General features: G+C 43.7%; 2 protein-coding genes across 3 annotated transcripts; one reads left to right on the top strand and one right to left on the bottom strand.

Annotated features, from left to right (window-relative positions):
- Nucleotides 1-16,880: 16,880 nt before the first annotated feature.
- LOC147621623 (putative WD repeat-containing protein C2A9.03) lies at nucleotides 16,881-58,513 on the bottom strand. Of its 2 annotated transcripts, none has more exons than XM_086824414.1 (10): nucleotides 58,388-58,513; nucleotides 57,960-58,138; nucleotides 57,654-57,821; nucleotides 57,476-57,562; nucleotides 46,991-47,128; nucleotides 46,729-46,845; nucleotides 46,537-46,628; nucleotides 46,347-46,452; nucleotides 46,137-46,223; nucleotides 16,881-17,695 (listed from the first exon to the last, which is right to left on the bottom strand). In XM_086824414.1, the coding sequence occupies exons 2-10, from the start codon at nucleotides 58,098-58,100 to the stop codon at nucleotides 17,282-17,284; spliced, it is 1,350 nt and encodes a 449-aa protein (XP_086680540.1). In that variant the 5' UTR covers nucleotides 58,101-58,138; nucleotides 58,388-58,513; the 3' UTR covers nucleotides 16,881-17,281. The 2 variants fall into 2 exon arrangements, with proteins under 2 accessions (XP_086680540.1, XP_086680541.1); XM_086824415.1 differs by having other exon boundaries at nucleotides 57,960-58,115; nucleotides 58,389-58,433.
- LOC147621624 (uncharacterized) lies at nucleotides 18,630-33,940 on the top strand. The gene is made up of 7 exons (XM_086823736.1): nucleotides 18,630-18,766; nucleotides 19,122-19,359; nucleotides 19,689-19,977; nucleotides 20,390-20,520; nucleotides 22,309-22,367; nucleotides 29,788-31,151; nucleotides 33,792-33,940. The coding sequence occupies exons 1-7, from the start codon at nucleotides 18,630-18,632 to the stop codon at nucleotides 33,938-33,940; spliced, it is 2,367 nt and encodes a 788-aa protein (XP_086679862.1).
- Nucleotides 58,514-72,089: the final 13,576 nt, after the last annotated feature.

Raw genomic sequence — 72,089 nt, 5'->3', positions numbered from 1 at the left:
TTGACATTCGGGAGAAGATTCTCAGGCGCAGAGTCCTCAGAGAATTCTTAGTAAAGTGGAAGTTCTTCCCTCTAGAAGACGCCACCTGGGAGAAAAAAGAAGAGTTGGCGAAATATTACCCCCACTTTGCAAGATGAGGACATCTCACGTTTTTCAAGTGTGTGGGAGAGGATGTAAGATTTCTCCTCAGCCTAAATAATAAATAAGCCTTTACCACAATACCCTGTAATCATTCCCTGTTTTTGAATACAAGAAAATATTATTTTTCCTTGTTTTTGCCTAGTGAGATGAAAATTTCTAGAGAGTGATAATTCAATATTAAGATATTTTTGGATATATAAACTCTATAAATATCAAAAATATGTTTTCCTGAAACAAAAAATCAAAATAAATTTTCCAAGGTGCAATTGGAATTAATTAAAAATGATTCAAAAGACCTTAGCCTAAGGGTCAAGATTTTGTAAAAATTTTGGATTATGGTCCAATTAAGGTTCCTATGGACCAATAAGATTAATCCAAGTGTTGGGATGAGATAAATTCAATGAATAAAAGAAAATACCCAAAAATGAGTAAATGCCCACATAAGATGAAGAGTTGACTGAGGACAAGATTTGTTAGTTAAAAATTATGAAATATTACTAAAAAATGAGATATTTTTTAGTAATCATTCATTTTTGACACCTTGGTAAGGAAAGGGGGAGCCTTCAAGAAGGCACCTAATTCACATGTGTGGAGGAGTTTTAAACTCAAAAATAATAAGATATTTTTATCTCTCCAGGATCAAACCAAATCAAAAAGGGAGCCAAACTGGTCCAAATCTTGTCCAAATTGAGCCAAACTGAAGCTGGAAAATTCTAGAACTTAGTTGGACTCAGTTAGTGGCATCCCTCACCTATAAATAGACCCTCATTCTTTTGTATTCTCATCTATGAACTAGACCATGCTAATATTACTCTAAAATAAGCATATTTTCTATTATCCTCTACAAATTGGAGAGATTGGAGCTTCTCTCTGTCTCTTCAACCTTCTTTGGAGTCTTCATCAACATACTAAACCAATTGATTGGTTGGGGGCCTCTCCTTAGACTAAAGAATCATGCAAAATAAGAGGTAAAGTGTGACTTTATGGTCTTTTTTCTTAATCTCTAAATGTTTTTCACTTCTCAATCCCTCTCAAGCTTGAGAAGTATTCAATTGAATGATTCTTTAATGCAAAAAAAGCTCTCTAATGAATTTTAGTGATAAATCATATAAATTTTATATTTATGCTTAAATTAAAATATTTTTTAAGCATATCTCTCTCTCCTCCAAAGAATGGTCATTCCTATGACCAATTCTATATTCAAATGATGCTTTTTATGAAGTAATTCTCAAATCTAAAAGTAATTAGAGGCCAAAGAAGTGGCTTTTTAATGCTTTTATGATAATTTATGAAAAACTCAGGAATCAAGTCCATAATTGGATATTGATCCAAATGATAGTTATTCTATCATATTGTATTACTAAAACTTTATGCTTTCAAAATTATTAAAAATTATCAGTTATAGCAGCAGCAGCGGAGCTATGGAAAAATTTTTAAAAAATTAACACATAAATCATTTTCATACATAATATGAAAAGACAACTTCCTACCATATTCTAGGATTAGTCATCCTAGGTTAATTGAATAATTCTCATCATAACCATGGAAATTTTGATTTTAATGTTTATGCATAAATAGTTAATTAGAAAAAAGAGAAATTTCTAGTAATTCATTTTTATGATGAAAGAGAAATTCCCATGACAATAGAAATCCATGTATTCCAATGAAAAAAGAAAAAATTTGAAATACTACAATAATGGATATTTTATTTAAAAATTAATGAAAAATTTTAGTTAAATTTTTTTTTATGCATAAATAAATTTAAATATGAAAGAGGAATTTCCACCATATTTTGAATTCAATCATTTAAATGATGAAAGTGGAATTTCTAGTATAATGGAATTAATGGAGATTTTTATTTAATTTTTAAGCAAAAATTTAGTTAAATTTATTTTTATGCATAAATAAATTTAATGATGAAAGAGAAATTCCCACCATATTTGGAATCCAATCATTTGAATGAGAAAAGTGGAATTTCTAGCATAATGGAATTAATGGATATTTTTATGTAGTTTTTAAGAAGAATTTTAGATAGATTTAATTTATGATAAAAGAGGAATTCCCATGATAATTGGATTGCACTCATTAAATAAGAAATAGAGGGATTTCAAGTTTATTCAAAAAAATAGGTATTGGTGTTTAGTTAAAAGAAGAATTTTTATGATATTTAAGAAAAGATGGATTTGAATTAATTTTTAGTGTCAAAAGATGAATTTCCACCCTAATTCTACCTAATGAATTAAGGTCGAGAAATTATGTGGCATAAGGAATATCTTTGGATATTTTAATTGAAAAAAATCACTAAATTGATATTTACCCAAAATTAGATGTTTATCTGAAAGGAATCCTTGTTAAAACTAAACCGAATGAATTTGGTTAGACTACGAGAGGGACGGACAGTAACCCTACTTGTCCATCTCTCGATCTGAAACTTAGTGACCAATTCTAGTTCCTAAATACAAAGAATAGACTACCGGAACTAAACTAGTTTTTCCTTTGACCGAACTTACCAAGAATCTAGTTGGACAAACAGACAAAATGATGGGTAGATTACCCTCATGAGAGATCAAGGATCCTCATTATGAAACCGTGAATTATGGAGAAAAGAGTTTTGTGGAACCAATCTCAAACTGGGAATTTTACTTGCATTAGAACCTCTGTTTTTCATTCAAAGGACTGTTTTACGCTAGAATACTTGGAGGAAGCATTTGGCATATGTTTTACTAAGAGGAGGTTTGTTGGAACAGCTCTGCTGGCGGGGAGTCGTCAAGGGACGTCGCTCGCAGCAAAGCCTGTTGAGGTCTTGACCAGCCTTGGTCCGGTTAAAATGGTACGCTTCCGATACGATGGGCGAGGACCGACAAAGTGGTTCCTGACTGAAGTGCAAGGACACCTAAGGAGAATCCTAGAGGACTCTGACCAGGCGATGCACGAGCTCGCGATTGCTAGGACACCCATGCGTACGACGTCGAGGAAGATTCGAATGATGGACTAAAAGGAAAGATTTTTGTGAATCAAATTTTAGTACTGGATCTCGTTGGTTGGCCAGCTGGTCTTCAACGGAGAGTCCAGAGAACACATTTTGTAACACAATGGACTCAGAATATTGGAGAATGATCAGTAATATTATGATTTTCATTGAAGGATTATTTTAAAGCCAGCCGAATCTGTTATAAATGGCAATTTCCTATTGGGTGTGTACATGGTATGCCTACCTTAATTTTTGCACGCTAGGGGACCTGGGAACTCTTTTCCTCTCGGTACTCGGGCAAAAACACAATCAAATCTTTATAAAGGATTCCCATTAATACAGTGGTCGGGTGGTTGGCTAACCCATGGGCTGGTTAGGCTGGATCGGAGGATTCCTACGAAACAACTAGATGCGATTAGTTACGATAGCTAGATTAAGTCATGTGAGAAGACCTTGTTCTGTGGGAGGGGATGAGCGACTGTGCCTCGTTAAAGGATGAAAAAAGCGGTGATTCCATGGACCAAGTGCAAGTCTCTTCTTGATCTGACCATGTGACTTCGGGTTCGGTCAGATCAGTTTAACTAGTTTAAGATTTGGACTCGTTAGAATAATTCCCCGTTAGAAGATTTTTCCCATGGCGGAATCGTCCGTGCGTTCCAGGTGAGGGGAGTTTTTCCGGGCTCGGTTTCGGAGGAACCGCCAGGCTAACCTCTCATCTCAGGACATCCGCAGGCGAGGCCCTGAGTGTGGATCCCCGGCCCGCGCAAGAGGCCGACGCCTCTTCCGCCGTCGGAACCACGGAGAGGGTAGGGGTCTCACACTTTGGTTCCCCTCCCTCTTTCCTTTAATGTTTTGGTTCCTTTCTTCATTAGGCTTTCTTATTTCCGAGTTGGTCTTCCATCTTTTTTTTGTTATCTTTAAGATTTCTGTTGATTTCTACTTCTTTTCTTCCTTGATCCATTTTTTCAATCTTTTGTTTCCCTAGTTTAATCATTTTTCTATTTATGATGTTGATTCTTTATTTCTTGATGTGGGGTCTATGGCTGGCCCCACTAAAGCCTGACTTTCTTCTTTGCTCTCAAGATGGATTCTCTATCCACATCCCAATCCTTCTTAATCCATGCCTACATGAGCTATGGTCTTCCAAGTGACATCGGGTAGGCACCTTTTATGTCCTCCATGCGAAGCACCACTATTGCAATCTAGAAATTGAATCCAGAGACTTCCAGTGTGATCTCGCGGATTTACTCCGATTACCTAGACTCGTTGTTGATATGCCATTTTTATTGCAGATGGGGTTGGATCCTCAGCTTCCTTTTAGGGCTCCAATTTTAAGGGTCCAGATTTCTATTCTTGGCTTTTTCTCTTCATCCCCAAATCTCTTACAAATTGCTTGCTTGTCCTTGCAAGCCTCACCAGATTTTCTTTTGTTAAGATTCCTTTCTTGATTCCCTTTTCCTTTTGTTTACCCTTTAACCTCTCTCAGTATCTCCCTTGTTCTTCTTTTGAAGGTGTCTAGTGACCTCTGGTGAACTTCTTGCTTTATTGATTACTTCCCCACTTATCTTGGATCTTTCTTCTATTGTGATTGAACTTATTCCCCTGCTTGAGAATAATTGAGTTCTCTTGGTCTAGGAGGCCCTGAATGTTCCCTCCTTGGAAAATTACAAGGCTCTTTGCTTGGTAGTGGTTGCTTGGTAGCTTTCTGAACTAGCTCATTTGCCTCCTCCCTCCTTGGAGAAGTGCAAGGTAGCCTTATCTTTGCTTCTTCTCTCTATAATGTCTATGATTTTTGTTGAGTCTTTCTTTTTGGCAACCCATTCTAGAAACTTTTCTATTGTCAGTTCCATGTCTACTCTTTGTTCCTCCCTTTTCGATGACTCAGCTCTCTTGGTCATTCTTGCTAGTGCCCAAGTGATTACCCTGGCTCTTCTGGCTCTTAGATCATGAATTACCAGGTTCACTTTTGGCACTTTGTGTTACTTTCTTCTACCTTCTCTGGGAGTTGTTGGATTGCTTGGTTAGCTTGGGGTAAATCTAGCTCAGGATTGACACCAAATGTTTGAAACAGTGTGGCATCAGACAAGGTTTGACAACTTCCTGAGGGACCTTGACATTCCCAGTCCTACTCCCATTCCTTCACTAGATCTTTTACAAAGAAAGGGCTTTGTGGCATTCTTTAGAGAGTCAATTGGTAAATATGGAGCTATGAGGACCATGGTGGGGCGGCTCTTATTTCTAGGTACTCCATTATTCCTCCACTTGCATCTCCATTATTGAATATCCTCCTTTTTTAAGGTGGATCCAAAGGATTTTAGCCTTCTTAAAAGGGGAGTGCTCTATTGAGGTGGATCCGAAGGAGTTTAGCTTTCTTAAAAGGGAATCCCTCTATTAAGTGATTTGATTGAAAAGCATGAGTCCATGCTCTTTAGTTGTAATGAATGAGTTGTAAAACGGCATGAGTCATGCCATGTGATTGTAAGTAATCTTCCTTTATTTTTACATTATTCAAGCAAAGCACACTACCACATCACAATTGTTCTCACAACTTTCCATTCCTAGCATCTAGTATGTTGTGAGGTACCTCGGGCATTGGAGAAGAGGCCCGAGGGGAGCATGGCTTGAATCCACTGTGCCATGAGTGCCGTGGGAAAGCAGTACGGTGGAGGATTAGGTACTTGGAGGTAAAGACATGGCCCCAACTTGTGCCTAGAATCGGACTAGGTACGAGGGTGGGAAGAGCTTGGCTAGGAGATTAGCAAGCTTCGACGCGCTTCATCGAAGACATTGGTACATGTATTGCAGTGATCCACTTGGGTTATGCATGGATTTTATACCTATTGGTTGAGGCAAACATTGGGGCAAGGTGTTATGCAGTTTATGCAAGATGCCAATGAGTGTTGATGCTAAAATTTGATGCTTAGGAGATTGAGATTTAGCTCCTAATACAAAGGAGACCATGCCAATTTTTTTTCGAAATCCTATGCATGGTTGGAGTTATGGGCATTGGTGAGCACATACTATGAGCTTTTGGATGTCAATGGAGTGTTGGATGCTTGAACAAGTGAATTGGGGCAAGCGGGAAGCCATTGGTCACTAAGAAAGTCAGACAAGATTCTGTAGAATTGTCAAAACCCTAATTCGGTCAAAATCCTTTAGTACTGAATTAAAGGTGATTACACAAGCCCTTAGTACTTCCTTAGACCTACCCAACAAGCCCTTAACCTTCGAAATCCGATATTCCTTTAGGGCAAAAACTAGGGTTTTACCATGATTGTGATAAACCCAAATTCACAAAGTTTATGGTCTCATAGATCTAATCACATAGGCTTGTAGAACTCATCAAGGGCTTCAATTTGAGCAAGAAAGTTTTGAATTTTGATATTTCTAGCTTAAGATATAGCCAAAATACCATTTCAGTCCATATCCCTGAGAACCCTAAAATAGAGAGTAGTAGCACACTTCAATTCTTTTGGGTCTTTGCATAGGGGTTTAGAGTATCTCATTAGCTCTCTATCAAGCTATAGATCTCTTTAATCCGACAACCCTACCCCAATCTATCGACTTTTTTCCAAAAACAGGGATTTTATGGCACCTAAACCCAAGGGACGACCAAGGCGCAATGCATTGGCCTCCGAGGAAGTAGAAGGGGAGGAAGCAATGGAGCATGGCATTTTGGATGTGCCGGAGGAAACTTTTGGGCAAGCTTCAAGAGAAGTGGAGGAAGAAATGAATGTTGGGAGTGTCCCCAAGTATACCCCGCAATCCTCACATTCCGTCTCCAATGACGTCCTCCTACAAATGCTAATGGAAATCAATGCAAAGATGGATTCTATGGCTACAAAGGTGGAGGTCAATGATAAACTTGACACTGTGGCTACAAGGATGGAAGCTTTGGAAGAGAATCTCATTCGACCAATGAGTCAACATCCATATGATAGTGGTCATGGTGGTCAACATGAAGACAAGCAACATTTTGAGACAGCTTTTGAAGGCCGAAGGGAAGGCAAACAACCAATGATGCAAGAGGCTTCTCCTAAGTTGACACATGAGCATTCAACCAAGAATGTTTCTTTTGGGTTCATGGCAGATGTTCGAAGACCTTCTATGATGAGGGAGTACATCAAGAAGTTTATGAAGCTCTCTATGTTCATGGATGGGCTCAATGGAGGCATGATATTGAAGAAGTTTGTGCATGGTCTAGATTCATACATCAAGGCAGATGTTTCGACACAAAGACCTACCACTATCAAGCAGGCTATGAGGTTGGCGGAGCTATATGAGCCAAAGTATAGGAGATTTCAGCCCAATGCAACCACTCATAAGCCATTCAATGCTTCTTCTAATTTTGGGAAGAGTATGTCTTCTACCACATCCGCTTACACTCACAAACTTCCATCATCTTTTGGAAGTGGGCATACCATAAATGTTCATAATGATGCTAAGAAGAGCAGTGGGTTCATCAAGAAGTCTCTTCAAACCTTCAAGAAGACTCAAAGGATGGATGATCCTAAGATTGAGGAATTGAGGAGCAAAAGGTCTTTGTTTCAAATGCAAAAAGAAGTGGTCACCCGGGCATATTTGCAAGTCAAAGAAAGTGGTGGCTACTATGATTATCGTGGATGAGGATGATGACTCCAAACCATCTCATAACATGGAAGAGTTTCAAGATTGCAATGAAGAGACTTTCTCAAACTATCTCCAAAGGAGCTACCCATAATCTTTCAAGTGCAAGTGGCAAATGGAGACAATGAGAAAGCTAGTTTGGTTTGCCCTTCAACAAGAGTGATTTTATCCTCTTCATACACTTGGGAAGGTGATTTGGTGGTCTTGGACATGGGACCCATTGATGTGATTATGGGTGGCTTCTCTTGGTGATTTCCACATGAACGTCCACCAACAAGGTGTTATGAGCTTTTCACATGATGGACAGCAAGTTGTATTGGCTGAAAATGCACCAAAAGGGCTTTCTTTAATCAATCCAAAGCGGCTCAAGAAGGAACTTAAGGCTCTTGGCATGATCTATGTGTTGCATGTCACTCAAGGAGGGATGGATGGTAATGAACAGCACATAGACAAAGAAATGGCAGCTCTTCTCAAGGATTATGATGATATTTTCCAAGTGCCAAAGAGTTTGCCACCCAAGAGGGAGATTGACCATGCCATTGTGCTTGAACCGAATTCAAGGGTTGTGTACAAGCCTCCTTACCGTTTGTCTAAGGTGGAAAGGGAGGAAGTGGCAAAGCAAGTGCAAGATTTGCTCTCTATGGGTCTCATTCAACCCTCACAATCTCCATTTGCATCTCCCGTTCTATTGGTGAAGAAGAAGGATGGGTCCTTTCGTATGTGCATAGATTACCGTGATTTGAATAAGATCACCATCAAGAATAGATACCCCATACCTCGCATCTGATCTTCTTGATGAGCTTAAAGGGGCCTAGTTATTCACCAAGATTGACTTGAGATCGGGATATCATCAAATAAGGATGAAGGAGGGTGATGAAGAGAAGATGGCATTTAGGACTGAAAGGGGATTATTTCATTTTATGGTCATGCCTTTTGGTCTTACGAATGCCCCAGCCACTTTCCAAGCACTCATGAATCGGGTGTTGGCTCCTTTCTTGTTCAAATTTGTGCTTGTGTTCTTCGACGACATATTGATCTATAGCAAGAGCAAATGTGAAGCAAGTATTTGAAGTCATGTTGGCTCCTTTCTTGTTCAAATTGGTGCTTGTGTTCTTCGACGACATATTGATCTATAGCAAGAGCAAATGTGAAGCAAGTATTTGAAGTCATGAGGGAGCATATATTGTTTACAAAGGAGACTAAATGTACTTTCATGGTGAATGAGGTTGAATACCTTGGACATTTGGTGGGGGAGAATGGAATTAGAGTGGATCCAAAGAAGGTGGCATGTGTCAAAGAATGGCCAATTCCTAGCAATAATGCAACTCAATTGAGAGGATTTTTGGGGCTATCTTCTTTCTATAGAAGATTTATGGAGCATTATGCATCTATTGCGGCACCTCTTACCGACCTACTCTTCAAGAGGGAAGCTTTCTTTTGGGATGCCATTTTCGACAAGAGTTTTAATGAGCTCAAAGCCTTGCTTACATCAGCTCCTATTCTTGTTTGTCTGGACTTTACAAAGACATTCTATGTGAGAGCGGATGCAAGTGGAAAAGGTCTTGGAGCAGTTTTATATCAAGAGCATGGTGTCATTGCATTTGAGAGTAGGAAGCTTTTCGAGAAGGAGATGGAATTGCATGTTTATAAGCAAGAGATGTTAGCTATACTTCATGCAATCAAGAAACGGCATCACTATCTTTATGGTGCTCATTTCAAGGTGAGAAGTGATCATAGGGTGCTGAAATTTCTCCTCTCCCAACCCAATCTTTCTCCCAAACAAAAGAGGTGGTTGGCTACTCTCCAAGGATATGACTTTGAGATATCCTACACTCCGGGAAAGGACAATGTAGTAGCGGATGCATTGTCTAGAATGTAGGCTTGCACTAGGACATCAATTATGGAAGTGTATAGTGAATGGGTCAAAGGGATTCAAGACAAGTATCTTGTCAATGAGAATGCTACCCATATTTACAAAAAATTACTGGCACAAGGATAAGGTGTATTTGATGCCTATCTCATCTTACAGTCCCAAGGTGCTTCACGAGATGCATTCTTCACCACTTTCGGGTCATCTTGGTATACTCAAGACATTTGAAAAAGTGAGCAAAAGCTTCTATTGGAAAGGCATGTAGTAGAGAGATGTAAAGAAGTTTGTTTTGGAATGTGTGTCATGCCAAAGGAATAAGGATAGTTCACCAATTGCCAAGTGGTTTACTCCATCCTTTGCCTATTTCGGATGGGAAATGTACTCACATTTCTATGGACTTCATCACGGGTCTACCAAAGATGAAGCATGGATGGGATCAAGTCTTTGTGGTGGTGGATAGACTCACCAAATCAACCCATTTCATTGCTTCCAAGACTACATATGGAGCCTCTCACATTGCCAAGCAATTTATGAAGCATGTATTCAAGATACATGGATTGCCACTCAATATAGTTTGTGATTGAGATACCAAGTTTATGGGCACTTTTTGGAGGACATTGTATGAGAACTTGGGTACTCAAATCACTCCCTCTACAGCCTATCCCCCTCAAACGGATGGGAAAACGGAGTGCACAAACAAATGGCTTGAAGTGTACTTGAGGCACTATTGTCATGACATGCAAGCATCATGGGATGAATGGCTCTATCTTGCTGAATTTTGCCATTATTCCAGCAAGCATTTGAGTATTGGGATGTCACCTATTGAAGCTCTTTATGGTTATCAAGTGCATGTGCCATCCATTACCTTTCATGAGGATAAAATGGTTAATCCTTTAGCTAAGGATGCGTTGGAAAGGATGAGACAGCTTCTTCAATTATGCAAGGACAACATGAAGAAGGCTCAAGAAGTCATGAAGGCGAATGTGGATGAGCATAGACGTGAAGTGGAGTTCAAGGAAGGTGATTATGTGTTACTCAAGCTTCTTAAGAGCCGTCACAAAAAGGGTCCTCCAACCCAAAGTTGGCTCATCAGTATTATGGACCATATTTGATAGTCAAGAGAGTAGGTGAATTGGCTTACAAGCTTAACTTACCTCCTTCCACAAGAATCCATAATGTGTTCCATGTATCTAATTTCAAGAGGTTTGTGGGTTCTCTTCCTCAAGAGCTTGAAGAACTACCACCAATGGATGAAGAAGGAGAGATAATATATAAGCCACAGAGGATTGTAGATAAGAGGACAAGAGCATTGAGGAATAGGAATATTAAAGAATTCCTTGTTAAATGGAAGCAATTGCCCATGGATGAGGCTACTTGGCAATCAATGGAGTATGTACAACAACATGGTTTGCTTGATGGAAGTATTCCTTGACCAAGTGGCATGCTTAGCATGTGGAGAATGGGCATTACATGAGGACTACATGTGCTGTAATCTTTGGATAGATTTTCTGTAATTTCTGGATAGCTTTGGTTGGATCCATTGTTGGGGCCATCATTCTACTCCAACACACTTGGAAGATCATCATGATATAAGGCAAAGATGTGGGACTCATTGGGTTGAGGTTATGCATCAATTGCAACCCATTTTTATGGAGATTTTATGAAGTATTTTCAAAGATCTTCACCGACAACAACAAGGCTGCCATAACAGTCTCATATGATTGCATTGGAGAAAGAGTTTGTGGGCTTCATTACATTTGGACTTCTTCTTCCAAATGTACTTCAAGAGCATTTTTGGGAACCTCTTTACTTCTCAAAGATTCCAATTGCGGCCACACTTGAAGTGTAAATATCTTGTATGATTTTGAGGACAAAATCTTTGGGAGGAAGGGATGGTTTGTCACATGAATCTATAGCATACATGTAAATGGGCCCATGGATAAAATACTATAAATAGGGCCTTGGGCACATGGGTAGAACCTTTTGTCATTTTACTAATCTTGGAAATTCCATCGTACCTTTGGCTCCTACTATGGAGATGGCCATCTATGGTCAAGGCTCATGGCTAGCTTTCAAGCCATCCTCTTGGTTGTGAGAGGTTAACACACTTAGGCCATTGTGTATCTTTCTCTTTGCTACATACACAAATGGATTCTCTCTCTTGTTCATCTTTGGCTATGATGCTTTGGAAATACTAATTTCATGTATAATGGATGCTAGAAATCATCTTTCACGTGTTTGATTTCATCTGTAACTCTAGATCCATTCCAGTGACATATCTATATAGGGAGACGTACATGCTTGGGCGGGTATGGAAGATATATGTCTTTTCCTCTGAAAAGTCTTACGGCATTTGTTCCTTCCACGTATACCTCTTTATACCTATCAATCCACTTTTGTATTTCTAGAGAATTCAAGAAACAAAATTTATTGATTCATCTATCTTACGGGTAATCTCGTTTCCTTGTGGTATCTCTCCAACTATATGGCCATTATCTTTGTTGTGCCAAAGTTGAGGTTGATGATGCCAATCTATTTGACTAAGAAACTTTGAGATATATACCAGGGACTCTTGAACTAGTCAAACTTCTGTCATGCTCCCTTCTTAAGGCCTTGCCCTTTGTTGTACAAAGACCTTTAGGGTCTTTATAAATCTTTTGAAAAAGAATATCCATCGACTATGAACTGTACTTGCTATTTATTGCAACCTTATCTACTATGTATACTAACAAGTGTATTTGGATAGTGAGAATAGATGTTGAAAAATGCTTCTCAATTTAGCACACTACTTCGATTGAGTTTATTCTTGCTTGCTTAATAGGTTGTAAGTTGATCTTCTCCATCTTACTAATCCACTAATCTTATAAATGGCAATCTTAATGTCTTCAGTTACATAATCTTTAATTGCAATAGAAAAAAGTAACACTATCCACCACAAACATACATTAGTGAGTTAAGACAATTTCACCAGTTGATGATTAAGAAAGTCTCAAATAAAAGAGTTTGAAAACTGTCTATACTTGTAAGAACTTGTGCCAATCATGAGACTTCCAACACTCAACTTATTTTTGTGTGAAGACACCCTTAAGGCAATGCATATGATCTCATATGTGTGAAAGGATGCAATCAACTTCTTCACTCTTGTCTCCTCTCTCTTGGATAAAATGCAAGTGTACACGATAAGATTACTTTGTCATCTATAGATTGTGGCCATAGACCTTCCATCTTCTCAACTTGTTCTAAATTATCTTGTGTGTCCTTACTGTCCGTCCTCCCAAAGAGCGCTTCCCACATTTTTGACTATATACATGGCATCTAAGAGATGATTACTTAGCAAATTGCTCAAATAAGGGAGTTGATGAAAGATAGAGAGTCTCTTTATCCTAGGCCTGGGGGATTCACTTCCCATAGAAAGGGAACGTCACTTGTGTGCATGAAACTCATTAAAACCCCTTACGTAAGTTTTTCTTTAAAAAAACTCCCCATCAAGTCCAGAAAATATCAAAAAACTCAAAAAATGAGACTAAAAACTAGCTCTCGGGTTGGGAGACGAGAGTGCACAGCTCAAGGATGGCTCAAATACATGGCATTGAAGCTTCTAATGTTGAGCAAATGGTGTTATGGAGGGTACATGACCACGAAATTCTCTGGTTCTAGGGTTTGAGTGAGGGAAAGAAGAGGGACGAGAAAATTTCAGAAAATCTCCCCAAAATTGATACTCTACCTCTTCCTCATGAGTTGCATAACAAAAACCCTAAGGATTTAAGTTCAAACGGGGTATGTATGGAGACTAATGGCCATGGAAGCTCCAATAAATAGGGAAATTAGTGAAAACGTGAGGATTAAGAAAAAGTTAATCAAGATTAGTTAATTTTTTTCCAATTTTGGTCCTTCAGTTCAAATTTTTGGTGCAGGTATCCCAAATTTTGATCCCAGAGCTCAATTTTTGGCCAAAATTGATCAAAATGGGATCTCTAGCACCCAAATCTCTCCTAATCTCTCAAGATAAAATAGATTTAGAGCATGATTAGGGAGCATTAACCAAGGAAGGACCAAGAAATTCAAGAAAATTTTCAAGAAAATCAAGAAATACCAATCTCATGCACCAAAAACCTTGAAAATGGATCAAAATCAAGGCTCTCATACCAAATGGAATGGATCTAGAGTTAAAGATGAAATCAAACACGTAAAAGATGATTTCTAGCATCCATTACACATGAAATTAGTATTTCCAAAGCATCATAACCAAAGATGAACAAGAGAGAGAATCCATATTTGTATGTAGCAAAGAGAAAGATATACAATGGCCTAAGTGTGTTAACCTCTCACCAAGAGGATGGCTTGAAAGCTAGCCATGAGCCTTGACCATAGATGGCCATCTCCATAGTAGGAGCCAAAGGTACAATGGAATGTCCAAGATTAGTAAAATGACAAAAGGTTCTATCCATGTGTCCAAGGTCCTATTTATAGTGTTTTACCCATGGGCCCATTTACATGTATGCTATAGGTTCATGACAGTCACTTAGATACTCTTATGCAAGGAAGTGATAACGGTGAAAGGATTTGTGATAAGCAAGAGATGGAGCTTGCAAGAGGATGTGACTGGCATATAAGTAAGTTAAAGCGCATACAAAACCATATGTTTTTATATTTCTCGTATTATTGATGTTTTTTGCTTCAATGTTTATTGTAGTATCATAAATTTGGAGCATTATGGTCTCACGGTCATCACTTTCGCGTGGAGCGTATAGATAAGAGAATAATGACCTTTGATTCTTTAGTACTGTCTAACTTTGTCTAAGAGAGTCCAATGAGTGCCAATGATACAAATCTTCTTACCTCCAATCTTGATTATTGTAAAATCATATACTATATTATAAATGTAAATTTTAAGTAATTTGACATACTCACTCTTGACTTTGAATGGTTCCAAATGGTTTACAATGGTCCAAATGTAACAGTCAAAAGAGATAAAAGTGGATTCTTTGATATATCGACTGTGGACAGATTATTGTGATACATTTGTACTAATCATTCGAATGTAAATGTTGTGAACGATGATGCCATGAGAATGAATGGGGAGGGCTCATCATCATCTAGTGAACTTACCGATAGGACATCCTCATATCCTTCTATGGATGGTAATGAATTCTCTTTTAGTCCCATGTTTGAAGATATAGAAAAGCAATACCTTGCTTCAGCAACATCCTCAAGCTGCCAAGCTATAGTTGCTACCTGGTGGTGGTAAAGCAATACCTTGCTTCAGCAACATCCTCAAGCTGCCAAGCTACAAGTTGCTACTTCTTCTCGATTGTTGGCGACGATTGGTGCTCTCAAATCCAGAATGAGGAATTTGGAGGGCTATCTTATCTCCGCTGCTGCAGAGGTAAACCAGTTTGAGGTGCTGCATCATGCAAGCCCAGGAAGACGTCTTTATTGGTTTGAACATACGCTAAAAAGCCTCTGAAAGCAGATTATGGAAGTCCAGCCGGTGACTGAAACTTTTAAGGAGATGATTCTTCAATGAAGCCGGATGATGGGTGAGGTTCCAACTCCGGACAACAGCAGCAACAAGTCAGGGTACCGACACCCCTGATTAATCCAACCCCCCAGCCTGCAGCACCATTATAAGAGCTGCAGATAATGTTAACGCTCAAGTTGCTCGGCAACAAAGAAGGGATGAACAGAGACTGTGCTGATCCTAAACCAGAATCAAAGGTATAATTGGTAGCCACCATTCGTGAACTGCTCTATCATTAAGGTATTTCTGCCAGCGGAACCGCAGCCGAGTGCGGAGCAGAGAGTGCCAATCGCGCTGAGCAGAGAGTGCCAATCGCGCTGATAAGTAGTACGATCCGGATGGAGGACTGAAAGAGCTGCATGGACAGCAAGTTATCCTCGAAATCATATTCATGCTATTGTAGTCAATGCTAAGCGTATACGATTATCAATGTCATTTTTTCCATTATCAAAAGTAGCGTCCGTCAATGCTAAGCGTATACAATTATCAATGTCATCTTTTCATTATCAAAAGTAGCCTCCATCTATGGAGGTCTTTAAAGCCGTTATCTATGTGATCTATGTGCTCTTCGTCAATCATGTGATTCAACGTTGGTAGAGTATAATCAAAATCTACCAAGTCCTCATGCCAAGAGGTGGTGGTGGTATGCAATACATATGAGGTGAATACAAAAGAACATGCTTCACTCCATTGTTCACCACATCATGATTTGGTCAAGGGGTGCAGTCCTTGACATAGAATTATCAAGTAGAAAACTTCTTTTGAAAAAGCACAATTGCACATGGCATAAATGTAGACTCAAGAAGCTAAATGGCACTAGCACACAAGATTGTTCAGTCAAAGCTTGGATTAAGGCTTTGAAAGCCACACAAAAGTTCTCAATGCACTTCAGGTATCACAAAACTTCTCCAGAATACTTGAGGTATCCAATAGACCAAGTTACACGGAGCCACGTCTAACCCATAAGTGATCACAAGGTTCATCGTTTAAGCTCTCAAAAGCTCAGATTCTTCCCTGGTTGTGTGACATACTTTGACACCGTGCAAGCTCTAAAGGAGCACCAGTCCAAAACCAACTAGTGGATCAAAAGCCTTTTTTGGCACTTGGTAATTTATAAGCCATTTAATTTATCATTTCTTCCTTGCACTAGCATTTGGGGAGTAAATTGTACACACTACATTTTCACTCTCGACCATTTTGGCCCATTGCAAATTAATAATTCTCTCACGTACACATGTTAAGAGGCCTAGGCTTTTAAACTACAACCAACCTTAACCTCACTACATTTGACATGTCAAGGCTACACAGGTAGGAGGAATACAAATTGGACCACCTCTATGGTAGCAAGTTGAAACTCATAAAAGTCTATTGAAGAGCCAAATGATGAAGAACATGGTGGACTACCAGTACGGCTCTGGTTGATGGGTTTGGCCCTAGTACGATCATATGATCAATGACCATCAATCCCAAAAAAGAGATCAATTAAACAAGTCTACATCCAACAAAGCTTCAATACAAGGAAGCCATCTCATTTACAAATTTTAACTTTAGATAACATTGAAACTGTGAAGCAAAATCTCTTTTCTTGTATGGAAAAGCAGAGGCTGGTAAAATGGACCATTTTTCCCTCCAAATGTAACTATATTAACCTTCCCTCGTGATAAAGGCATCTCTAAGAGTCCTAAATAAGAAAATCCCACCAAAGCGCTTAAACACTATCAGTATACAGATAAAAACAGCCACATCCAAAGAAAGAGGCCTGGCAAAATCAGTCATGCCAGCCAATAAACACTGCATTGAGCATTGCATCCAAACCGAAATAAAGTAACATGTCTCTACAAACTCTATGGGACATGCTTGTGAGTTTTGAGTGAAAAGGGTATTATGTGGTAAGTAGAACCAACATGCAAATAGCAACAAGTGATCACAAGCACTTCGCAAGACTCTGTCGTGACTAAATCTCCTAAGGAAAGTCATTTACATGGAGAGACACTCAGAATCTACGTCTTACATCTCTCATCAAGTCATTGAGTCAACCACATTATTTCCATCTTTTGAAGGAAACCCTAGAAATAGTAGTTTTTCTTTACTTTGCTTTTTGCTTCTAGGTGCAAAGAGGATCCATAAAACTGCAGCTTCCAGGCAATTACGTCTAGCAAAGCGAATCCATATAAGTATTCACATGGCACCGATTATACTCAAGCAGGCTACCATAGGTTCTATCAGCAACACCAATGAATAGTGCCTCTGTATCTGGGCTGAACGATATGCCTGCAATCTCACCAAAGATGTCAATTTCCTGGGACTTCTTGAAATCTTGATAGACATCAAAAACATGCACGAAGTCTGCTGGTTCCGCCATTGCAAGAAATCGTCCATCTGATGTAAAACGAAGAGAGCGTATTGCTCCAATCTGTCCCTTTAGAACTGCAAGAGAGGAACTCAGGTTTCTAACATCCCATAACCTACAAGAAGTATCCTGATTGCCAGTGGCAAATATATGACCATTTGGGTGCCAAGCTGACGCAAAAGAGAAGTCTAGATGTCCTGTCAATGTTGTTAAAACCTGCAGCATCAATAGGAACGATTTAATCTCTCTCTCTCTCTCTCTCTCTCTCTCTTTCTCTCTCTCTCTCAACCACTTGACACTGGACCATATCTTCAACATCAGAGCATCATCATCGAGAAAGCAAGTCACATAGACAGTCTATTGCTGTTTTGCGGACTTCAGCAAGCCTTTCTGACTCAGCCCCAAGGTCACGGATTGTTGGGCCGCTTGCAAGAGCTCCACTTCCAACTAGAATAGATGTGGGGTGTGATGGCTTTATATGAGTCAGTTACTGATTGCATTTGGGCACCAGGAGGCCTGTCCAGGGAAATCCATGGCACCATTGGGGTCAAACACAGCTGCCCACTATCCCCCTACACTATTTCAACTACACATTGAGGAGATGTCTAGCTCCATCGACAGCTTGGGAGGCACAGTTTCTTGGCTAGCTCAGACAGTCGTGCCTATCCTCTTATACACTGAAAAGATAGTCATTTAGCAGAGGGGCTGCAGCGATACCGTAAGGTCCACATAAGTGAGAAACCCTACATGAGGTTTCGTAGACCCGACATATGCATTGCATAACCACAATAGATTGTGGCTAGCAACTCACCACCCAGCCATAGGTTCAGTGCCTCGAACCACCCGCGAGCCTGAGGTCTGATTGCAGTGAGCCTGCACCCCAAATGACCCCAACCTAGCATCCCATACCACCACGCCGAGCGACCGACTCCCAGCTCCAAGTAGGAAACGCAGCCAGGGTGGCACTCATGGGGATGGTCTGCAGCATGCAAAACCAGAGGAAAGCAGCTCTGGGAGTTGTATGCTCAAAGGGGCAATACCAGAGGCTCTCAAGAATAGTTCCAAGAATGGAGCAAATGCATGATCATCCTCGGAAAGAAGACCATTGCTATGTAAAGAGAGGACAAAGTGCCCACAGATTACATTCAGCATGTCAGGAGGAGAAGATTCAAAGGTACAAACAGCTCGAAGCAGATCCAGAGATTCAAGCATTGAAGACTTCTTTACAGAGGAGCTAAAGCTAGAGCTGAAGCTCAAGTCTTTGAAGACTTTTTTACTGAGAAAGCTGTGATTGATGGTGTTGCAACAGCAAAAGCCTACCTCAGCATGAAAGGAGTCTCTACTTTAGAAAAGTCAAAGACCGCGAAATTTACTTCACCCACCATCATCAAAGAAGGTAGTCAAGCTGTCCCAACATACCAAAGCCGCCTCATCTTGTCCTAAAAATCCTCATAGGGACAAGGAGAAAGCCAAAGAACCACAAATGTCCATGGTGGTTGATTTGCCTAAGGCTGTTATGGCGAAAGGAGTAGCAGTTCACGAAGCAACTTGCGAAGCGCGAGTTCAAGCCCAAAGAAAAGAGCGTCAACTTTGATACTTTTTATGGTAAGAAAGATTCTCAAAAGGTTATTTCTTTCATTAGGCAATTTGATGCTACTTTTGGTGGTGAAGATTATTCAGAAAAGTCCAAGATCAGGATGGTGAGAAAGCACTTGAAGGATGTTGCCTTGAATTGGTGGCTCAAGATTGTCCATGAAGAGAAAGAACCGAAGACATGGAAGGACTTCAAGGAGATGTTCAATAAGAAGTTTTTACCTTCATCCGTTGAAGCTGATGTGCAGCAGGAATGGGATGAATTGAGGCAGAACCAAGGGGAGAATGTTGAAACTTACATCAATAAGTTTCCTGCAACCTCTCAAATTCACATTTCTCAATGAAATTCCCTCAAATATGGAGATGAGGAAGTTTATCCATGGCTTACATCCAACGCTTCGACAGGCGGTTAAGATGACAAAACCGGACGGCAGACACCTTGGAAGCCAGCCATAGAAGCAGAAGGATTGCATATGCCTTGGACGATTGGAAACTCTTACAAAGAAGAGTCCAAAAAGAAGAAGGCCAAGGTGTTTGACCAAAAGAAGTCAGAACAATAAGAGCAGAAGCCAAAGAATGGTGGTAAACCACCTCTACCATCCTGACGTATCAACAGCTGGCAGAATATACCAAGGAAGGAAAATGCTTCAAGTGTGGAGACAATAGACAAATAGCTGGACAATGCCCCAGCAAACCACCTCAAGTGAATGCTGTCCCTGAAGAACTCTTGCAACTGGATGATACTCCTTCACAGAAGAGGAAGTTGTTTATGGCTTGCTACAAGGTTGCCAATCAGCCTGTTCTTATCCACTTTGATACTGGTGCTACTCACCATTATATCCACCTTCGGATCATTAAAGCTCTCAAACTACCTAAGGAGAGGTTTGGCAATCCGGAAACCTCAGGTGTTGCCTTTGAAGGGATGCATCTCAAATCACCCCAATTCTTCGGAAACTAAGGATTGAGATAGGGGAGTAGGTAGATCATGAGAATTTGGTTATGGGAAACCTAAGCCATTGCGATGTTGTACTCGGTATGCCTTGGCATAGGAGAGTTGATCTAGCCATTGATTGGGACCAAAGCAAGTTTAGGCTCCCTTTCCAAGGCAAGAATGTATCTTTTGATCTGGGACTTGAAGGAAACTCTATTCCCATGACATCCCATGTACAAGTTTCCAAAGCAATGAAATCGTTTGTTTCCTCGTACTTGCCTTTTGTAAAAGAATCTAAAATAAAGAGTCTGAGCCTAAAGAGTCTCTCTCTAACTTGGATACAGAGAGGATTGATTTCTTAAAGAGGTATGAAGATTGTTTTCCAGATTCTTTACCAGAAGAACTACCACCAGAGAGGCCACAAGATCATCAAATCGACCTCATTCCTAGGAGTTCACCTCCAAACTGGCCACCTTACCATGTGAGCCTAGCCCAGCAAGAGGAGATTGTGAAGCAGGTAAATGAGTTATTGAAAAAGGGTTTGATTAGGCCTAGTTCTTCACCCTTTTGCTCTCCAATATTGTTAGTCCAAAAGAAGGAAGGGTCTCGGCGCATGTACGTGGATTATAGAGCCCTAAACAAGATTACTATTAAGAACACGTTCCCCATACCTAGGATTGATGATATTCTAGACAGGTTGGATGGATTAAAAGTGTTCAACAGGATAGACTTAAAGAGTGACTATCATCAAAAAAGAATTGCTCCAGTGGATGTACACAAAACAACGTTCAAGACTACCTTTGGGCTATACAAATTTCTTGTGTTACCCTTTGGTCTCACCAATGTCCCTGCCACATTTAATAGGATGATGGATAGAATCTTCAGAGCCCATCGAAAATTCACAGGTACTTTCTTTGATGATATATTAGTACATTCTAATGATGAAGAAGAGCATATAAAGCATTTGGATATTGTTTTCCAAGAATTGAGAAAGCACAAGCTTTTTACAAATGGCAAGAAGAGTGGGTTCTTCCTATCAGAAATTCACTATTTGGGCCAAATAGTGTCCAAAGATGAGATTCGGATGGATCCAAACACGGTCAAGACTATTATGGAATGGCCAGAGTTGGCCACTGTGCATGAAGTTAGAAGCTTTTTGGGACTATGCTCTTACTACAAAAGGTTCATCAAGTGTTTGCAGTGGTGGCCGGACCATTGCATGATCTAACAAACAAAGCAGTGGGGTTTAGGTGGGCCAAGATGGAGCAAGATGGCTTTGAAGTTTTATGCTAGTAAAGCACCGATATTAATTGTTCCAGATTTGTCAAAGCTGTTATTGTAGAATGTGATGCTTCTATGAAAAGGAGTTAATGGCCATCATCCATGCTTTGAAGATTTGGAAGGTGGTGAGTTTATCATCAAAGCAAACCATCAAAGTCTCATAATATTTTCTATCTCAGCCTAAGATCTCTGAAAAGAATCTTAGATGGGCCAATTATTGCATGCACGGAAGCCTTGCTGTGTTGATCCACAGCCCTAAGCCTGCTTAAGAACGTTGATGATGCTGAATAAAGCATAATTAAGACAAAGGAGAGAGAAGAAGAGAGTATTTGGTGTCAAGGTTTTTCTGTATTAATATGGTACAAAAAGATTACATGATGCTTGTACATGACTTAGGGCTATGGTCAGCCCCATAGGAGTGACCCTGGCCCTTCTACATATCTTCTACGGATGCTATGAATGAATGAATGATGAACTACTGAGTGAATGAATGCTGAATTATGAGTTACGCTTATTCTTATATATATGTGTGGAACAACAGTCGGCCAACTATATAGCCCTGCTGCCGCCTACTGTAGCCTCGGCCGCCTGCATGCACAAGACCCTTCTGACAGCCAACAGAGTTTTGCTGCCAGCCGACAGGCCTCTATGCAATCCCACGGTGATGCTAATCATGATATGATGCTGATGAAGATGCTTATGATGCTAATGTTGATGTTGATGCTGATGCTAAAGATGTTGATGATGACTCTGATTCTACTGCTATCTGTTGCACTAATCAAGGATTAAGACAGTTCATGCCAAAGATTAGCCATGGCACGGGCATGCACGTGACACCAACTATTTGGCACAATTTCACTTTCAAATTATGCACACATCTAGGAAAGAAAATAAGGCAGTTGATGACTTGTCAAGAAGACCCTAGATACATGTTGTCTCCATAATCTATCATACAAATTTCACTGTTACGAGGGATATGTATGCTTTTGATAAAAAAATTCAGCTTGTGTGGGACAAATTGCAGCATGGTGAAATGGTGACTTCTTATTCCACCAGAAATGGATTTCTGTTAATGCAGGATAGGTTGTGTGACAAAGGATTTTACGTCTAAAGTGATCGAGGAATGTCATGCTCCTCCTTATATGGCTCATCGTGGTATTTTAGCCACAACTCAGGCCTTGGAGATGTATTTCTTTTGGCCAAGTATAAGAAGACATCTTGAGCAGTATATTAGAGAATGCTTGATCTACCAAAGGGTCAAGTTTGATCGACACAAACCAGTTGGATTTCTACAGTCACTACCAATTCCCAACCAGCCTTCGGAAAGTATTGCTATGGATTTCATTTTCGATTTGCCAAAGTCAACTAATGGAAATGATGGGATATGGACCATCATTGACAAGTTCAGCAAGCAGGCCCATTTTATTCCAATGAAGAAAACTATCAATGCAAGGCATATGGCTAAGTTGTTCATCTAGCAAATCTTTAAGCATCATGGATTGCCACGATCCATTGTGGAGACAGAGATCGAAGAACTACCAGTCTTTTCTGGAGGGCTCTCTTTGATAATATGACGAAGCTAACTTTTCCTTCTTCTTATCATCCCAAGATAGATCGACACAGTGAGATAGCAAATCTCACCATGTTGGATATGTTGAAGTGTTATCACTATGAAGCCAAAGTACATTGGAAGAAGTATCTACCATTGGTAGAATATGCTTACAATAACACAATACATACTTCTGCAAGTAAAGCTCCATTTGAGATCAGTTATGGCAAGCCACTGTTGTTACCTGCACTTAGAACCAAAGAAGAAATTTTCCACGCCGATGAATTCATGCGAGATATGGATACAGCTCTTACTTTTTAGGAAGGAGATAAGGTTTAGTTAAAATTTGATAAAACCAGACTCCAGAAATTTGAAGAAAAAGAGCACCAAATTCCTAAATTAGCCACTAGAAAATATGGACCTTTTCAAGTCAGCAAAAAATTAGTGATGTTTGTTACATGTAGACCATTGGAGGATTCATAATGCCTTCCATGTTGAACTTTAAAAACCCTATAGAGGACCACCTCTAGGGGAGCCTATTATGGCAAGCCACTCTTGTTACCTGTACTTGGAACCAAAGAAGAAATTTTCCACGCCGATGAATTGGTGCGAGATATGGATACAACTTTTGCTCAGGTCAACAGAGCAATACAAAGGTCTCAAGCCAAACAAAAAAAAAAAGCAACTGATAAGCATAGAAGACCTCTTACTTTTCACGAAAGAGAGAAGGTTTAGTTAAAGTTTAATAAAACCAGACTCGGGAAATTCGAAGAAAAAGAGCACCAAATTCCTAAATTAGCCACTAGAAAATATGGACCTTTTCAAGTCAACAAAAAGATTAGTAATGTTTATTACATGTAGATCGTTGGAGGCTTCATAATGCCTTCCATGTTAACCTTTCATAACCTTATGCGGGACCCCTCTAGCTAAGCCTATTATGGTGGAACCACCAGAAGTGGATGAACAAGAAGAGGTATTACAACGAGAATAGATTATCTTCCCATGGTTAGGAAGAAAGGAAGGAACATCACCAGAAAATTCCTCCTGAAGTTCCAAAGCTATTCTCACATGGACGCTAAATGGATGCCAGTGGAGTACTTCAAGGATTATCCTAAAATACTCACACCTTATGAAGAAGCTATCGGGCCAAAAGCACTTCATTCATTGTCTTAAGGCCAATACATATTCTAAGGGGGAGCGATGTAACCAGCCTCCTACTTTGTTCTTCAAATTGATCATTATTTTGCTCAAAATTGTTCCATATGTGAGTTTGTAATTACCAGATAGCTCATGGAGCATGAATTATAATTTGTATATCTTTTAAGTAGCTAATTAAGCTAGAATGCTCATTTCTATTTACATGTGGCCATTAGCCAAACCGCCCAAAGTTGTCATAGACCAAATGCCCAGATGACTAGATTTAGCACTCAAGCGGTCAAATTGACTAGAACGCCTAGATGAGTGATGGGTGGTTTCCAAGGCGAAATCAAATGCTCAAAGCATTTATGAACAGGTGAATCTTTACAACAAAGCCTTCTTGGACCCAAAGCATGCAACTCCTAGAATCTAGGAGAGTTACTATTTTGGCAGACTCTAATGGAAATTCCATTCACGTCAAAACCTCTGAATTTTCGCAAGGATCAAGACTTACTAAAACACCTTTGTCAAATTCTTTACGAATTGGGATATTTTTGGCATAGAAGGTTATGGAAGAATCACCTCTTAAATTAAGACCTAGAATGGGACATGTTGCATCTAGAATTCAACAAGTGTCCCTACACTTGTCATTTCACCTTACACTTGTCAATTAAAGTAGCCACTTGTCATTTGGAGCTTACTCTTTCCATTCTAGAGCACTAAAGCCTCAAACCTAGCATATGGCTCAACACAGTCGCAAATATAGAACACTGTAAATGAAATGGCGCCTGCACAGAGGCCAAAATGCCCCCTCCCTCCACACGCGCGGCCCTCGTCCAACCCACTTTAATGATGTATTATTAAGGAGTAACTTCTAGTGCAAGCTTCACGAGCACCGTGTGCCAGATTTCCAATACAATTGAAATAAAAACACCAAACAAGAGCTCGATGTTGATGTAGACTCCAGATTTGCCTAACAGGAACAGCCTCCCATTGACCAAGCTCCAGCGTGACACCAAATCCATACTACCCTCCACTGGCGTCTAAGCAAAGCCCACGAGCACCAAGACCGAGCAGCAGCAAACCGGAACATGTGCATGTGGTTGGCAACTAGAGTGTTCTTCGCAAGTGAAAGTTGAGGCCAACTAATGACAAGGGGAATCTCTTCCAGAGATGGTACCAGGGTTCTCTATCACTGTCTCTCTCTCATTCGCCAGCAACAACAAATTGAGCAAAAGCATATAGTTTTGGAACTCGCTATAGCGCAACCGACCGAGCACCCTAGAGCAACGGAGTATTGCCGAGAGCATGCCATACAAGGAGACTTTTGTGCATGGCCTCAATGAGCAGCAAAAGCAGGTATGATTGGGGCACGTGTGCGCAACAGCACATAACTATGTTGGTATAGAGATGACGTGAGCCACATGCGGTACGGGCAACAACATCAGAATAGTATTGATGATGAGGGCTGTACAACAGGAGAGAAGTTGGTGATGCCAAAAGAGTGGGTACCCCTTCCCCTTTTAGGAATAACTATATTCCAAAAAAGTGGATACAAAGTACAAGATAGTGGGTGCCATGCACCAAACTCCAAAATTCATGAATGCCCAAGCCCAAGGCAAGAGGAGAGTCTACCTTCACACTAGGATTAAGGACAACATGGCTCTAGAGGGTTAGACGCTCACCAAGGCTTTTGGCCAAACCAAACACTTGTGAGATACGCTCTAAACCCTTCTAGCTATGCCCATAACCCTAGATGCACCCATGGAGCTATCCGTGGTCTTCAAATAGAATAATTTTACGTGTGAGAAACTGAAATTTCAGAAAAAGAGTAATTTACCAGGTACCAGGCACCTCCTGAAGAACACTTCATGCCATGAAATTGCCCAAAATAGCTTCAAGATGCTTCGGGAGCTTGTAGAGCAATTAGGGTTCCACGGTATCTCATGCAAGACATAAAAGACAAAGCACACATCTAGCAAATCATCTAACCAGCCAAGCAAGTATGAGATGCATCTGCATATGAAAACCTGGTCACCATCCTTGTAATTGTCTTGGGCCAAAAGCCAAGCTATTAGACCCAAGGATGATGTAACGTAGGGACATGTGAACTACTTGATCAACGGTCACAGATAATGAAAGAAAGTAGGATTCAAATGTAGGCATATGCTCACTTATGGTAGTGCTATGTGTGAACAGGGCTTAACCAAGGGCACTTTTTCCCATGTGGTTTTTCCCCTTGGATATCAAGTGTGAAAGGACACTCTAATCCATATAACTTTTGTACTTCTAAATTATATGGATGTGACACACATGCAAGGGTTGACTTGCATTTTGTGGCTACCACACATTTGATGTTTTGGCTCTCTCTCTCTCTCTCTCTCTCTCTCTCTCTCTCTCTCTCTCTCTCTCTCTCTCTCTCTCTCCTGCACACCCAGATTCAGCTTTTTTTTGTTCAGTACTTTTTCATTTTGTTGGGATGACGGAGGATACCCCATACAGGTACTCCGATTTGTCTCATAGGCCGAGTTCGGTCTTTTGGAAGACGTTAATAAAATCTCTCTCTCTCTCTCTCTCTCTCTCTCTCTCTCTCTCTCTCTCTCTCTCTCTCTCTCTCTCTCTCTCTCTCTCTCTCGTTTCTGTGTGAGCTGCTTCTTCCTGCACCTAACCTTAATCTACAGGAAACATTGGTGTGTGTGAGTGTGTGAGTCCACCAACAATTGGTATCAGAGCTGGGCTGCCGCCGCTGTATTTCTTCCATCGCCTACAGTTTTCCGTCGCTGCAGTTCGTCCGTCGACCAAGTTTCGTCCGTCAACCAGGTTCCCGCGACCAGACTCCGTCCGTCACCCTCTAGCCACTTCCGCCCAGTCCAGCCTCCCGCGCCGGCGGTCTTTCTGTAAAGAGAACTACCTCGGCCCACTTCAGCCTCCTAGCCCAGCGGTGCTACTGCTCAAAGGTCCGCCGCCTCCTGTTCCCAGCGGCGCTACTGCGGGGAGCTCCACCGCCGCCTCGCCCAGTGGCTGCGCCGCCCCGCCTGTGCCCACAAGGAGCTTCGCCGCGCTACAGCCCGTCCGGCCTACAATTACGTCTAGATTAGCGGGCGTTACTGCCCACGCACCCGCCGCTACCCAGATCTGAAGTCTCATTCCTCGCCGGTCTGCAGCCTACAGTTCCCACTGGCCAGCCTTTACCTGCTCGTTTGACACCCGCCGTACATACCTGCTCGTCTGACACCCGCCGTATGTACCTGCTCGTAACACCGCTCGCCTGTACCTGCTCGTCTGACACCCGCCGTCTATACCTGAACATCTCCAGCACGGCATCTCGCTTGCAAGTATTTTAAATTCAAATTTAAAAAAAAAAGGGAGAGAAATTTTCACAGACATTCTACTGCAGGTTCAGTGAATTTTGGGGGTTTGGCAAAATTCCCCTTTGCATGGGAAATTGCAGGAGGCAGAATTGCATGGAAAGTATTTGTCGCAGAATTGCCAAAGGTTTTTCAAATTAAGTTCAAAATCGGAATTAAGCCTCTTCCAGTTTCAAAAATTTGGGGCTTTCGTGAAAATTGTGCAATTGACTGCACATTGACACAATTGCAGTGCATAAAAATTGGGGCTTTTCAGATTGGAGCATGTAATTGGAGATTACAACGGTGATTTGTCACATATGTATACACATTGTGTGTAATTGGACAATTTGTTGCAGGTTTATACTTGCTTCAGGTTGCAAGCAAAAATTTGTAGAAGACATTTGGTTGCTTGCTGGCGATGCACATTGGCGCTTGGTTTGCTTGCAGGTGTATTTTGTCGACATGGCTCAAAATGCTACAGATGTATTTGGTGTGCTCACCCAGGAGGACAAGTTGGATGGATCAAACTACTCTCTCTGGAGTTTCATGATCCGTAATTTGCTAGTAGCCAAAGAGCTTTGGGACATCCTTTGTTGTGACAACACACGCCCACTTACCATACAACCAACAACGCCTCAAAGGGGAGGTGCTCAAAGAGCTCCTGAGGTAGAACCTGCTCCCACATAAGAGCAAAAGAGATGGGACTCTAGGGATGCACAGGCCATGTCCTTGATAGCCCTTTCAATGAAAAGGACTATTATTCCACACATTCGGTCTTGCAGGACATCAAAGCTTGCATGGGACACATTGAAAGCAATGTATCAGGTACGCAACAAGGCAAGAGTTGCCTACTTGAAGAGGCAATTGGATCTTCTTTCTATGGATGAGGGTGACTCCATGTCAGATCATCTCACCAAAGTGAAAGATTTGCAGGAACAATTGCTCAAAATTAATGAGGTTATCAGAGACAGACAGCTGGTCACCAACACTCTTCATTCTTTACCACCTTCCTACTTGGGCTTTCACACCTCTCTCAACCTCTCTATGAGAGGAGGTGGTGATCCCATCGCTTTTGAAGAGCTGGTGGGTTTACTCTTGCAGGAAGAGCAAACAAGAGCAAACCTTTCTAGCAACCGTGGTGGAGACAAGGCATTTACAGCCAAGGATAAGGGTAAAGCAAAGAGCTTTAAGCATGAGGGACAACAGTCTAGTAAGGCTGGTCATGGACAGCCCTCTTCTGGTGGTGAAAGTCTGACAAAGGGGATGCAAACAAGCCTAAAAAGAAGGGCAAATGTCACTACTGCCATAAGCTTGGCCACTACATCAATGAGTGTAGAAAGCGGATTGCAAAAGAGAAAAAGAAAGATGCAAGCAATGCAGTAGCGGACTCTTCTGATGACAAAGCACAACAATCGGCTAATGTAATTCAGGAAGAGTACACTTTTTTGGTCACATGCACTAGTGACACACCAAGTGCTTCAGACAATGATATGTCTTGCATTGCACCTGACAAACAGGATGTATCATGGTATTTTAATAGTGGTGCTTCGAGCCACATCACTTCATGCAAAGATGTATTTCAGCACTTGGTTTATGCTTCAAATGGCTGCACTATATCATATGCAGATCATACCACATGTCCAGTAAAGGGAATTGGCAATGTCATACTTCTTGTACTTCTATATTATATGGATGTGACACACATGCAAGGGTTGACTTGCATTTTCTGGCTACCACACATTTGGTGTTTTGGCTCTCTCTCTCTCTCTCTCTCTCTCTCTCTCTCTCTCTCTCTCTCTCTCCCCCCCCCCCCGCTAGTCCCTTCGCCTCCCTAATGGCGTGAACCTGTTCACTTCGCACTACCTTGCTCGCATCGTTCACTGCCCTTCCTCCCTTGCCATTCCCTATGACTATAGAGTGACATGGGACGGGAATGGAAACGGGAGGATGCTGCCATCCCCAACATTCCCGAGTCTAAAAATGCCCATTCCCTGTGACTATGTACCACACATTTGGTGTTTTGGCTCTCTCTCTCTCTCTCTCTCTCTCTCTCTCTCTCTCTCTCTCTCTCTCTCATTTCTGTGTGAGCTTCTTCTTCCTGCACCTAACCCTAATCTGCAGAGCAGCAGGAAACATTGGTGTGTGTGTGTGTGTGTGAGTCCACCAACAATATTTGTAGACATGTGCTCACTTATGGTAGTGCCATGTGTGGCTTAACCAAGGACACTTTTTCCCACCCACCCTTCCTCAGGCCCCCAAGGCAACAACATAACTCTCTCTCCGCCCTTAAGAAAACGGGCATCTTTTTAGGAGATGACCTCACCTTGGCACAGCTAGCACATATGAGGGAGTGCATGCCAGAGATTAGGGCAGCCAGAGAAAAAGGGAAGCTAGCATTTTACAGAGGAGGCAGAGTGGTGATACTAGAGAGACGCACCACCTGACGGTGCGAGACCTATGGGACCAGTCTAAGACTTGCAGTATGGAACTGCAACGGAGCATTGAGACTGGATGTGGGGGCCTTTGAGGACAGCTTCAGAGATAGGGACATCATCTTCTACTCGGAGACACATCAGGCCCCAGGCAGCACATTACCGAGAGTGGCGGCATACAGATGGGAGACGACTTGTAGACAGGAGGCCCGTTCAAAGCATGGTGGTCGCAGATCCGGAGGAGTTGCAGTTCTTTTTAGAGGGGAGCTTCAGCCACTCATCCATGTTATGCGCCGTGATGAGAGCGCGAGGTACATGTGGGTCAGAGTGAGGGCAGATGAGGGTAGACCCCTATACATTGCTATATCTTACTTTCCACCCAGCACATCTCATTATGCAGCGCCCAAGGGGCAATCTCCATATATGATTCTAGATGAGGACATATGGGAGTTCTCCAGGAAGGGAGATGTTATCTTACTTGGGGACTTTAATGCTCGAACGGCTCAGTACCAGACCTCCTTCTTTGACACTTCGGAGGAGATGTTGAGAGAGATAGATGTGGAGGAGATGTGTTTGACCCGGAGATCACAGGATGAGGTGGAGTGTACTGAGTATGGGAGATACCTCTTGGAGATGGGGACTGCACATGGGCTGGCCATTTTAAATGGCCTAGAGAGGTATCCACTTGCCAGTGGCTTTACTTGCTTTCCACACAGACATGGGGCCAGCACAGTGGATTATGTTTTAGCCTCGCCAACCTTCATCCCGAGTATCCAGGATTTTGCGATTGGCCCCAGGCCCATCGGAGTTACGGTGGATCATGCACTTTTCTCCTTTACGGTGGATTTCCACTACAGTACCCGCCAGGTTGGGCAGTCCTCCTATCACCCGAGATATACCTTCTGTAGAGAGAAGGATGGAGTATACACCGCAGAGATCTACAGCTTGTTGAGTGCAGAGGATCCACAGAGGCCATTAGCAGAGCTCACACAGATCCTGACAGAGGCTTTACATACAGCTGCAGCGACGGCCTTCCCACACACGCAGCCCACAGTACGACCACGTCCTGGGAGCATGCCCCAGAATAGTTGGTATGATGATGACTGTAGGGAGCTTAGAGCCCGGCTACAGAGAGAGGTGGCCACAGGTGTTACTACATATAGACAATCACGCATCATCATCCGATCCCTCATTCGGCGGAAGAAGAGAGCATTCTTAGCTCGGCTGGAGAGAGACATCTATCAATTGTTTTTGAGTCAGGATTCTGGGGAGGCCTGGAGATTGCTTAGAGTGCACCCCCCGCCTCCGGCCATTACCTCTCTAGATACATGGGGGGAGTATGCAGCCTCCCTCTACACAGAACCAGAGCAGCCACCACTACTGAACCCTCCAGAGCCTTGTCCACCCACTTCTACCTTCTTCACAGCAGAGATGGTGAGGAGGACCATCAACAGATTGCATACAGGGAGGGCACAGGATCATGAGGGCATTGTAGCCGAGCATTTCATACATGCTAGAGATATGATTGCAGACTTGCTAGCTCTCATGTTTAATAGAGCCATGTGTGAGGGGTTTCCTGGGACTTGGAGTACTTCCACGATTGTGCCGGTACTCAAGTCTGGAGATCCGAGCCTGCCGACTAACTACCGCACCATTATGATTGCTAGCCAAGCTATATGCCTCTACTCTTGAGCATGAGTTGAGCAGATGGGCAGAGAGAGAAGGGGTCCGAGCTCAAGGGCAGGCCGGTTTCAGGAGGAGATTCTCTACTTTGGATCATATCTTTACCCTCAGGGCTATCATTGAGGAGGGCAGAGCACATGGGAGGAGGATCTACTGTGGCTTTGTGGATTTCCGCAAGGCCTTTGACACAGTGCCCAGAGCTAGACTGATGCGCAGGCTGCAAGACTTGGGGGTTCCATGTGAGCTCATTTGGGGTATTATGGCACTTTATGAGACAATAGTTGGGCAGGTGCGGACTTCAGAGGGTCTCTCCCAACCAGTACACTCCACTATAGGGGTGAAACAGGGCTGCCCGCTCTCTCCGACTCTATTTGGACTATACATTGATGAGATCTCTGATTATATTGGGACACGAGGGGACAGAGGAACCCAGTTGGCAGGCACTTGGATACCTCTGCTCTTATATGCTGATGATATTGTGCTTATAGCAGACTCACCAAAGGGTATGCAGAGGCACTTGGATACTTTACATGCTTATGCACCGGACAGTGGGCTCTCAGTTAACCTTGGTAAGACCAAGGTTATGGTGTTTAACACTACAGCTCAGCGCCTATTTTCACATATGGGCAGGAGACAGTGGAGTATGTTGACTCATACACATATCTTGGAGTGGTGTTCACTGGGCCCACATTTTCCATGAGGGGGGCAGCAGAGGCCAGATTGACTAGAGGATATGCAGCACTAGGAGGTCTAGAGAGGATGTGCTCACAGGTACAGTTTCAGGAGCCACGCACTAAGCTGTGGCTTTTTGACACGCTGGTCACATCGGCTATGCTATATGGAGTACAGATCTGGGGGCCTAGCCTAGATCGTCACAGTCGATCAGGACGCACATACGATGGATGGAGATCGATGGAGAGACCACTTGTGTCCATGATCTCCAGGGTGATTCGGGCTAAGGCCTCGGTACCCCATGAGATTATCCGAGCCGAGATGGAAGCACCACCGATCGTAGTCGAGGCTCTTGCCAGATCAATGTCCTTCATTCATACCACCTGGGAGCTTCCCCGACATCGGTATGCACGACTTGCTTTAGAGTCCTCTCATCAGCTAGCCATGGAGGGAGACACTTCATGTTGGTATACGCAGATAGCATCCTGGTTTGAGCTCCACGGGTTCAGCTTAGACACACTTCCACCCTTCCAGTACTCTCCAGAGGCACCCTCTCTCACCTTGACACATTCTGAGATTAGTAGTCATCAGACAGGACCTCATTCAATTGGACACTAGGAGGACATGGCTAGAGCCCTCACAGGAGTTAGGGACGAAGATGGCTTTCTATAGAGACCATCTTCTCCGCACCACTGAGGATGGCTTTATACTTAGACCGAGCTACATGGATACCCACTTGTCTCATGGATTGAGGTGCGCCATTGGGCAGATCCGCACCTCTTCACATCAGTTAGAGATAGAGACAGGCACATTTAGAGGCATACCTCCAGGGGACAGGATATGTCAGATTTGTTGGATAGAGCCAAAGACGGAGGAGCACTACATCTGTCGCTGCACAGCATATTATGAGATTCGAGGGCGCTACCATTGCCTTTTCAGAGAGGGATTTGGACCACTGGCTAGAGTCATGGACTATTGTGATCAGCGATGCTTGGGTTTTTATCTACTGGAGATCCGCAGGCTCAGAGAGTCCATTATGACGAGCAGACGCCCGACTGGCAGGGAGTCCACACAGAGACAGATTACTGACTTCTTTAGAGGGACTACCCAGGAGGGGACACAGCCGACAGCCCAACAGTGGGCACCCCGTGGGACTCTAGTTGAGAGAGCTATCCAGTTGGGCAGATCCAGACGCCCGAGGGTTCGCGGATCCTTACATCAGAGACGGTGCCTACACCGGAGGATTCAGAGCATCATTGCGAGGCATCGGGCTCGCCGGACCAGGCATCTCACTATGGCAGATATCCAGGCCATCCGGCAAAGACCCATGCTAGAGCTCCTAGGATGATTACCACTCCAACCATATACTGTTGTACTCACTGTCACTTTTGTACTCCCCCATATTCATGTATTCATGTATCCATGTATTCATGTATCCATGTACTCATGTACCCCATTTTGACTAGTAGCATTAGCTTCCCACTCTCCCTAGTTGCTGCTTCTAGATGCTCCCTACTCATGTATTGTAGGGCTAGATACTTACCTTCAATCCTTTCTTTTCTTTTCCAGATAGTGTATCAGATGTCACATGGTTGTAACTTTGGTCTCATAGGTCACTTTGGCCTTTTGAAGACGTTAATATAACATTTCATTTCATTTCATTTCTCTCTCAGGCAACTCGTAGGTCTGCAGGATAAGAAGCGCACGTGGGCTGCTGTTGTACGCGCCTCTGGCTGTGGGCGTGTTGTCGCCTACTGTTCTGTGGCTGTGTTAGTGGGATTGTTGTTTGACTCTTCTTTCCTTGTATGGCTGGTCGCCAGAGAGCACAAGTGACACGTAGAGCTACTGCACAGAACCCTTTTATAAGCTTTTATAGGCAACAGGTTGGCGGGCAGTGTTGCAGCTACACGTATGGTGTTTCTTTTTGGCGACTGGTGAGCTGCACACGGATGTAGGAGGGGAGGCGCAGGACTGCACTTTCTCTCTCTCTTGTGGAAGGCTGCGCAGGACTGCAGGGTGGCCAGGCTACAGGCAGTGCACAGAGATTAACAGGATTTTCTCTCTCTCTCTCTCTCTCTCTCTCTCTCTCTCTCTCTCTCTCTCTCTGTGTGTTCATGCTGCTCTGCTCGCGCTGCGCACCCTGGCTGTGCTGCGCCTAGCGCTGCCCTGTCCACGCTGTGCTGCGCCTATTTGTACACACCAGCCCGAGCTGCCCTGCTTGCGCTGCGCACCCCCTACTGTGCTGCGCCTGGCGCTGCTGTGCTCGCACTGTGCTGGCCTGCTTGCGCTGCCAGCTTCACTGTCCACCCTCTCTCTCTCTCTTCGCCTCCCACTGACTGCGCCTTCTGTTCGTTGTTCGCCGTGGTGGCTCGGACCGTTTTCCCAACGTTTTCCCACCCACCCTTGCTCAGGCCCCCAAGGCAGCAACATAACTCTCTCTCTCTCTCTCCTCCCTGCCTGTGGGAAGGACTGCAAGGAATGGCCCCGAGTCTCCAAGAGAAACTCGAGGCCCTCCAGACAGCAATGAGGGCACTAATCAAGGAGAACAAGAAGACATCCGATTCCAACCTCAATGAGGTGGAGAACAAACTACACCGGCACATCATGGCTCTCGAAGCACAGGTCACGAACCTCGAACAAGAGAACACGGCACTCAAGGAGGAGGTGAGTGCATTGAAAGTGGAAATGGTAGCCATCAAGAATACGGAGAAGGAAGAAGGGGAGATCAATGACAACACTCTCACAGCCATCAAAGAAGAGATCTCCAAGGAGATCACAAAGGACATGGAGGGAAAACTCGAAGCCTAGCAGTCAGGATGGGTTGAGGTGGTGAAGAAGAACATCCGTAAAGAAGTGAGGGAGGAGACTCAAAGGGAAGAACACCAAATCATTCACACCACCATTGAGGAGGAGAAGATGAGGCATGCCCGCCGCCTCAACATTCGAGTCACAGGTATAGCCGAGACACCCGACTCCACTCCCGAGAAAGATGGACAGCTTCTATGCATGAAGCTCAGCTATAAGGAAGAGCACCCTCTCCCCTTCACCAAAGCATGCAGAGCCGGGAAAGACTCAACACGCAAGCGAGCCCTCATCCTACAATTTGCAGGAGAGACGGAGAGCGTCACCTTCATGAGGAAGAGGGTCATACTACGGGGTTTAGAGGGAGCTCCTATTTTCTTGGATGATGATCTCACGAGGATGCAGCTTGAGCATAGGAGAGCTTGCATGCCACGAGTCTTACACGCGAGGAGAGAAGGCAAGAAGGCCTTCTATCGAGATGGTCAGGTCATCATTGATGGCCGGCCCATGGATTAGCGGTTTGGGGCCTATGGGACACAGACTAGGCCACTGACAGAGATACACATGGCAGTATGGAACTGTAATGGTTCACTATGGGTGCAGCCTCGATGACTGGAGCATGTTATGGTGGGGAGAGACATCATACTTCTGTCAGAGACACATCAGAGCCCAGAGAGAGGGCTACCTCGAGTAGAGGGATTCCAGTGGGAGTCAGCATATAGGAGGACCACACGCCAGGGTACCTCGAGAGGGTCGGGGGGAGTAGCAGTTCTATTCAGACGGGAGCTCCAGGGCAGACTGAGAGTGGTAGCACAGGATCCAGAGGCCAGATACATGTGGATCAGCTTACAGCTCTCACAGGACAGGGTTATATACATAGCTCTATGTTACTTTTCTCCATCAGGATCCTCCTATGTCATTACAGAGGACATGCCACAAGAGGAGGAGACAGAAGCCTCGCCATACACTTGTCTATCAGAGGAGATTATGCATTATTCTACACTAGGAGAAGTATTTCTTACGGGCGACTTCAATGCCCACACACAGAGCAGACAGTGTGAGGTGTATGACTATGATGACATGGAGATCCTCCACCCTGTGGATCCAGAGGAGATAGGGGCTAGTCGGGCATCAAAGGACACTGGACCAGACAGAGGACATTATGGGAACCACTTACTAGAGTTGGGAGCCAAGCATCGTCTCGTTATTTATAACGGGATGCTACAGTGGCCGGGATCAGGAGGGCTGACATGCTTCCCACATGGGGGTCATACACGGACCGGAGGCACGGTGGTAGACTACATTATGGGGTCTTTGGAGGCATCACAGCTTGTCACCTCATTCTCCATTCCACCTCGTCCTATTGGGGCAGATCATACATACTTGGCATTTTCACTAGCCGGATCACCAGTATCACCAGCCCCCCCACATACCGACGCCACACACTACCATCTCCTTCACACATGACATGGCAACATATACACTGGCAGAGTAGAGGATGGGCTCCTACTCATGGATCCCCTGGCACCTATGGATACCATTACAACCCGCATGGCATCACTCCTACACACGGCTGCATTACAGAGCTTCCCACATCGTGTACACTCAGGAGAGCCTGCGAGATCTGGGACTATGCCCCAGAACAGATGGTATGATGACGAGTGCAGAGCCCTATACTCACGGCTCCGCATACAGAGAGCCTTGGGAGCCATCACAGAGCAGGAGTCAAGGAGAGAGATGAGGAGACTTACTCGCCGCAAAAGGCGGGCCTTCGCAGAGATACAGGAGCTAGAGATCTTTCATTTCTTCATGAGTAGAGATAGCCCTGTCTCATGGCGGCACTTCAGAGAGCCCCGGACACCGACACCTATTGCAGACCCACAGACATGGCACACATATGCAGAGGGCCTATACCACGCCCCACAACAGCCACCTATACCTCAGCCCACAGGAGCCTCGACCTACCACAGCTAGCTTCTTTACCCACTCGATGGTACAGTAAGCTATCCGCCACCTACAGCATGAACGGGCCGCCGACCATATGGGCCTGCAGGGTGAGCATCTCATATATGCAGTAGATTCTTTGGCTCCTTTTCTTGCACACCTGTTTAACAGGGCACTAGCAGAGGGCTTGCCTGCGGAGTGGACGATGCACACCATTGTGCCGATTCACAAAACAGGAGATATGCTCGATCCGAGCAACTACAGGACGGTTATGGTTGGCCACGTGCTGGCTAAACTCTATGGTGCACTGTTGGAGCAAGAGCTTAGCTTATATGCTGAGCGAGCAAGTTTACGCTCATCAGGGCAGGCATGCTTCAGGAGAGCTTTCTCTACCACTGACCATGTATTCACTTTGAGATGTATGATTGATCAGGCCAGAGTGAGGAAGAGAAAGCTCTATTGCTGCTTTGTGGATTTCCGCAAGGCATTTGACACAGTACCACGAGAGAGGCTCTTTCAACGCCTGCAGTCTCTTGGCATACCACCAGATATGGCATGGGGCATCTATGCATTATAAGAGCAGGTTTTTGGGCGAGTCAGATGTCCAGGAGGTATGTCCGAGACTATTGCTAGCACCATTGGTGTGAAGCAAGGATGCCCACTTTCCCCCACGCTATTTGGGTTATACATTGATGAGGTGGCTGACTTCATTACACGGGGAGGCGGAGATGGAGTTGATTTAGCAGGTACCTCAGTACATATTATGCTTTATGCTGATGATATTGTATTAGTGTCTAAGTCTCCAGGTGGTCTACAGCAGCATCTACATGCACTCCATGATTTCTGCACACAGAGGGGTCTTACTGTGAACCTTGGGAAAACCAAGGTTATGGTCTTTCATACATCGAGACAGGGCAGGAGTCAGCTGACATTCACTCTCGCAGGATGCCAGGTGGAGGTGGTGACATCATACGTGTACCTAGGGGTTACCTTCTCTGCAGCAGCCACACGCTTCACCATGGGTTCAGCAGCCAGAGCTAGATTGACACGGGGATATGCAACATTGGCTATGCTAGAGAGACAGTGCCACCATGCAATTTTCAAGAGCCCCGGACGAAGGGGTGGCTATTTGACACGTTAGTCACACCGGCATTGATGTATGGAGCAGCGGTATGGGCGCCAGGCCTTGCTACCCATTGGTGGACACAGATAGAGAGACCACAGGCCCTCATGATGGCACGCATGATACGCAGCAAACCGTCAATACCTCATGACATTATCCGAGCAGAGTTTGCTGCGCCTCCTATGATGGTAGAGGCCATATTTCAGACTATATGCCTGCTAGACAGATTCAGAGAGATGCCACAGGACAGATTGTCATACATAGCTTTTGAGGCATCTAGACAGCTGGCTGAGGCAGGAGACAGAGGATCATGGTATGCACAGGTCACACGTTGGTTCTCACAGCACCTAGACATGGATCATCTACCACCATTCCAGTATGACAGGGATGCACCACATATCCGTCTCTCTCATAGTGAGAGGAACAGAGTATTGAGACAGGATCTATGGCAGCTCTGTACACGAGAGACATGGATATCGCCTACACAGCCTCTTCCACCGAAGATGCTATACTACAGAGATCACTTCATGAGTATCACTGATGATGGATTTATAGAGAGGCCTAGATACATGGAGGGCTTTTTACCACACGGCTCCTGAGTGGCTATTGGTCAGCTTAGAGTTTCATCACACCGATTGGAGATTGAGACTGGCAGAGCAGCACGGATCCCCCGAGAGGAGAGGGTATGCAGATTGTGCAGAGAGGAGGTGGAGAGTGAGGTGCATTATGTATGCAGATGCAGAGCATATACAGCCATGAGAGAGAGAGAGATCCCATTTTATTCAGAGAGCCACATTCCCTACGCCAGATCTTTGAGGCAGCAGACCGGCGCATACTGGGGAGATTCATTCTAGACATACAGCGCATACTGGGGAGATTCATTCTAGACATACAGCGCCACAGAGAGACATCATTACAGGCTCAGACAGCTCCAGAGGGGGGACGACAGACACAGATTACTACATTTTTTCAAAGATCCATCCCACTCCCAGCCCCTACGCGGCAGGGAATTACTCTCCAGAGAGCAGAGACACTCAGAGCCCGCAGGAGACAGAGGACACTTGGCTTTCAGACACCACGCCTATACCAGAGAGAGATGACAGAGATCAGAGCTCAGTTTCACAGAGAGGGTGCGGAGCGACTGGCTCACTTCAGAGCACACCCATGCATGTTCTTTAAGGAGCTGTGGACACCCCCTTCATTGATGTATACCATTTTATACCCCCAGTATGGTACAGGATGGAGCTAGCTAGGTTGCATGTCATGATTGTATACTCCATGCATATAGCTTTGCATTCTCCTAGTAGTAGAGCTCCATCCCCTCCACCACTCATTGTACTTATTGCACACCCAGATTCAGCTTTTTAGTTCAGTACTTTTTCATTTTGTTAGGATGACAGAGGATACCCCATACACGTGCACCGATTTGTCTCATAGGCCGAGTTCGGTCTTTTGGAAGACGTTAATAAAATCTCTCTCTCTCTCTCTAGGTGCCAGTAGTATCATCTTTATTTTTCATTTTCTGGTTTTTTATCCAGACATTGTATCAGATCCACCATGATGTAACTTTTTGGTCTCATAGGTCATTATGGCCTTTTGAAGACGTTAATATAACATTTCATTTCATTTCATTTCTCTCCTCCCTGCCTATGGGAAGCGCTGCAGATCTCGAGGAATGGCTCCGAGTCTCCAAGAGAAGCTCGAGGCCCTCGAGACGGCAATGAAGGCACTAATCAAGGAGAACAAGAAGACATCCGATTCCAACCTCAATGAGGTGGAGAACAAATTACACCGGCACATCATGGCCCTCAAAGCACGGGTCACGGACCTTGAACAAGAGAACACGGCACTCAAGGAGGAGGTGAGTGCATTGAAAGTGGAACTGGTAGCCGTCAAGAACACCGAGAAGGAAGAAGGGGAGATCAATGACAACACTCTCACGGCCATCAAAGAAGAGATCTCCAAGGAGCTCACAAAGGACATGGAGGGAAAACTCGAAGCCAAGCAGTCAAGATGGGTTGAAGTGGTGAAGAAGAACATCCGTTAAGAAGTGAGGGAGGAGACTCAAAGGGAAGACCACCAAATCATTCACACCACCATTGAGGAGGAGAAGATGAGGTAGGCCCGCCGCCTCAACATTCGAGTCACAGGTATAGCCGAGACTCCACTCCCGAGAAAGATGGAAAGCTTCCATGCACGAAGATAGGCTACAGGGAAGAGGACCCTCTCGCCTTCACCAAAGCATGGAGAGCCGGGAAAGACTCAACATGCAAGCGAGCCCTCATCCTACAATTTGCAGGAGAGACGGAGAGGGTCACCTTCATGAGGAAGACGGTGATTCTACAAAGATTACAAGGAGATCCCATCTATTTGGATGACGACCTTACAAGGATGTAGATAGAACACAGGAAAACATGCATGCAAAGAGTCCTTCAGGCCCGGAAAGAGGGCACGAGAGCATTCTATCGCGATGGTCGTGTCATCATCGATGGCAAGGCCACCGATTAGCGCCAAGCGGCCCATGGGACATTGGCTATGGAGGATCCAAATTCCCAGATACACATAGCAGTTTGGAACTGCAATGGAGCACTTTGGACACATACTGGGAGGATAGAGGAGGTCATGGAGGGACGGGACATCATACTACTTATAGAGACGCACCAGAGCCCAAAGAGGGGGCTACCCAAAGTAGAGGGCTATCAGTGGGAGTTTACATACAGGGGGGCTACATGGCAGAGCACATCAAGAGGATATGGAGGTATAGCGGTACTCTTCAAGCGAGAGCTGCAAGAGCGCCTACAGGTGGTAGCACGTGACCAAGAGGCTAGATACATGTGGATCAGACTGCAGCTCTCAACAGACAGGGTGTTATACATTGCTCTATGCTACTTCTCTCCTAGAGGCTCGAGATATGCCATGACAGCAAAGGAGGAGAGTAGAGGGGAGGAGGACACAGGGCCATTGGGAGAGTCACCATATGCAGCCCTTTCAGATGAGATCATAAACTACTCCAACATGGGGGAAGTCCTCCTTATGGGGGACTTCAATGCACGGACACAGAGTCGACAGTGCGACATTTATGATTTCGAGCACCCCGAGGTGATGCACACACTAGTTACAGCATGGGAGATCGACTGGCCACACAGGTATACAGAGTGAGCATCTTCTCTATGCAGCTGACACATTGGGACCCTTTGTTGCTCACCTCTTTAATAAGTGGAGGGCCTACCAGCTGAGTGGACTATGCACACCATCGTGCCTCTCCACAAAGCGGGAGACATGCTAGACCCCAGCAACTACAGGACTATCATGATTGGTCATACATTGGCCAAACTTTATGGCGCAGTGCTCGAGGCAGAGTTGAGCTCATATGCAGAGGAGGAGGGACTGCGAGCACCAGGGCAAGCTGGATTCCAACGAGCTTTCTTCACTATTGACCATATATTCACTCTGAGATGTCTGATTGACCAGGCTAGGGCGCGGGAGAAGAGATTATTCTGCTGCTTTGTGGATTTCTGCAAAGCATTTGACACGGTGCCACGAGAGAAACTCTTCCAGCGCCTACAGTCCTTGGGGATCCCATCAGAGATGGTTTGGGGCATCTATGCTTTATATGAACAGGTCCTCGGGCGCATACGATGCCCCAGGGCTATCTGATGTTATTGCTAGCACCATAGGTGTGAAGCAAGGATGCCCACTCTCTCCTACACTATTTGGGCTATACATCGATGAGGTGGCTGACTTCATTGGTCACGGTGGTGGGGACGGGGTAGACATCTCAAGTACCACAGTCCACACTATCATCTGCTATATGCAGATGATATTATTCAGGTCTCTGAGTCGCAGATGGGACTATAGCACCATCTCCATGCACTTGACGACTACTGCACACAGAGGGGGCTTACAGTGAACCTTGGGAAAACCAAGGCCATGATTTTCCACACCTCAGGGCCGGTTCGACGACAGGCCATCTTCACACTAGCAGGAGGACAGGTAGAGGTGGTAGACTCATATGTGTACCTGGGGATTACATTTACGACTCCGCCAGGAAGATTTACTATGGCACAGGCAGCCAGGGATAGACTCACACGAGGATATGCAGCTCTGGCCATGCTAGAGAAACAGTGTCACCAGGCACACTTCCAGGAGCCCCGCACGAAGGGGTGGTTGTTTGACACACTAGTCACCCCTGCTTTGATGTATGCTGCAGCAGTACGGGCACCTGAGCTCGCCACCTCCACATAGTCTCAGATAGAGAGGCCTCAGATTCTCATGCTCTCACGGATGATCCGCAGCAAACCCTCCGTCCCACATGACATTGTCTGGACGGAGTTTGCTGCACCTCCTATGCTAGTAGGGGCCCTCTTCCAGACGATCTGCTTCATACAGAGGATCAGAGACATGCCATCAGATCATCTCTCACATAGAGCTTTTGAGGCGTCCAGGCAGCTCGCAGAGAGTGGAGATAGGAGATCATGGTTTTCGCAGATGATACAGTGGCTCACTCAGCATGGTCTTGACATAGATCACCTGCCACCTTTCCAATATGATATACATGCACCAGACATCCAGCTCTCTCACAGTGAGAGAAATAGAGTCCTTCAACAAGATTTATGGCAGCGATACACTCAAGAGACTTGGATTACACCCAGTCAGCCTCTACCGCTGAAGATGCTATTCTACAGAGATCAGTTTATGCGTATCTCAGCGGATGGATTCATACAGAGACCTGGATACATGGATGTGTACATGCCTCACAGTGCCCGAGTGGCGATTGGCCAGCTCAGAGTGTCATCACACCAGCTTGATATTGAGGCAAGTAGGGCAGCACGGATCCCCAAATCAGAGAGGATACGCAGACTATGCCAGGAGGAGGTTGAGAGTGAGGAACATTATGTATGCAGATGCAGAGCATATAGTGTCATTAGAGAGAGATACACCACCAACTTCAGTGGACATCCCTCACTCCGCCAAATCATGGAGTCCACAAACCAGCGCACATTTGGCCAGTTCTTGCTAGACACACAGCGCCACAGAGAGACACTGCTACGGACTCATACCACAGGGAGAGGTGGGCGACAGCTCCAACTCACTGATTTCTTCCAGAGATCTATCCCAGTGCCTACCCTGACACAAGAGGGGGTTACATTTCAGCGTGCTGCGGACCTCCGAGCCAGACGGAAACCGAGAGCACCAGGCTGCCAGACTCCCAGACTACATCAAAGGGAGATCAAAGAGACACGGGCTCGACATCAGCACCATATCCAAGAGCGGCTAAGCTCACTTCCACTCACACCCGGAGATCATGCTCCGAGGTATTTTTGCCTTGCCATCGCCTATGTATCACATATTACACCCCCATCATGGTACTGGTTGGAGCTAGACAGATCTGCATTGCATTCTTGTATACCCTACGCATATAGGTTGCATACTGAGCCTCTAGCAGTAGTGCTCCATCCATCACACCCCCCCACTAGCTCAGTACTTTCATAGTTTATTTCATGTTCATTTTGTCCTTTTTTTTTCTGGACATGCAGAAGACATTGACAGTTGTAGATTGATTTGTCTCATAGGTCGTGTTCGGCCTCTAGTAGACGTTAATACAACTTTCTTTCTTTCGTTCTCTCTCTCTCTCTCATTTCTGTGTGAGCTTCTTCTTCCTGCACCTAACCTTAATCTGCACAGAAAACATTGGTGTGTGTGAGTGTGTGAGTCCACCAACATCAAAGAACACAGAAACGAGACCTCACTTAGAGGGGAACATGTCCCTCCGACTTCGCAAGAATTTACTGAATCAAACCACAGACACAAAAGTATCTGAACCTTTACAATAGATGAGAAATGCTCCCCAAATGAAGAGGGAGTGCTCCAACCTATGTATGTTGTCTTGTTTAATGCTATAAATAGTGTAACGAGATTGTGCTCAACTTCTGTCGAGGAAATTACAACACCCCACATTGGGGCCTTGGCCCCAAGCTCCAGGCACCACGCTCTGGCCACCCTTACACACCCATGGTCCCCTATTTAGGTGTCTTTTCATATATACGTTGCCCTTAACACACCCATGCCTCCCATGACACACACTTTGCCTATAACTTCTTGATGTTGGAGCAGTTGGATGACTGCACGAATGCATTGGGGCAACTTGTGGTGAGTGACAAGTGGGAGCATTGGTCACAGTCCCACTCTAGTGCAGGTACAAGTTGCTCTCAGACTATACTCGATGAGAGCTTCTAGAAACATGTTCTATTGGAGTATGCACAGGCGGAAGCTGTCACCATTTGGTCCATCTCCATTTCTGGAGCCACTTCTATGGGATTATCACTCCATAAAGCGGCCAGATTTGTGCCATGTTCACATGGGGCCAGGCCAGGGCCAATGTGAAAGGGCCAGTCTTTTGGTGTACATGGACGGGAGCCAGATTAGTGTCACCCGTGTGTGACCAGTGACGCGTCACATAGATGGGAGCCAGTTTTGTGCCACCCGTGTGTGACCTGCTTCCTGCTATATGGACGGGAGCCTGTTGGCGTCACCCGTGTATGGCCAGGATGGCGTCTTACCTATGGGACTGTCACTCCATAGAAAGACCAAGACATATTTTTATTTTTCTGTCGCGCCAATTTTGTGCCCGACAAGAACTTCTTATATAAGTTTCATGAAAAGGGAGATTTCGTCCATTACATGTGCACATGCATTTATGCCTGCATGCATAAATTTGTTTTTGCATGACTTGTTTGCCTGTTATGCCATGCCAGTACACTGGATGGGGCCACCCCCAATGTACCGTGGAATGCTGTTTGTTGACTCGTTGGTATGGCGTGTGAACAGGTGGTGCATGAATTATTATAGTAATTATTCACACGTGGGGAAGCTGGCTGCACTTCTCTTCTCATCGCCTGCTATTCTCCCTCATTCTCTCCATCGCCTACCTCTTCAAGGGCTGAAATTGCTGTAATTTTCTCCATTGCCCGCTTCTACATGGACTGTACCTGCTGAAAACCCACACGTATGCTGAAAAAAATCAGATTGTACTTGCTGCCACGTGGACTATATCTATTGTACTGTATCTGCTAGACTGTACCTGATGGATTGTACATGCATGTACCTGCTAGACTGTACTTGCCTATACCTACTGCTGAATTCCACACGTATAGAATCTGGACTGTACTTGCTGAAATTTGATTGTACCTGCGCGGCTGAATTTCACATGCTGAATCTGGATTGTACCGGCTGAATCTGGATTGTACTTGCTGAGTAGTACCTGCTGTACCAGATTGTACTTGTTGTACTAGGTACCCTCATGTTTTTCTTATTTGTGTAAATTTGAAATTTGTTAATTTAAATTCAGAGAATTCTTGAAGTTTTGTGCAGAGCAAGAACAAAGCATATATATGCTGACCATGCTCAGGAAGTTCTTCCTCGTGTGGTTAGTATTTTTCCCTGTGTGGTGGTGCTAACCGCGCCCTCAGAGTCTCTGAGAGCCAGTGAAGGTTAGACACACCAAGGAATTTGGGAGCAAAGCTTATTGGGGAGAACCAGGCCATGTTCCCTCCGCGGTGTACCTCTTGGCATGTGTTAGTACGAGCGTGCCTGATGGTGCACGGTCCCAAAAGACCAATGAAAGGCAGGTGTGCACCCAGTGAAGATGGGAATGAGCTTGTGATTTGAGACCTACTCCGACCAACACTTCTTCATCGACTTGAACCAATTTTGTTTGAGTTGTATTCACTCCCTGGTGGAGAAATCTAGCCTATCAGGCCCATGACACTTGTACATATAAATACTCCAAGAAATACGAAATGTATCGAGAGAGGGAGGGTCGGGCCTTTTCGGCCCCCGTGCTGGTGTCATGTGTATTTTGGTATTTTTCAGTTTTTATGTTGCTAATGTTGTTTTCCATTGTTAACTGTAGTTAAGTGTTCTAAATATGTGTATATTGTCATATATGATGCGTGATGTGGCTGGTGACTGTCCACTGCTCATTATAATAGAGAAACATTCCAAAGACCCACCATGACAGCTGGAGCCTGAAAAGCTTTATTTCTTCTTTAACACAAATTTCTCTCTTTTGTCATTTGACATTCATCAAGCTTAAAATCAACACATCTTAAGCATAATCCCTTATTTCTGTAAGTGCTTAAGCAATTGAACTTGATATACCTTGCCAGTTTGACTATCAGCAACAAACCCATCTGCACTGTCACCGACCACCACAACAAACCTGTTGTCTGGGCTTACTGAAGTGTGCTGTCAAAAGTTACAAACAAATATTGAATATCAGTCATCATGATACCACAATCAATTTTGGCACATCTTGAAAATCACAAAACCAACAAACTCCAAACAAGGAGTAGGAAATGAATTACATACATTAACTGGCCACGGGAAGTTGAACTTCTGAAGCACTTCAAACTTCTCGATGTCAAATACTCGAACAATGGAATCATTGTTTGAGGTCATCAAGCGTATTGCGCCACTGCACCACCAGAATCTCAAAAAATGAGTTTTTGCCACGAAATACAAACAACTTGCAAGTTGAAGTTTTTTGCAGATATCTTACCTAGAATTCTCATAAATCTCAACAGCATTGGTGATGGCATTTTCATCGAATGTGATCTTGGTACAGTAAGAGACTCCAGGACGGTCCAAAAACTACACTCAGAAGTACCCCATAATTATAAGTGAAAAATATACCATAAGGTAGCTTCAAGCTCTAGAGAGTTCTCTTAAAGACGGACTAAATTTAACTTACTTTGCACACCATCTCCCCTTGAAACCCACCAGCCACTAGAAGATTGTTTTTGACACACATAGTACTAATTTGCACGTGTCTTACAGCAGACTGTAAAGCCCATGGGCTTCTCTGTGCCTGCATGTAGAAAAACACACAAGTATCATCCTAGAAAGATGAGTACACCAGGAAAATATAAAAATATCATCCTAGATAGATGATTACACCAAACTGAAACTTAGGAAGCTCTCAAGAAAACTCAAATGAGTTTCACAAAGTGAACCTCGGGAACTGGAACAATAGGCCTTGCAGCATTCAAAACTTCTGTGTGTCTTCGGTTCAAAGGAGACCAGTGCAGAACTGAGGAGTTATGCATCACATAAATGTCATGTTTTGAAGTAGCCCAGACGAGGTTTCTAAGCTGTAAAACATTTGTCAGAGTCATGCATTAGTGTTAAAAAAATTGCAGGTTAGATATGCTATTTGATGACATCAAGTTGTTATAAAAAATGTTTATTAACCAGGCATTCTCTTCTACAGAAATCATATATGACAAACACGAGAAGATAACCAGCCAAAACCGAGATAATTGCCCATGAAGGTACAAGTAAAGTGCATTAGTGTTAAAAAAGCATAAAATTTTGCAGATTAGATATGCTATTTGGTGACATCAAGTTGTTATAAAAAAATGTTTATTAGCCAGGCATTCTCTTGTACAGAAATAAAAAGCAGCGTATATGACAAACACGAAAAGATAACCAGCCAAGACCGAGATAACTGACCATGAACGTACAAGTACGCTTTTGGTTAAGGTCCTACATCCTTCAGCTTCTCTCACAAGTTCAGATAATTCATGAATGTATGCACACAAAATACACCTTTGCAGCACTAAAATGTCCAAACGCATAAATTAAGTTTTAAAATGACCTCAAGTTGTCCACGCTATGCATGATAGAGTTGATGAACCTACACTTCATGTTCGGACAGACATTGGAGTTAATGGTTGCACTTTTGTGTTGAAGTCTTTTTTAAAGTGTAGCTTAATGTTTGGTTTTGGCTCTTAGTGCTTTAGGTCTAGAGTTTCCAGTTCTCTGTTTTGCTATTTTGTTTTTTTTTTTGTTTTGTTTTTTTGTTTGTTGGTTTGTTTGTCTTTTGTGTTGTTTTTTTGTTTTGGTTAATGTCTTAATTAAAAGTCTTAGTTGATATTATCTTTTGATTTCCTCTCCTTAGTAGCTTGGTTTGTTAGTTTATTTATTTTTGATCTTTCAAATACTTTGTTTTTGTCGTTGTCCTTCTTCACTATTATTTCTTTCTCGAATCTCTCAATTTGTAAGTTCAGATTTTTCTGACCTTATGAAGGTATATAAGTCGTGGGTTTTTATGTTGGCCGACCAGCTCCTTCATGATGTATATAAGAACAGGCTTTTTGCCATATAATTCATTCATCATTTTTGCTGAAGTGTTGAATCATTGTTGGCTGCTCCAAGTCTCTCCTCTGTCTCTGCTTGCTTGCTGCCTTCGACTATTCTCTTAGTTGGAGTCGGGGCTTCAACCCATCTTCCAAAATGCACTTGAAATTTACCCAAATCAAACTCTCCAACAACTCATGCTCCCTCGCGTGAGTAGGGATGCTGTAGCAGGTAGTCCATGCTATCCGTGATCGATTGACGGTTTGAATTTTTGTGAGTATTGCACTTTGGTTCTTGTCAAGGTTTGGAAATAACGAACTTTTTATTGTTAGTACTTTATCCCTACTCACGTCATCAGTGCCCAAGAGTAGGTGCAAGTTTGTATAAGGTTAGTCCAAAAGAACATGCTTTATAAAACCAACGAGCTGAGTTTCTATCACTCTCCGGAGGTGATGGGCATACTCAGCCATGATAGAGACTAGCACTCAAAGTCTGCTCTAAGGTATAACAACAAACAATCACAAAACATAGGAAAGAACCAAACTAAGTCTATATTAAGCTAGAGCGAGAAAGAAAAGACTAAACAAGGCCTACTCTAAGTTAAAACAACAAACCCTACTTTAAGCTAGAACAAGCCACTTTTACAAAAAAGAGCATTGAACAAGCCACTTTTACAAATTAAGTCGTGGCTTTAAAAACCCACGACTTAGCACGAAGTCCACGACTAGGAAAAACGCCTAATAAAAGGAGGAAAAAGCACCCAAAAAAATATCATATATAAAAGGTGGCATAAAAGGGGTCAAACAAGGCTAAAGATGATCATTCCAACACCTCTCAGCTCCAGCACGGTGTTCCGACTCCCATATAGGTGAGAAGCTGATCAATAGTATCTTGAGGAAGAGGGTTGGTGAAGGCATCAGCTAGGTTTTCTTGAGACAGACAATACTGTTGGGTGTTGGACTCACACACTCACACACACAAACCTCCACATTAGGGTTAGGTGTAGGGTAGAGAAGCTCACACACAGAAATGAGAGAGAGAGAGAGAGAGAGAGAGCCAAAAGTGTGGTATCCACAAAATGCAAGTCAACCCTTGCATGTGTGCCACATCCATATAATATAGAAGTACAAAATATTATATGTTAGAGTGTCCTTTCACACTTGATGTCCAAGGGGAAAAACCACATGGGAAAAAGTGCCCTTGGTTAAGCCCTGTTCACACATAGCACTACCATAAGTGAGCATATGCCTACAAATAATGGAAGTGTGAACCTGTACAAGGTAGCAAATCACTCTCTGTATGAGAGTAAGCCCAAAGCTTTGCGGAAAGCTTCAAACTTTTCTCGAGGTAAAGCCTTTGTGAATAGGTCTGCAACATTATCCTGTGTAGGGCAATAAGATAAACTGATCTCCCCTGCATGTAGCCTCTCTCTGACATAGTGATAATAAATCTCTATGTGCTTGGTACGTGCATGAAATACTGGATTTCGTGCCACGGCCATAGCACTCTGGCTATCAGTGAGAATGGTGGTGGGTGTCTGCTGACACTCACGAAGATCAGCCAATAGTCTCCTCAACCATACACAATCTACTGTAGCTCTAAAGACTGCCCTGTACTCAGCTTCACAAGTAGATGTAGCAACAGTGGGTTGCTTTTTACTCAACCAAGATATGCATGAGCTGCCAAGAAAAAAACAATTCCCACTGGTGGATTGCCTAGTATCATAATCACCAGCCCAATCTGAATCACTGTATGCATAAAGCTGCAAGCTGCCCCCCCTGGGATAGAACAAACCAAGATCCAGGGTACCCTTAAGATATCGAAAAATGCGTTTGACTGCTTGCCAATGCTTTGTGCCTGGGCTGTGCATGAATTTGCTCAACAAAGACACTCCAAAAGATATGTCTGGCCTCGTGTTACACAAGTAAATGAGGCATCCCACTGCCTGGCTATAAAGGCCGGCCTCAAAAGGCTCTCCAATATCATGCATAGTAAGCCGTACACCTGATTCTACCGGAGTAGAAATGGGCTTACATTCATCCATGTGAAACCTTTTTAGCAAACTTTTTATGTACTTAGTTTGCTGCATAACAATGCCATCATCTTTCTGCATAAACTGTATGCCGAGATAGTAGTGTAAAGGCCCCAAATCTAACATATCAAATTCAGCTTTCAAATCAGCTTTGAAATCTGAAATTTGTGCTTTGCTTGTACCTGTAATGAGCATGTCATCTACATACAAGATGACTATGAGAATATCGGCATCTGTTTTCTTCACATACAATGTGCTTTCAGCTGGACTATTCTCATAACCTTGGCTGGTTAGATGAGCATGTATCTTATCATACCAAGCTCTTGGAGCTTGCTTTAACCCATACAATGCTTTGTGCAACTTGCATACTTTATGTTCCTCACCAGGAACTACAAAACCAATGGGCTGATTTACATATACTTCCTCCTGTAAATCCCCATTTAAGAATGCAGTTTTGATATCCAATTGATGCACTTTCCATCCTTTATGAGCAGCCAATGTAATCACAGATCTTATTGTGGTCATTCTCGAAGTAGGAGTAAAAGTCTCTTCATAATCTATTCCCTTTTTCTGGGAGTAGCCTTTAGCCACTAGTCTTGCTTTGTACCTGTCAATAGTACCATCAGACTTTCTTTTGACTTTGTACACCCACTTTGTGCCAATTACATGCTTGCCTTTAGGCAATTCCACAAGATCCCATGTATTATTCTTCATGATAGAAGAAATTTCAGCTTGCATAGCTTGCAACCAATGCTCATTCTCATGTGCTTCTTCATAAGAAGAAGGCTCTTCTGAATCAAAGAGACCACCCATTGCGAATGCAGACTCCCCACGATGTACATTCAAAGCATGGCTGGAACTAGCTCTTGTTCTACCTGTGAGTGGAGCTGCAAGTTTGCTTTCTTGCAAAGTTTTCAGCAACCATCTTGGCACTGACTTGGCTGTGTCTATGGCTGTTTGCTCTTCCCTGACAAGATCTTCCACTTCTTCCACAGAAGGGGGCTGAATGGCTGGCTGGTCCACATGTTCTACATGTGGATTTTCTTGTGTAGGGGCTGGCTGATCTGAATCCCCCCTAATTGCAATGGGTAAAAGTCCATCAAACATGTCCTGTATGCCTGTATCATTGCTTTTATATAAGCTGACCATGGGCTGTTCTGAATTTTCAGCAAATACCACATCTCTACTCACAAAAATCCTTCGTGTAGTTGGATTATAAAGACGGTATCCTTTACTTTCATTGCTGTAGCCCACAAAAATGCATTTAATTGCTTTGTCATCAAGCTTTGTTCGGAGTTGTTCTGGCACATGTGCATATGCCAAACACCCAAATGTACGCATATAATCCACTGTTGGCTTTCGGCTATACCAAGCCTCAAATGGTGTTATGGTTTTCAAAGCTTTTGTTGGACACCTGTTCAACACATGAGTTGCACACATTATAGCTTCCATCCAAAATTTGTGAGGCAACTTTTGTGCTTTCACCATGCATCGTGCCATCTCCATGAGAGATCTATTTTTCCTTTCAGCTACACCATTCTGCTGCGGTGTATAAGGCACAGTACATTGGTGTTTGATGCCCTTTTGAAGCATATAATCCTTGAATGCATTTGACATGTATTCTCCACCTCTATCTGAGCGGAGTGTTTGGACTTTACATGCACACATATTTTCAGCCATTGCTACAAAGTGTCGAAAGCATGTAAACACATCTTCTTTCGCTTTCAAAGGGTAAGCCCAAGCAAACCTGGAGTAGTCATCAATGAATGTGACAAAGTAAAGATGCCCCCCTATGGATGGTGTCCGCATTGGACCACATACATCACTATGTATGAGCTGTAATTTACTTTCAGCTCTAACAGCTCCATCTTTGGGGAATGGTTTCCGATGCATCTTTCCCAAAATACACCCCTCACATACATGTCTTGGCGGAGACTCAAGAGGCGGCATATTATCAACCATATGATGCTTCTGCAAAAGCATCAAACTCTGAAAATTTACATGCCCAAAACGAGCATGCCATAGCTCTGCATCATGCATAGCAGGAGTGTGGGCAGCCATTGTATTTGCATCATAAGTGCGCTTGTCATAGCTGTCCAGCTTATACAAGCCTTTGTATCGTGTTCCAGAAGTGACTATTTCATAACCCTTTGATGGGTCTTTTACCAAACACTTCCCATCTTCAAATTCAACCTTTAAACCTTGGTCGTTTATGGCTGAGACGGAGAGCAGATTTTTCTTTATCCCTGGAACATACAATACATTTTTCATACATATATTGGCACCATTGGCTGCAATAAGTATGACATTACCAATTCCCTTTACTGGATATGTGGTATGATCTGCACATGATACAGTGCGGCCATTTGAAGCATAAACCAAGTGCTGAAATACATCTTTGCATGAAGTGATGTGGCTCGAAGCACCACTATCAAAATACCATGATGCATTCTGTGTGTCAGATGCAATGCAAGACATATCAGTGTCTGAAGCACCTGGTGTGTCACTAGTGCATGTGACCAAAAAAGTGTACTCTTCCTGGATTACATTAGCTGATTGCTGTGCTTTGTCATCCGAAGAGTCTGCTACTGCATTGCCTGCTTCTTTCTTTTTCTCTTTTGCAATCCTTTTTCTACATTCACTGATGTAGTGTCCAGGCTTATGGCAGTAGTGACATTTGCCCTTCTTTTTGGGCTTGTTTGCATCCCCTTTGTCAGACTTTTCACCACTAGAAGAGGGCTGTCCATGACCAGCCTTGCTAGACTGTTGTCCCCCATGCTTAAAGCTCTTTGCTTTACCCTTGTCCTTGGCTGTAAATGCCTTTTCTCCACCCGGTTGCTCGATATGTTTGCTCTTGTTTGCTCTTCTTGCAAGAGTAAACCCACGAGCTCTTCAAAAGTGACGGGATCACCACCTCCTCTCATCGAGAGGTTGAGAGAGGTGTGAAAGCCCAAGTAGGAAGGCGGTAAAGAATGAAGAGTGTTGGTGACCATCTGTCTGTCTGGGATAACCTCATCAATGTTGAGCAATTGTTCCTGCAAATCTCACTTTGGTGAGATGATCTGCCATGGAGTCACCCTCATCCATAGAAAGAAGATCCAATTGCCTCTTCAAGTAGGCAACTCTTGCCTCGTTGCGTACCTGATACATTGCTTCCAATGTGTCCCATGCAAGCTTCGATGTCTTGCATGAACGAATGTGCGGAATAATAGTCCTTTTCACTGAAAGGGCTATCAATGACATGGCCTGTGCATCTCTAGAGTCCCATCTCTTCTGCTCTTGTGTGGGAGCAGGATCTACATCAGGAGCTCTTTGAGCACCTCCCCTTTGAGGCGTGGCTGGTTGAATGGTATGTGGGCGTGTGTCATCACCACACACGATGCCCCAAAGCCCTTTGGCTACCAGCAAATTACGGATCATAAAACTCCAGAGGGAGTAGTTAGATCCATCCAGCTTGTCCTCCTGGGTGAGCACACCAAATACATCCGTAGCATTCTGTGCCATGTCAACAAAGTATAGCTGCAAGCAAACCAAGCACCAATGTGCACTGCCAGGCAACCAAATGTCCTGTGCAAATGTATGCCTGCAAACCAAAGCAAGTGTAAACCTGCACCAAATTGTCCAATTACACTCAATGTGTATACATACGCGACAAATCGCAGCTGCAATGCCCAATTACATGCTCCAATCAGAAAATCCCCAATTTTTATGCACTCCAATCGCTTCAATGTGCATCTAATTGGCCAATTTTCAGAAAAACCCCAAATTTCTGCAAATGTAAGAGCTTCAATTTGCCAATTTTGACCTCAATTTTGAAAACCCCCAAATTTTTGCAAATAAGAGAGGTTCAATTTGCTGATTTTGACCTCAATTTCAAAAACCCCCAAATTTGCCTTAATCCTGTACCACCTGCAAGCTTACAAATCTTCCTGGCAAAATCTGCCTGCAAACCAAATGTTTATTTTCTGTTTGCTGAAACAAAGGTACCTGGGCAGCCGGGAAGAGACCTTGTTGAAGGGAGTCGTTGCAGGTGAAGGCGTTGGAGGGAGTCGATGCAGGTGGAGAGCACACTGAGCTGCAGGTGATTCTTCACCTATGCACGTGGCAGCTGGCGGAGGTGTGCTCTGGGCGGTGGCGGACCAGCAGAGGCGGGCTTTGGGCATTGAAGTCGAACAAGAGAGAGGCCAGCGCTGGAATCGCTAGCGAAGAGGTAGGCGGAGTCGTGGGCTAGCGAGAATGGCCTGTAACGGGCGAGCGAGAGGCGACGAGTTGCTGGCGGCAGGTGTTGAGGTCGCTGGCGGCGAACAGCAGACGGACGCGTAGGAGTCGGGCAGGGTGTGCCGGCGGGCTGAGACCAGTGCGGGCGCCTGAAGTGGACGCCAGTCAAGACGGAGCGTAGACGGTGGCCTTGGACTATCGTCGGGCGAGCAGTGGAGCATACGGCGAACACTGCGTAGACGAATGGACGCGGCGTGGACGGAACAGCAAGGGGGGCCTGAGTGTCGTAGATGGACGGACAGCGGCGCCGGAGCAGGACCTTGACGGACGGCGTCAGGCGGGAGCCTGGACGGAACGGCGGGGCGGGGAGCACGTGGACGTTGACGGAACTGGGCGCCGCCGGTGCTGGGTCGCCGGCTGCAGAGGAAGCGCCGCCGCGAGGCTGGGCGGAGGCAGTGGGCTCCCCACTAGTGCCGCCCGTCTCTGGCGGCCGGACGGCTAAGCTCCGACGGACGGAAACACAGCGTCAACGGAATCGAAAAAACGCAGGCGACGGAAATTTGCAGGCTGCGGATGGAATTTCCAGAAATTTTTCCAGCAGCAGTTTTCCAAGGCCAGCTCCCAGCTCCCAGCTCCCAGCTCTGATACCAAATGTTGGGTGTTGGACTCACACACTCACACACACAAACCTGCACATTAGGGTTAGGTGCAGGGTAGAGAAGCTCACACACAGAAATGAGAGAGAGAGAGAGAGAGCCAAAAGTGTGGTATCCACAAAATGCAAGTCAACCCTTGCATGTGTGCCACATCCATATAATATAGAAGTACAAAATATTATATGTTAAGAGTGTCCTTTCACACTTGATGTCCAAGGGGAAAAACCACATGGGAAAAAGTGCCCTTGGTTAAGCCCTGTTCACACATAGCACTACCATAAGTGAGCATATGCCTACAAATACTCCATAGAAATGATGCCGTCAACAACCAGCTCACAAACAAAGTGAAAATGAACCTCAATGTGTTTGGTCCTGCCATGAAAAGATAAAGTACGTGCAAATGCCATAGCACTATGGCTGTCTATAAGAATGCAAATGGGAGAGATCGAAAGAACATCAAGATTACTCAGCATCTACATCAACCATAATAGCTCGCAGCAAGTATTCAAATAACCGCGGTACTTAGCCTCAATGGAAGAAAGAGAAATTGTAGTCTGCTTCTTGGATCTCCAACAAATGAGGCCGGAACCTTAAGTGAAGCAGTAACCAGAAGTGAAATGCCTAGTATCCCGATCACCTACCCAATCAAGGAACAAAAAGCGCCTGGTGGCAAGCTTGTTCGCAAATATCTTGTCAAATTTATAAACAACCCAAGACTTGATGCGAAGTGGGTTGATGAGGCTTACTTTAAGGAGTACCCGGGCGAACAACTAATTAGAAGCTAGGGGGATGTCACAAACCTACAGAGAGTTATGACATGCGTAAGGATTTCCAAGATGTTGTCTTGGAAGTATCCAGGAGCATGATAGACTCATTCATGGAAGGGTGGTAGCCTTGGTGAGTGAGTATGTAAACTCATGGTAGGGTGGTAACCCTGGTGAGTTATGTGAACTCACGGAAGGGTGGTAACCAGGTGAGTAGGTGATAACCCTAGTGAGTTATCTGAACTCATGAAAGGCCAATTGCTTTGGTGAGTACAATACTTGGATCCTACATGGGCGGTGCCCATGGTCGCGACTATTTTGGTCTACAAGAAATCTACCTATAATCCATACCTCACCCATTTTGGGGACTTGCCTAAAGGGGTTTTGGTGCTTTCACAACATAACCCCTGCATTCCACCCATGTGATTCCAGAAGCCTTCAATCCCAACAGCGCTTGTGAACATTTCTCCAAGACAAGGCATCTCTTTTGTTAATCTCCTGTTTCTCAGCAAAAGTGCCTCCCCAGGCACTTTCCCCAATCTCAAGGACCTTAAGAGCTCTATTTCCAATTGGCCAGGAAGCTTAAGGTCAGGTGATATTCTCGTATTGAAAGCGATGGCTTCAGCTGTGATTGGACTAATAAAACAAGGCTTGTCACAATCTAAAAATTCGTAAAGATAGCTCAGCAGGTTTAATGATCGATACTTTGAGATTGACAGGTCACCTTGCTGGAATTGAGTTATAAAAACATTCATTTGTCCCTGTTCTCACAACCAGTCTACAAGTCTGCACGTTGTCCCATGCTTGCATAGAATAGTTAAACATGACATGTATAAATTGAAAGAGACCATATACAAACCAAAGAGCATAGGAAAGCATGGGCAAGCAGCCTCAGAAGACACTAGTGACAAGCTTGAGATTTCATCACCGCTATGCTGTGGGTAACTGGTGGCAGGCAAGGGCACAGCCATAAATTTGCTATGCTAATAGGTCATGGAAACAATCAGCTGATAAAAAGCAAAGACGCCTGCATCCCAGGCGGTCCTCTGTTCAAACCCTTGACAAGCAGAACGAACAAACTCAAAGCTTCTTTTCCGTTCCTTGGCAGCTGCCCCAAGTGTTCAAAGGGCATAAATAGCAACCAACCCCATGGCTCCTGGTCATATCACCTTCAAACCCCTAAAAAAGCATACCCTGTCTGAAGAGCAAATGCAGCAAAAAAGACAAAAAACACATTCTAAGGCTAAGATGAAAGTTGGATAAAACCTTAGGTGATAAGCATATCACCCAATTTTTGGAATTTTTTTCCCACTTTTCTAGGCGGTTTTCTCAAAAACCCCTTTGTACATGTATTCTGCCCTGTTCTGCATGTATTAACCATTTGCACATGTATGCCCTATTTTGCCTCTCTTTTGCCCCCAAATTCCAATTGCTCTTCAGTTCGCCTCAGATAACATCCAACTCCTCCCACTTGCTGAATCCATCTCCTCTTCTCTTGTCTCATTTTCACCCACTATGAGCTAAAGTTGCCTCATAGACCTTTAGAATAATTCATTGGCAGCAATACCGTCACATACTACGACTCTTCTAATGATTCACATCATTGTTTGAGCGTGCTCAAAGAGCATGAACAGTAGATATTAAAATTTAAAGGCTAGCACAATGTACCAAGCTCCAACACAGACATACCTGAAAATGTACAACCGTGGATTTCACTGCTCTTGTGTTGTGCCGAAACGCATAGAACTTGCCTTCTTTCCTTACTTGCAAGCATTCCTATCATCAAAGAGTAATCAAAATGACCATGAACACTTCCGTGAGTTTGGATGCAGTATTGCTTCAGCAAAAGGGAAATTCAAAAACCCACCTTTTCTAGCTCTTGATGTGACACGTTCAAGTTCTCGTAGTTTTTGTAATGCTGCAATCTGCTTTCCCTGTACTTTTCCCTTGTAAACTGTAATCGATCCCAAGGGATTCCCTGAATGTCTTTCCCTCGCCTAGCCTGCGCTGCGGTGGTATCGGTCAACCTGCTTGCCTGTTGTGTTCATGGGATGAAGTGTGTAAGACAAGAGCAGACTCTCCAGGCGAAAGGATCAAAAACAGGGCGGACATCAAAGAAGCACACTGGCAACAGATCATAATGGTTTTTCAAAGCAAGAGGGTGAGCGCTGACCACATCGAATTCATCGTCGAAGTCGGAGCCAAATTGATCTTCTCGGATGTCCTCAGGGAACTCATCGGCATCATCGTCGAAATCAAAATCGAATTCCTCGGCCATGGCGTGGTCATAAGCAGCCCTCTGAAGATGCGCCATAGCCGCAGCTTCTCTCTGTTAGCAGGGGGAAAAAAAAAACCTGAAGACAACCCTACGCCGGTGTAAGAAAACTATGTTTGGGGAAAACCAGAGAAACCCTCTCCCTGTGTACGAGAAACCCTAACCTTGCGTACGAAAACCCTAAGCCTGGGTGCGGAAACACTGACTCAGGGTACGAAAACCCTGAGCGTGTGTGCGGAAACTCTAATCCTATGTACGGACACCCTTAAACTGTGTAGAGAACCCTAAAAGCTGTTGATTGGGATGTGCCGAGCAGAGGAAGCTTACCGGCGGCCGATCGAATTGCAACACTGCACGGGAATTATAACCACGAAGGGTAAGGTGGGCTGTTAAGAAGAGGAGAGAGATAGAGGGAGAGAGAGAGAGAGAGTTCTTCGTCTCAATCAGACAATCCCACTTGGCTTCCTACATGGCACCCTTCCCTGGATGTAATGAAATGTAATGTAAGGTAATGTAATGTATTTTGTTATGTTATTTTGAGGAAATTACATGAGCATTTTCACCTCTCTCGGAATTGATCTGTCTTTAAATGGAAAACTTATGCACACTTTCTATAAAAGAGTTCTATCATGGGCCCCTCCATCTCAATGTCTCGCTCAGTGTCAACACCCTCCTCAAGTGCACCCATGGCTCGTTCGCAATCTATGATATGAGAAGATGTGAAGAGGTTTCTGTAGTGTAGAATGAACAATACATAGTCCTTTATATACACTGAATTTTATGGACATCTTGAAGGTGATTTAGTGTCCCTTTGACGACAATTCTTAATATGCTCAGAAAACTCTTAAGTATGTAATTGGATGAAGAAGCAATTTGACATAATGGAAAAAAGGGTTCTAGTGGTTTATGCATATAAAAACCCACCCAACAATGACATACTTGGCACAAATCCAAAACCTAATTGGACATGGACCACATTACAAGTCCTCCATGGTTTGAGTGGTCAACTTTCAAAGTTTACTTCTTGCCATTTCAGTGAACTTCAAATGAGCCCCATGCCCTAATGCTTATGCCTTTGGACTTTCTCTACAAAGTCACTAATAAAAGGAAGGGTAGTTCAAAAAGGTGGGAACAGCACTTGTTTCGATGATGGTGTAGCCAAAAGTTCTCTTTCAATGTTGACCCAAGACTCTTTATCCCTTTCATCCTCATTAAGAAACCATACCTAACTACTCAATGTTGAAATGGCTCTTTCACGGGCATTATTAGCATGTAGATATTCATCACAAGGTAGAGCAAAATTTTGGGTTGCCAAAAAACAAAAACAAAAACAAAAGCAATTATTAGAGATCTACACCTTCACACTTTTGAAGGCCACTCATAATTTAAGAAGGGAAATTTGATAAAGAAGCCTTAATTTAAGCATCATGTGTACCCTACTAACCTACTATTGTTTCTAGAAATGCTATAACACAATCACAAGTGTGGATCTTAGAGTTGGAACCTTCAAGCTTTTGGAGGCACTTAAAACCTTGGAGCTAATTACAATTTGGAATTTAAAACCTTGGAGATTGGAGTCTAGAGTACACCTCTACTCTACGGCGTCAAGAAATGTGTGTGTGAAAGAGAGAGGGAGTGTGTGTGTGTGCGCGCTCACCACTCACAATTTACAAAGGATTCAGGACTAAACTCCAAAACCTCAAGCCTAGAGGGAAGAAATGTGTGTGTGTGTGTGTGTGTGTGTGTGTGTGTGTGTGTGTGTGTGTGTGTGTGTGTACGTAAGAATACACAATAGTGAAAGTAGAATCAACACAACACAAAGCACTAAATTTCCCAAAAAAAAAGTGGAGAGTATCAAATTTAATGGTCACAATAAAGGTGATTTAATTATCTACATAGTGAAAAATCAATGTTGAAGCATATGTCATTGGGTCTTGCCTTTGAGCCACAAATGTAACATCCCATGTGAGTGCACTAGCTTGTCTGTCACATCCTCACTCCATTGTCACATCATAATCCTCCTTGCCAAAGGGGTGAAGAATGCATAGATGGAGGCAAGAAGAGATGGTTCTTCGTCTCGCAATGGTTCTCCCTCACATAGGCAGGGGGGAGAAGAGGAAGCTACTGCAAAAAAACCAAAAAAAAAAAACCTACAATTAAACACCTATCTAGCATGCATCCATCAAGCAAGCAAGATTCAAAAGCATACAAGCAAGCAAGCAAGAAGAGGGAAGAGGGAGAGCTTGCAAGTGAACTATTACAAGGAAATGATTGTCCCTTGCTTATTGTCAAAATTGACTTATATACAAGTGAGTAGTTTTCATACTAGACCTGCCAAACTTAAAAATAGTCTAGCCTCTATTACTAGTCTTAAGCAATTATTTACACTAAGTCCGTAGACTTTCCCTATTTGGTAAGGCTGCTTTATCAGCATCATCTTACAAAAGATAAGTGCCCATTCATGCAGGTAAGATGGCAAAACACCTTACAATAGGTCAGGCGGGCGAAAGCATGTTAACCAATGGAGTGGTTAACATACCCCCTTTCTGAGAAAGTGGATGGTGTGGATAGTCCAAGATATGCCACGGAGTTGGTAGAGTGAGGTTAACTATTTAGTTTAGGACTGATCCGAAATCAGAGGTAGGGGACTTTTGGTCAGCCGTGATGGCAAGTAGCTTGTAGGCACGGCATGGGAAGTCATAGGTGATGTAGAGGTGCTTCAAGCCAGGGTTCTATTGGTTGTGGAAATGGTGTGGACCTTTCAACATGAGGTAGTTGGTAGAAGTGGTCCACACCCTATATTTGTTGATGGAATGAGTGCCATGACCCCAAGGAAATGGGTGGATTGAGTTTTAGGGCATCATGGCACGATAGGGTATAAGGCCTGGATCTGATAGCATATAATGCTTCTTTGTTGGTGAATCCATCAACCAGGCCAAGGTGTTGTTGGTGTTGGGTTATGTGTGAAGCAAAGGTTATATACACTAAACTGCTTTGGAGATACCTGCAAGGTCGAGGGTTCTCCAGGCGATGGATTATACATGGGCCACGCTTGTGCCCACCATGGTTTCCCCATCCAAAGATGTACCTAGAGGGTCGACGTTGATGAGGTTAGTTACGAGAAGTGAAAAAAATAATTATAATACTTGTTATGAAATATGCAGGTAATGTGCAAAGGCAATGGGCTGAAGGTGTGCCCATGTGTGTACACTTCTCCATCACTAAAATTTCTCAAGCTCAACTGCTTTCTTTGACTCTCTTTGCTGCTTTCTTCGATTCTCTTTGCTGCTTTCTTCAACATTTACTTGATATTTCTTTTTTGTGGAAGTCAATATTGGTACTTTGTTTGAGGCATAGCAGCAATGGACTTTATGCCAACGATGTGCCCATAGCTGCAATAGAGCTAGGCGGCCTCTGTGGCTCGAGGGGTTCGATGGTGTCGAGCACTCAGGATATAGGCAAGGTGGGTTGAGTAGGTGTTGTGGTCGAGGACGAGACCACGGAAGGTTCATGCTCATTTGGGGAAGGTCCAAGTGATGGATCGTACCATGGGCTAGGCTATGGTACCCCCATCCAGAAATATACATGGATGGCTATTAGAGATAAAGCTCAACATTAGTTCGTGAATGAGCGATGCCTATGTGTGTAATACATGCACAGCCCATGGACGTTGTAGATGATGTGAATGGACAATGGGCATAAGGTGGGCTCATGTAGAAGCTTCGTTTGATGAAAATTCCAACGCACTGCTTTCTTGATGCTTTTTTGTCTACTTTTTTTGACTCTTACACATGGTTTGAGATAGGGAATCGGTGCCTAATGTATAACGAGGTTGGCCGATAAGGCAAGTGGTGGTGGGAATAAGATTGGGTTGTTCATGAGAATGAAAGAATTTAGGACACCTATTAACCAAATATTGGTTAATATATTCCTATGACAACTATGTCCGCACACTGAACACTTATGCAATGGGCGCCCGTGCTATATTGTAAATCCCATCATTTGATGAGGGAAACGCCCTAAAAACGATCCCAAGTATTGAGCTTCAAAGGACATATAAGAGGATCTTGGTCAGTTGGCCAAACCTTAGAGAAAAGCCTTGTAACTATGTTTTGGGCACCTCGGGTCACTTTCTCCCGAGCGGCCTAATGGAAAAAGGCTTGAAACTATAAAAGACAAATTCTCTTGTTTGTAACTCATTCTCCTATTTATGGAATAGAAGTGGAGTGTTCTCTCTCTCCCTCTCTCTTGCAACTCTAATCTAGCATGTGTGGTGTGCTTAGGATTAGGGTTTGGGAGTGATTAGTGCTAATCACTTATTTCCTCTCTCTCTCTCTCTCTCTCTCTCTCTCTCTCTCTCTCTCTCTCTTTTCGTGATTAGGCTAACCAACGTGATCCTCTTCCATGGAGATATCACACGATCTTCGCGAGAGAGCTTGCATCACCCGTTGGATTAGAGCAACCGCCTAGGTGTGACAATGAGTGCAAGAGGACAGTGGTGATGAGCAGCGATGGTGGAGCTCTTGAGCCATGCTTAAGCTCGGCGGATAGGCAACTTCCCACCACGACATGTTAGGGTAGGGTTTCCTTAACATCTTTGGCACTGTTGCCAAAGAGCGCCAATCTACTACTTGTCTACGCCATCTTTGATTCGAATCCGATGGAGCCTTCATAGCTTGTAGGCTCTGTGGCATGCGGTTTTTTTATTTTTTGTTATATTTTAATGTTTTGTTTGGTTCTTTTTTATATTTTGTTGAGATTCATATATAGCTTTGTATTTAGAGTAGGACTACCACTTGTTTGAGTGAAAAAAACTTGAGATTTGGGTGATTAGAAAGCCCAATCAAGAGGGTTTTTACTTAAACTTAAACCGTTTTTCTTAATTTTTAGATTAATCTTTTTTTCTTTTGCTTAATCCCTTTGCATGGGTAGGTTAGCATTACTAGATAAAACACTAATCAAACAAAAAAACAAAAAAAAACCATAAACTATCTCTTGATTTTCACTAATTATCACTAACCTACTAGTTAGTGTGATTAGTGGACTTAAAGAGAGCAAAAAACTAAAAAATTGAGCCTAATTGCTTGCAATTAGACTAATTGGAGTGGCATTAGTGTTCTAAACACTTGCCTTGACTCAAATCTATGTTTAGTTCACTCCAATTAGGCCTCAATTAGCAAGAATTAACACTAATTTGGTCTCTTTTATCTAATTTTTCTCTTTTTAGTGGACTAATTAGTGAAATTATTTTGGGATAATCACATCTTTGAATTAGCATAAACATTGCTAATCCACCTATCAAATCCCCATGCTTAAACTCCTCACCAATTAGGAGTAGTTTGAGGGTAAAGAAGAGGGTTAAGGAGTGATTAACAGTGGGATTAAGAGGGTTAAGGAGTAAAGAAGAGGGTTAAGGAGTGATTAACAATGGGATTAAGAGGGTTAAGGAGTAAAGAAGAGGGATAAGGAGTGATTAATAGTGGGATTAAGAGGGTTAAGGAGTGATTAACAGTGGAATTAAGAGGGTTAAAGAGTGATTAATAGTGGGATTAAGAGGATTAAGGAGTAAAGAAGAGGGTTAAGGAGTGATTAACAATGGGATTAATTTGAGGGTAAAGAAGAGGGTTAAGGAGTGATTAACAGTGGGATTAAGAGGGTGGAGTGATTAACAGTGGGATTAAGAGGGTTAAGGAGTAAAGAAGAGGGTTAAGGAGTGATTAACAGTGGGATTAAGAGAATTAATCTTTAGTTAAGCTAGAGTGATTAACAGTGGGATTAAGAGAATTAATCTTTAGTTAAGCTAGAGTGCCTCTAAATTAGTCAAAATCCATTGATTTAGAGGTAACCTCTAACTTTAGCCCTTTCCCACCTACCGAGCATTAATGAGGGAGTCTTAGTTGTCTCTCACTCACTTTCCTCCAATTTGAAATTCAAATTCAAATTCAAATTCAAATTCCAACTTGCCACGCGGCCATTCCACATTTGCCAACCGTACCAACCTAAAGCCACGGGCGTACGCTTGTAAGCGTACGACCGTACCAAAAAATTCAAAAAAAAGAAGAAGAAAGAAAGTCGCGGGACCGTTCCACACTTGCTCCACGGCCGTTCCATACTAAAGCCACGGATGTACGCTTGTAAGCATATGGTCGTACTTTTAAAAATTTAAAATAATAATAATAATAATAATTTTAAAAAAAATTAAAAATCCGTACGGCCGTTCCATACTAAAGCCATAGGTGTATGCTTGTAAGTGTATAGCCATACAAAAAAAAAAAGAAAAAATAAAAATAAAACAATTCACACGACCATTCCATACTAAAGCCACGGGCGTTCGTTTGTAGGCGTACGGCTATACCCAAAAAAAAAAGAAAGAAGAAGATCCATACAATCGTTTCACACTTGCCCACGGTCATTCCATACTAAAGCCATGGGCATACGCTTGTAAGCGTACGGCCGTACCATTTTTAAAAAAATAAAATCAAAATAAAAAATAAAAATCCGTACGACCGTTTCGTGTTAAATCCACGAGCGTACGCTTGTAAGCGTACGACCATACAAAAAAAGCAAATAAATAAATAAAATTTTACCATGGCCGTTCTACACTTACCACACAACTGTTACATACTAAAGCCATGGGCATACGCTTTTAAGCGTACGGCCACACCAAACCTTTTATATAAAAAATTTTCTTTAAAAAAATTAAAATTTTTAAAATTTTCAAATCTTTAGAGGTGCTTTTGGTCTACCTCCCCGACTCTAACCTTAAGGGTACATTCACGCGCAAGGCAAAAGTAAGCTAAAACTTGTATTTCAGGCCTGTGCGCGTACCATAGACACCTTTTGGTCATGGTTGCATGCCCCCAATGCCTCCATTTCTTTCAGCAGCACCCCGGCCCCAATTGCACATTCACATGTGGTCGCTATGCCACACATGTTTGGCCGAGAGAGCGAAACGATCTTTGAAGAGCCCTCATCTAGTGGGGGCCCTCCATATATACATCCCGGCATGGATAGACACCCCGAGCACATTCAAGTACCCTCTTCTCTATCTACCACGGATCTATTCCCACCCCCCACCTTTGTGCCACCTCCCCTTGCACTACAACTTGCCATTTCGAGCTTAGCACAAACTCTAAGAAGGGGAGTGTCACAACACTTGTGCCCACGAACATCACATACAAAACCTATATGGGCGAAAATTTTCAAACTTCTACCAAAATTCCACAGAGTTGGAGACCCCATATTCCACATATCAAGGTCTTTAACCAAATTTGTCAGGCATTTGAAATTTTTGACGATGCAACCAAAGTTCATCTCCTTGGACTCAACCTTGAAGGCAAGGCCATGCAATGGTTCCAATCCTTGGACCCTTGGCACAAAAGCGCTTTCAAAGCGATGAGAGATGCCTTCATTCTCGGATTTGCACCCAAAATGGAGCCCCATCATCCAACTGTTCCAATTGGAACAAAAACTTGAGGAAACATTACGCGACTACATCGCTTACATCAAGTACCTTACATCGTTCTCATCAAGTACCTTACATCGTTCACATCAAGTACCTTGATTCGCGTTGTGAAGAGAGGAAAAATTTGACATATAAGTAATTAATGGACCATTTCCTCTTGGGTCTGCACAATCCAAGGCTTCACGACCACTAGTTGGGTCAATGACCCCTGCACCTTTGATCAGGCCTACAAATAGCAATCTTTCTCAATGACAACATGCGAGAAAGCTATTCCACGCAATTGGCCACCACACCAATAACAACCCAAAGCTCATTTGTAACATTACCTTCCTCTCCTCTCAGGCTCCAAGCCTTACTGGTGGCACGGCACCAAACCAATTACTCATCACATAACGCGCCACCACGCCCTTCTCCACTGCCAATCTTTCCATCCTAACCGTTGCCGCTCCAGGCACACCCTATTGCTCATGGAAAGATTCCAACCAGGTCGCGAATAACAACCCAAAGCTCATTTGTAACGTTACCTTCCTCTCCTCCCGGGCTCCAAGCCTTACTGGTGGCACCGCCCCAAACCAATTACTCACATAACGCACCACCACGCCCTTCTCCACTGCCAATCTTTCCATCCTAACCGTTGCCGCTCCAGGCATACCCTATTGCTCATGGAAAGATTCCAACCAGGTCTGTGGAGCCCATGTGCTCCGCCATCCCTGAGGCACCCCTAACACCTCATCTCCCTTTTGCCGATGCCTCACATGGACCCTAAACCACTTGTGCACATTCCACAAACGGCCAAGCCCAAATCCCATGTTCACATCGAATTACATGATGCAAACACTGACACAGATTCCGATAACGACTCATGAGGTTTACACACCAAATTTGCTGAGGTATTTTATCCTTCTACTACAACCAACTCTCGACCTCCACACCTATCAAATAAGGACCAAATTAAACTTCCATATACTATTGCTAGTCCACCCTATGATCAAGGCCTTGTGCCCCTCAAGAAGCCCCTACTCATCAACGCGACCTGGCCGGCCTCTCTTTCTTCCTTTCCTCCCAAATCCACATGCCCATAGGAACCTTGTAAAAAGGTAGTCCAAATTTATGGAATGACCTTCGGGATTGGATGGAACACAAACTACATGCTTTTATGGAGAAGTGTGCTACCTTAGATTCCCCGGACGAATTTAAGCCCTGTCATCCAGACTTACTTCATCACCACAACTCACAACCCGAAGGAGCACCCACAATTTGTGTTAATGCACTGGGACAATACTTGAAGGTGATGACACAAACATAGCATTGCCCATTTCCTATAATGGACATGTGGTGAAAGGCATCCTGGATGGAGGTGCTGGTGTAAACATCCTCACGCAAATATGTTGGAAAACCTGGTGTAAACATCCTCACGCAAATATGTTGGAAAACCTAGGGCCATGCCTTGATCACACCACGTTGGTGATCAAGCTTGCAGTCGGGAACTCTGCAAAACCCCTAGGCCTAGTGCATGACCTCAAGGTCAAAGTCTGTGACATGACATTCCACCTTACATTTGTGGTCATGGACTTTCATAATGCTACCTATGATGCCATCTTGGATCGACCCTTCACGAGACAAACTCGACTAATCCACATGCATCTCACATTTGTGGTCATGGACTTTTGTAATGTCACCTATGATGCCATCTTGGGTCAACCCTTCATGAGACAAACCCGACTAATCCATGACTTGTACATGCATCTTGTCTACCTTCGTAAAGGGTCTCAGATGCTTAAGGTCAATTTACATACATGGCACTCACATCCCATGTCCAATGCTCCCTTTGATGAAGACTCTGTGACCACCACTGGGAGCAATGATCTCTTGGTTTACGATGCTTGTCTCATAAAACCCTTGATGACACACGGGTGCCATGCACGATCGCTTTTGTCAATAGTGAGACGAAGTCGACCACGATTGGCTTAAAATCCTTGCTACATTTGACACCCTCCCAGGTCGCAAACTCAACACATAATTCGTGCTCCCAAACGGCGAGACCCTTCATCAACCCTACCAAGCCATTGTCTCACTTAACACCCTGAGTGTAAGTGTAGCTCCACAACCTGAAACAACCACCCGTCGGGTTTGGATAGATTTTCCCTTTGGTAGAAACATGCAAAGAAAACATGCCTTGCTATCTCCCATAGCTAGCTATAATCTTTTGCCATGAGAAACATGGGTCTCTCTGGGCAAACCATCTCTTAAAACTACCCATGCCAAAGTTCAATTGCCTAGTTCACAACGCATACAAAACCTTGGGTCTTTTACATAAACTATACATACTATAGCTAACCCATTGGCATGTAAGTTTTATGTGGTTCCCATAGGTGAAACAAAAGAAGTAATCGTCCTTACCGCCGGAAGCTTGGTCCAGAATGTTACAAGTACAAGATTCCCCAGGGCAAGGTAACAATGATCCTCTGGGACAAGGAGTGCATCTACCAAAATGGATTCTATGACAGCTACACAAAATTATGGATCCCCAAACGGCTATCTCTAAAACCCAAGAGCAAAACACCAACTACAATAACAAACACCAACCCCAAGACAAAGCTTCAATGTTGGCTTGTCCTCGACCACCTGTTCGAGCACAAGGCTACTATGAAGGGAACACTCGCCTCTAGCTACCCAAGCATTCTGTTTGTGCTCATCCACCATAACAACTTCCCAAGAAGACACGACAAAAGGTCCCACAACCATGGGTTCAGTAACCCCAAGCACAATGAAGCCAACAACGTTGGGTGCCTACTAATGTGCTCCAAGCACAAGGCTTCCATAAAGGCAACACACACATGTGACTCCCCAAGCCACAATCAAAAGCCTCTCCTCCACGTCAACACCCACCTCATAGCTCAAACCCTCGTCTCGACACAAAAGTCGAAAGCCTCGCCAACCATGGACCTTCATCACTCTCGGCAGCGTTGGGTGCCCAAATATCTCTTAGAAGCCCAAGGCTTCCATGATGGCATCATTTGGCTCCCAAGGCATACCCCTCAGTAGTTTGCCCAAACCACCACGCTAGTACTTGTTCAATCGAAAAGATGCTTTGGTAACCAACGGGCAGGCAAGTTCTCTCCTCCTCCTCAACAAAATCCTCTGGACTTGCCCATACCCAACCAATGGGCACTCCAAAGCTCAATTCACCCAACCCTTTCAATCCACAGAGCCTCATCCATGAAGCTCCACCCTGCCCCTCGACTTTGTCACCAAACCAAGGAGCAGTGCTACACATGGCTGAGCTTATCCAACCACTCAAAGATAAACTCAAAGGTAATCTCAACTCTAGCCACATGGGCCACTCAGTACAAAACCCTCCTTAGAGGTGCTGACCAATAAACACATGTCAAAAGAAGAAGAAGATGATGATGATTAGGACCACAGGCACACCTTTTGCCCTCGTCCATGTACAACACCTGCAAATCTCATTGGACTCTATTCTATGTGCATACACCGCATAAAGCTTCATCATCAACAGCCATCCAGGTACATCTCTAGATGGGGGGACCATAGTGGGCACAAGCCTAGTCCATGGTACGACCCATCGCCTGGATCTTGTACTGCACCCGAATAACTACGCTTCATGTCTAATCAATCCTGTCCAAAACTTCTTCGGCTCAACACCTATGGATCCTCGCTCCATCAACTACCACTCCTATCCATACAGGATCCTAACGCTTTAATGATAGAAGAAGACAATGCACCCAAAGAAAAGAGAGAGAACACCGCAACTTGATGACTCAACATCCACGGGAGCCAAGATACCCATCACAGTGTCTTGACAAAGATGCTAGAGCTTCATGAACATCGACATCGACATACAATATCTCAGAGCGTAAGAAGTCTCCATGCATGTTACCTCCTTGTCCCTCCAGAATTCCCCCCTCACTACTTGCTTACTAACACCATTGTTTTACTAACTCCTCCTTAATAATACCACCTCCCACTTAGATACTAGTCTCATTAAGTATTCTGTGCTAGTCCACTCATTCAAGTACCCTAACTCCTCTAATGAGGATGTCCTGCCGCAAAGGCGATTTTGAAAAAAACACCAAAAATAAAATAAAGAGTACTACTGGGCACATACAAAAAAGCAAACTCATAAGAGCCCATCAGACTTGTTGGATACTTAATTGCCAGTACTCTACTAACTTCTTTCCATCTTACTAACTCCCCCACCCCCTCTCATTTCCGAAGAGATAGGAGAACCAACCAAGTGTGACACTTCCCCACATGCCTCGACAACCCCTCACCAATCACAAGGATGCGATCAACTTTAGGAAGGGGAGTATGTTAGCCATATATTGGTAAACACATTTCTATGATAGCTATGTCTGCACACTTATGTAATGGGCGCTCGTGTTATATTGTAAATCCCATCATTTGATGAGGGAAACGTCCTAAAGAAGCTCCCAAGTATTGAGCTTCAAAGGACAGACAAGAGGATCTTGGTCAGTTAGCCAAATCACATAGAAAAGCCTTGTAACTATGTTTTGGGCGCCCTGGGTCACTTACTCCTAGGCAGCCTAGTGCGAAAGGCTTGAAACTATAAAAGCCAATTTCTTTTGTTTGTAACTCATTCTCCCATTTGTGCAATAGAAATGGAGTGTTCTCTCTCTGCGTTGCAAACTCTAATCTAGCATGTGTGGTGTACTTAGGGTTAGGGTTTGGGAGCGATTAGTGCTAAGCACTTGTTCTCTCTCTCTCTCTCTCTCTCTCTCTCTCTCTCTCTCTCTCTCTCTCTCTCTCTCTCTGATTAGGCTAACTAACGCGATCCTCTTTTGTGGAGATCCCATATGATCTTCGCGAGAGAGCTTGCATCGCCTGTTGGATTAGAGCAACCGCCTCGATGTGACAACGAGTGCAGGAGGACGGCGATGAGACGAGCAGCTATAGTGGAGCTCTTGAGCTATGCTCGAGATCGACAGATAGGCAACTTCCCATGACACATTAGGGTAGGGTTTCCCTAACAACACCCAATCTGGTACGTACATGGGTAAACTGCAAACTATGAGCGGCTTGCCATATATCGCCGAAGGGATCTGACTGCTTCTTGAGCCTCTTTTAAAATGTTGGTGGCTATTTAATCCACTTGCTTGAAGCATGGCGATGTTAGTAGAAAGAAGGGAAGCATTACCAAACAACCTTCCTCGGCCTAGGGGTGAAGTTTGGGACAATTCTCACCTTAGGCATTCGACATTATTGTGACCTTTTTGGGCATCTCTATCTTGCTTCAAGAGTAGCACGGATGGAAGCAAGTGGTGTGCCAGTGTCATGCCATGGAAGGAGATGCAGAGTGTGATTGAGTGAATCATCACTTTTGTCGACTTTAGTTGCATTGTGACTCTTTACTCGGGCTAGGTGCTCTTCTTAGTTCTCTTCTACTGGGGGGGAGGTTTTCACGTGCCCCCTCTTGCCCTCTCTCTCTCTCTCTCTCTCTCTCTCTCTCTCTCTCTCTCTCTCTCTCTCTCTCTCTCTCTCGCTCTCGTTTTATCTCTTCTTCTCTTCTTTTCTCTTTCTCTCTATTTATATTATTATAATAATAATGGTGCATTTTTTAGAGTCTAATTTTTAAAGTTTTTTAAAGTGATGATGTGGCAACTTGAGCCTACGTGATGATGTGGTGTAATGCTCCTTGCATTATAAGCTTGAGGACTTGTAAGACTAGCTCTTTGATTCTCCACCCAACCATATCTTAAATGGACCCTAAGCTCATGGTTATATAGGCTCTAATGGTGCATGACCTTCCAGCTTCAGCCAAACTTTTCTTTCAAGGGGGGGAGAATTGTTATGAGACTAATAGGAAACACTAAAAGGTAAGACTAGGAAAGTTAATTCATATGTAAAAGATTTACATATAAATAAGGTTCAGAGGAATACAAATTGGAAATACCTAAGAAATGATTAATAGGAATTAAGTGAAAGTAAAAGGAAAGGTGAATGGTATTTAGTAGAAGCCCAACAGACACAAAAGAGGGCGCCCTCCTTTTGGCTAGTTGAAGTGACATTGGCTAGTATAAAGGCACAGTTAGCCAATGAAGAATTAAGGGGCTGAAGCTGGAAGGTCATGCACCATTAGGGCCTATATAACCATGATCTTAGGGTCCATTTGGGATATAGTTGAGTGGAGAATCAAAGCACTAGTCTTATAGGTCATCAAGCTTATAACCCAAGGAGCATTACATTTATCAAACCACCTATTCTTGCATATGAGTCTGAAAAAGATTCTAGAATATCGAGAAAATAAAGCTAGACATTCTGTGTTTAAAGAATGTTTAGTAAAGTGGAAAGATAGACCAAAAGAATGATCAACTTGGAAAAGAGTGGCTACACTGAAGACAAGGTTTCTTGAGTTTGTTTTCTATATTAGAGATTTTTTCTTTCATCTCTTTCATTTCCACATTGTCATAATCATCAAAGTATGTCTCTAGATCTTGCATATTTCATTTGGTTTGGTAATACCCTCTTCCATGTGGAAAGAGGACATTTGGTTTTTTCCCTTTTCAACATAAAAAAAAAAG

This window comes from Cibotium barometz, chromosome 30 (genome assembly GCF_041138505.1).
Source record: "Cibotium barometz isolate CiBa-2024 chromosome 30, ASM4113850v1, whole genome shotgun sequence".
In the NCBI taxonomy this organism is placed as follows: Eukaryota; Viridiplantae; Streptophyta; class Polypodiopsida; order Cyatheales; family Cibotiaceae; genus Cibotium; species Cibotium barometz.
This window is presented reverse-complemented; position numbering and strand designations above follow the sequence as displayed.

Bases quoted from the DNA above. Each gene is read 5' to 3' on its own strand.
- LOC147621623 (XM_086824414.1), bottom strand. From the start codon at position 58,100: ATGGCGCATCTTCAGAGGGCTGCTTATGACCACGCCATGGCCGAGGAA. The intron at 57,563-57,653 runs GTGGGTTTTTGA...CTTTGATGATAG, and splicing joins CACATCAAGAGCTAGAAAAG to GAATGCTTGCAAGTAAGGAA. The intron at 46,629-46,728 runs GTAAGTTAAATT...TTCTGAGTGTAG, and splicing joins AAGGGGAGATGGTGTGCAAA to TTTTTGGACCGTCCTGGAGT.
- LOC147621624 (XM_086823736.1), top strand. From the start codon at position 18,630: ATGTCAGGAGGAGAAGATTCAAAGGTACAAACAGCTCGAAGCAGATCC. The intron at 22,368-29,787 runs GTTGTGTGACAA...CTATGGGACCAG, and splicing joins TTTCTGTTAATGCAGGATAG to TCTAAGACTTGCAGTATGGA. The intron at 31,152-33,791 runs GTCCACCCACTT...GGCAACTCGTAG, and splicing joins ACTGAACCCTCCAGAGCCTT to GTCTGCAGGATAAGAAGCGC.